Genomic DNA, 72,089 nt, shown 5'->3' on the forward strand with positions numbered 1-72,089 from the left:
AAAGGAAAAAATAAACTTTATTTGTTGAAACTATTTTTGAATCCCAAAGAAATCCCAATGTGAACTTTTCATGGTTTCTAACATCCAAATATTGCGGTTTTCAGAAAATGTTATGAGTTTTGGCATTACCTGTACCTACGTTGTGGTTTGTATTTCAGGGCATCTCAGCTATTATGTAACTGGCAACTAAATGTATGTACAAATAGATTACCTCATGCAATCAGATAACACCATGCTCCCTTCTTTTTGTAGCGAATCTTACCAACCACAGAAAACTAACAGAAGCCATGACCTGGCCTAGACTCCTACTACCCCTTCTCTACCTACTCAAACTGTGACCCAGCAGATCTTTATGAGAACAATGCCTAATCTCCCTGTCCACCCCAATTGGCTTGGAAGATGCAATCCTAGTGGTCCACCCATGAGTACTGATGAGTCATGGATGGGCCTTTAGCAATTTTAAGGATCAATAACCTACTTTTGATTCAGAGCTTTCTGTTGACTGGCTTCCATTGAGGCATAATTTAAAATATTTTGCAACCTGAGGTAAATTTAAGTCACTTGGGAAAGTTTCATTGTTATGGCAAAGAGATCCCTTGAGGGGCCAACCTCAATTATGGAACCTCAGGCAAGCTGGTGCTTACTAGTCTGGAAAGGCTTTATGGGACCTTCCACTACCTAAACAAAGATGCTCCATAGGAAGAGAGTGACCTGGAGTACAGATCTAGTAACAAAAGAGAAAGGAGCATCTGGTCTTCTCCTGCAGCATTATTTGAATCTCTCTGGCAGCTTAGAATGGTTCCAACTAACACCAGCTTCCTCTATCGAAGCTCTTCCAGTTTTACTGTCCCCAGCTTTAATAAATGTGCTCTCCAAATAAAATTTTACAAAGAACAAACAATTGTACCTTTTCAGCTGGTCCTGTTTTGCACCTCTGGATATTAGTAATTTCACCATTTTATCATTGTTTATAAGTTTAGCGAGTTCAAGTGGTGTGCGGTCATGCTGTAGAGCAGCAAAAACAATTTATAATTTAAGAAATTACATAGATCCAAATTGAATATTAAAAATTGTGAAAGATCCTCTGAAGTTACACATATAATATAGAAAGTAAATAAAAAGTAGCCCCTTTTGCCCTGGCCAGTGTTGTGCAATGGCTGGAGGGTCGGCCTGCACATGGATGGGTTGAGAGTTAGATTCCTATTCAAAGGTAAGTCCCTGGGATGCAGTTGGATCCCTAACCCCAGAGGGGGCTTCTGGGGGAGGCACCCAATCCATGTGTCTTTCTCACATAGATGTTTCTCTCTCTCTCTCTCTCTCTCTCTCTCTCTCTCTCTCTCTCAAATCAATGGGAAAGAACATCCTGTGGTGAGGATTAAAAAAAAATAAGAGCCTCTTTCTTCTCACCCCTGTGCAGTCACTGGCTGTCCTTCCCTTTAAAATGGCCTCCACTCCCTCTTCAACAGATGAACTGCAACATCATTCTCCAAATCTCACTTCCAACATGGACAGTGCTGGTTCCAGGAACCTTTGTTCGTATCCTGGTGTTCTATCATTATTGTGTTGCCTGTGCACTGGGGCTTCCTCTCCCCACTTGCACTCACCCAGCTCCCCTTGCTGGATACTAGGCCTCCTCCTCCCCCCCATCCCCAGCAGCACCATTTCCTAAGCCCCTGCCAGCATAGCGGCCAGTCCCCAGCATCACTTAACTCGCCCAGGCCTTCAGTCCTTAGTGGGCTCTGAGCCTATCTCCCACTCCCAGGCACTAACAGGAAGTTCTTCCTTCTGGGGTGGAAGGGAGACAGAGCTTCGCCCCCTTCTGGGGACGCTACATTTCTCCAGCCCCCTCTGACTGGGCTCTGGAGTTGTTTCCATGGTGACATGGCCTGATATATTATATTCAGTATATGTAGGTGAGAAAGAAAATGCTTGTGCCCAGCTGGTGTGTCTCAGTGTTTGACTATAGACCCATGAACCTAGAGGTCACAGTTGATGACAGGTCAGGGCACAGGCCAGATGTGTGGGCTCAATATTCAGTAGGGGATGTGCAGGAGGCAGCCAATGGATGATTCTCGTTCATCATTGATGTTTCTCTCTCCCCCTTCCTTCCTCTCTCAATACATACATTTAAAAAAAAAAATGCTTGTAACTAAACTAAAACATGTATTTCAAATATTTTGTAAATAAGGTTACTTGAGCTATACCTTGTTTCTCGCTTCAGTGTCTGCCTTTCTTGAAAGCAGCCTGTTCACTATAGCTATATTGTGACCACGGACAGCATAGTGGAGAGCAGTGTTGCCTTCGATGTCTACTATATTTGGATCCGCACCATGGTCTAGCAGCACATTTGCACAGTTCGTATTCTGGTATTGTAGAGCCTGTCAGTATTATGCCAAGAAATAGATTATAAATTCTAGGAATCAAAGTAAACATTCCATAAGTTTCACCAATGACTTTTAGTTCAATGAGATGAATTGATTTTTATTCTAAGTAATTAAATCAAGCCCATCTCATTCTTTCACCAATGACTTATAGTCAATGAGGTAAATCCATTTTTATTCTAAGTAATTACATCAACCCCATCTCATGCTAACATAGTTGGTGAGTGCATACCTGAATCAGTGCTGACTTATTCTCAACGTCACGGAGGTTAACTTGGCATCCTCTCTGTAATAGGAGTCTCGCCATCCTTGCATGGCCAAAGCCACAGGCCACATGGAGAGCAGTCCTATGGGAGTCAGAGGACTCTTTAGGAACTTAAAGGGCACTGTCTAAAACACACATTATCCATGTCATTGTAAACATTTATCTCTATGACTTCAAAACAAATACTTCATTTTCTTCTGAAAACAGTGCAATAGTTATTAGATCTTGTTACTCACCACATTAATGAAGGAGCAGCCTATTTGAGTAAAGAGAAGATGACCTGGGAATTTAGCTCAACTTGGGTCTGATCCTATTTTTTTTTTTTTCCTTTGTGCCATTGAGTGACAGCTACCACTGGCACAGTCCCAGGAAAGATGCACTCAAGGGTTTCTTTCAGCACCAGCTACCAAATCCGGCCCCACTGCCTGGGCAGGACTGTGAAAGTGCTATAATCCTATTTTAACTGTCACTTATTAGTTACCACTTGGCCTTTCTGTGCCTCAATTTCCTCATCAACAAAATGGAGATAAAAATAGTAATTATCTCCCAGGACATCACTGTTTGCTTAAATGAGAATCTATGCAAAGTGTTTACTACAGTTCCTAGCACACCCAAAAAAACTCGCTCAATAATTGTTAGATAATATTAGTGTCATTATTACTACCACTTTATAAGGACATTTCAATTAAATAAAATGATCTCATTATACCTACTCTGCAGACCTGTTTTAAGGACCAGAAAGAACACAGCATTTCAATGATTCTAAAATGCTTATCTTCTCACACTTTAACATCTCTGACATTGGAATCCAATTTCTAATTCAGAACATGTTACAACTATTATTGACAGCATTTAAAAAAGTTTATTGATGCATAAAATACTGGCATCATGCCATCCATGTTGTCCTACATTAAGTGACATAATGGTGAGTACAAAGAGCTCTTGCAGTTCTAATCAATGGTTGGCATTTAAATAAATTTTAGTTCTTAAAAGCCTGATGGGGGAAAGAGGACTAAAAAAGCAAAACAACAATTTTTTAAAGTAATTCATACTTTGATTTTCAAGAAAACTTAAGACAAAGGAAATGCAGTATTCAAATAAATAGGATGATTCATTTTGTCCAATATTTAAATGTACCTGGTATAGATTGTCTGGAAAATAGATGTTCCCAATGATCACTATTATTTAACTAGAGGCCCGGTGCACGAATTCATGCATGGGTGAGGTCTGGCCAGCCCTCCCTGATGGGGGCTGATCTGGGCCAGGCCATCAGTGGGGGAGGGACCATGGGCAGTTGGCTGGCCGGGGTCTCCCCTGATCAGGGTGGGGGGGCTGATTGGGGGTAGGGCCTACCATGGGGAGGGGCCACGGCCAATCAGGGCCCTGATCAGGCTGGTTGGCCGCCGCAGTGCGTGTCATAGCAACCGGTCATTCCAGTTGTTCTGGTCACTTGGCTTTTATATATATAGATACTATTATACTTTTCAAAAAGGCAGGGAATGGTTATTTTTTACAAGTTCCTACCTTCAGAAATACTTTTGTTTGAAAGCAGGTGGGGGGGCGAAAGCTTCAACTGTGATTAAATTCTAATACTTCCATTTTTAATGTCCATTTTGCTCATATTGGCCAACATGAACATTTTAAGAATGAAAAAAAAAGGGTTTGGGAGATAGACTAAAAGGGTCCTGAGTAGACTATGTCTGCTACATAATAGATATCCAGGTTATGTTTCATGTACAAATGGATTCAAAGAATGAATAAAGAGTGAGAGAGTTAAATATTTTTAAAGAAAACGTTTATAAGTTAAAATGATTCTTCTGGAATAGCAATGATTACTTCTATTTTCTATTTTTTAAATAAATAATCCAGTTGGAGAAAGACAAATATTACATTATCTCACTTATATGTGGAATCTAATGAACAAAATAAGCAAAATATGTCCAGAGGTATGGATGCATGGAACAGAATAACAGATCTCAGGGTGGGGGTAGGGGAACAGGAAGAGATTAGCCAAAGAACATATATGCATATATGCATAACCCATGGACACAGACAATAGTATGGGAAAGGCCTCTGGTGGGGTGCAGGCTGGGCTGAGGGGGAACAAAAATGGAAAAAAATAGGAGACATTGTCATACTGTCAAAAACAAGACAAAAAGAAAAAAAATGTAACTATAAAAATTATTTTTAATTCATTCTAGAGAAAGAGGGAGGGAGAGGGGGAGAGTGAGAGAGAGAAAAACATCAATGTGAGGGAGAAGCATCGATCAGTTCCCTCCCGTAGGTATCCCAACCAGGGATAAAACCCACAACCTAGATATGTGTCCTGACGTGGAATGAACCCACGCCCTTTCAGTGTTCAGGAGGGATACCAGACAACACTCCAACCAACTGAGTTATACTGGGCGCTATTTTCGATTTTTTGTTTTCATAAGCACACAACTAAAATGATTAATCTATAATCATTTGCATATTATATGTAATAAATACATATAGAATAAAACACATATGTGTGTAATTAGGTATGAGCATACACTCTACGGGCACAGGTAAAAAGCAGCCCAAGTGCCCGTCAGCAGGTGAGGAGATACAGATGTAGCACATTTGCACAAGGGAATACTATGCTGCTGTAAAAAAGATGGAACCCATATGCTTTGCGACAGCATGGATGGACCTGGAGATCATTATGCTGAGCAAAATAAGCCAATCAGAGAAAGACAAATACCATGTGATCTCATTTACATGTGGGACAAAATAAGTTAACAAACAAAATAGGGCCAGAGGCATGGATATAGGGAACAGACTGACAGATCTCAGAGGGAGGGGGTTGGGGGACTCAGAGATTAGCCAAAGAACACATATGCATATTTGCACAGCTCAGGGACACCGACTACTGTGAAGTGAAGGCTGAAAGGGGCTGGGTGAAAAGGCACTAAGAGGCGGGAGGGGAATGGGGGACATCTGTTACAGTGTCAACAATAAAAATAAACATAAAAAAGATTCCCTTTACTTCTGAAGATACCAATCCTCAAAAATGTTTCAAACATAAGTCCAAAAAACAGGAAATGAGCAATCAGTTTGATCAGTGCAGGAGTCATATTATTGCACTTCCCCAGGATTATTTCATTCATAATAATACTTACTAGAATTTTTGTACAGGACCATTGCAGAAATCAGATTTTTTAAAGAAATGCTCATTTTTAATACAAATACTCAGAAATAAATTTTATCACATTCTGCACCTACTTTTGGCTAAGATCATAGTCTGTTTGTGTGTATGTGTAACCAAACTGACCTTTTTCTTCTTATTATATTGCTATTTTAAGCAGTGCTGAATAAAACAAACTATGTAATTTATCTATTTCATAGAGATATTTTAGTATAAATAGAATTGATGGGTATAGGGAATATAAATACATTTTTAAATGTGGTACTCAGCACCAAATTGCCTATGGCAAAAGTCAGAAGCAACTTAAACTTTAAGCAGCAGTATAAGGATAATCACTGGTCATCTTCACAAACCATGTGGATGGAAAATATTATTTTCCTCTTTTAACTTAAATTCCTTTTCCTGCCAAGGACACTAAATATTTTTTCCTTTGTCCATTGGTCACTTGTACATATGCAAATGTACTTTGTCCACTTCCAAATTAGTTTTTTCTTGTTGATTTCAAAAACTTCTCTGTAAAATAAAGACTTTTTTTCTCTGATACACATACATTGCAAATATTTTGCTAGCACTTCTTTTACCCTGCTAATATCATTTTCTGAAAGGCAGAGGCTTTGAATTTTTTATATTGCTCAATAAACCTCCAGAAATCTTGCTTTTGAAGTGTTTATAATCATTTTTTAAAAAGTATAAATAGCCCTGGCTGGATTAGCTAAGTGGACAGGGTATCAGTATGGGCACTGAAGGGTCCCAGGTTCCATTTTGGTCAAGGGCATCTGCCTGGATTGCAGGCACAATCCCTAGTAGGGGGGTGGTGGGGCGTGCAGGAGGCAGCCAATCAAGGATTATCTCTCATCATTGATGTTTCTATATCAGTCTCTCTCTCTCTCTCTCTTACTCTCTGAAATCAATAAAAAAAAAAGGAAAAAAAAGTATAAGTAGGCATTTGTGTTTTCTTCTGGAACTTTTCTCATTTTGAATATTTAAATTTTTTAATCTGGAATTTATTTGGAGGAGATAAAATCTAGCTAGTTTTCTCCAAATACTCAACAGATGTTTCTCCACCATTTGTCACTGACCTTTTCCTACAAACATGAAATGTCACCAGCATCAAGTTCTAAAGTCTTACATATATTTGGGTGTTTGGGCATTTTCCATTCTGTTCCAATCATTTATCTGTCTTTTCAGCTATTAGTAAACAACTACTTTGTGGAAATCTATAGTACATGTTGATATCTAAAATGATAAACCTGTGTCTACTATACAACAATTTTCTTAATCTCATCACAACGATAAACGGTAACATGTAACTTGAAAATTCTTAAACCATATCTATTGGTTGTAAAACTGATAAACATAGGAAAAGCACACATTTTCAGAAATTGAATCTTCCTAAACAGGACCACAGCCATCTTTCCACTTCAAATTCCTTCTGAGGTCCCTCAATAAAGAACATAGGTGAGCCCTGATGTAGCTCGCAGGTGAGCATCGACCTATGAACCAGGAGATCACAGTTTGATTCAGGACAGGGCACAGGTCTGAGTTGTGGGCTCAATCCCCAGTGTGGGGCATGCAGGAGGCAGCCGATGAATGATTCTCAACATTGATGTTTCTATCTCTCTGAAATCAATGAAATATTTTTAATAAAGAACATAGGTGTACATTGATATAAAGTGGTTATTGAATTTTATCCAAAGAACTTTTAGCCTAGAAGTTGATCCATTACGGGAATTATCTCTCTCATTATTCACTTTTCTATAGTATGCCACATTATGGTATAAAAATGTGTACATCAAATATAAAGTGCTGTATATGCTCAATTTCGTTTCAATTATTGATATGTAGTTAAATCACTTAAAAGTTGCCAGTAAAGTGTTCTGTAAGAGGAATTATGAGTGGGTCTTTATGTTTTTGTTTTTGCTGCTTATAAAGTTGGTCTGAGCGCTAGACCCCAGGTCAGGTGTCCACCAGGGAGGTGCTGCGGGGCCCGGGAGGGAAGTCAGCCCAGCGCCCTGGCTGACAGGAGGGCTGATCTCCAGCTGCTGAGCCCAGGCAAGGGCGTGCCTCTCCCAGCTCCACCCCCCTCCTCCCAGTGGACCCTGGGCCCCAGCCCTGCAGTCCCTATTACCTGCTAATCTTGTCTCTTTCATCCACGTCACTTATCCCGAGACGGAGGATTAGCTCCATTTTCCACAGGTTGCCATCTCTGGCAGCTTTGTGGATCGCATACAGATTACTTTCTAGAATGCAGGGTGTTCTGCGTTTCACGCCTCTGTACCCCTGGGTGCTATAGTTGTACATCATCGCGCTGTTAGGGGAGATCGTGACCCGGCTGGTAGGGGAGACCATAGCCCCGCTGGTAGGAGTGACCATGGCCCCGCTGGTAGGAGTGACCATGGCCCCGCTGGTAGGGGAGTCCTTGGCCCCGCTGGTAGGGGAGTCCTTGGCCTCGCTGGTAGGGGAGTCCTTGGCCCCGCTGGTAGGGGAGTCCTTGGCTTCGCTGGTAGGGGAGTCCTTGGCCCCGCTGGTAGGGGAGTCCTTGGCCCCGCTGGTAGGGGAGTCCTTGGCCCCGCTGGTAGGAGAGTCCTTGGCCCCGCTGGTAGGGGAGTCCTTGGCCCCGCTGTTAGGAGTGACCATCGTCCCGCTGGTAGGGCAGACCTTGGCCCCGCCGGTAGGGCAGACCTTGGCCCCGCTGGTAGGGCAGACCTTGGCCCCGCTGGTAGGGCAGACCTTGGCCCCGCTGGTAGGGCAGACCTTGGCCCCGCTGGTAGGGGCATCCTTGGTCCCGCTGGTAGGGGCGTCCTTGGTCCCGCTGGTAGGGGCGTCCTTGGCCCCGCTGGTTGGGGAGTCCTTGGCCCCGCTGGTAGGGGAGTCCTTGGCCCCGCTGGTAGGGGCATCCTTGGTCCCGCTGTTAGGAGTGACCATCGTCCCGCTGGTAGGGCAGACCTTGGCCCCACCGGTAGGGCAGACCTTGGCCCCACCGGTAGGGCAGACCTTGGCCCCGCTGGTAGGGCAGACCTTGGCCCCGCTGGTAGGGCAGACCTTGGCCCCACTGGTAGGGGCATCCTTGGTCCCGCTGGTAGGGGCATCCTTGGTCCCGCTGGTAGGGGCGTCCTTGGCCCCGCTGGTAGGGGCGTCCTTGGCCCCGCTGGTAGGGCAGACCTTGGCCCCACTGGTAGGGGAGTCCTTGGCCCCGCTGGTAGGGGCATCCTTGGTCCCGCTGGTAGGGCAGACCTTGGCCCCACTGGTAGGGCAGACCTTGGCCCCACTGGTAGGGGAGTCCTTGGCCCCACTGGTAGGGGAGTCCGTGACTGCCACTCTGGCACTCTTCCAAAAAGAAAATACCTTCTTCATGGCGGAGAGTCTAGGCTTCAGAGAAGCCTACCTTCCCTTCACTTTTCACGCCTCCTGAGCCCAAAACTAGCTCTCTAGGCAACCACCTCACACCACAGCATTTAAGCAGGGCAGTTTGGCAGTTTGGAAGTTTAGCATCTCCCAGCTCAGAATCATAGTAACCAAGCAACAGCCTCTGACATCACTGCCCATGTGCACAGAGCCTTGTGGTCAAGGGCAGCAAGAGCCCATGTGCAAGGCCCAAGCCTCTCAAATCTCAGGAACTGCCTGTGGGCGGGGTGGGTTCTGTGCAAACCTCCCTGGGAGTTGGCCAAGTGTTTCCAGAGGCTTGCAAAGATTATCGCCCCAGTGAAAAAGCAGTCTTTGCCTAAGACAGGGCTAGGGTGGTGTGGAACTTCGGATGCTCAAGGTCTGGTACTCCAGAAAACTCCCATTAAAAAATCTCTAAATCTCCTTGTGACTCAGTTTATTTCTCTTCCTCATCCCTCTGTGCCTCAGCCAAGCTCCAGGGGATGTGCCCAATGCAAGAACAGATGGATGTTTCCATGGCTTCAGAGATTGTGGCAATATGTGTCTGCAAGTGCAAATTTGTGGGAAACCAGTGCCTGTTCTTCAGATGAAATAAAACCTCTTTCCACGTGACTCTTAATCTCCCCTTTGGCCCACCTCTTACACTTACGTTTTATTTCCCCCAAATAAATGTTTAGTCAATCGAAGATTTATTTTGGAGCACGGTGTTAACTTTTAAGAACTTTTTGTTAAAAAAAGGGCTATTCACCTGTCACAAACCACCTTTTCTCGCCAGTTTAAAATGTCACTGTACTGTGCATTAAATTCTCAGGTTGTGTTTTTGGTTTTGGGGTTTTCTGTTCTCATCCATCCAATTGCCTGCTGCGTTTTGCATCAGGGGCACCTGTAATAAGCCCAGGTACAAATAGCTGGAGAGGACCAAAGGGAAGGCCACATTTTATAGGCATGTCTTTGTGCAGCTTTGCCAGAAAATGGCAATTTTCCCACAGATGGCAGGGGGAGGGACGGACAGGGGAAGAGTAGATGCATGCCCAGTCAAGTCTCCGTGAAACTGGGAAGGTACTTGACTGTCAGTAGCACCTGGGAAGAGGTCACTGGGTACAATAGGTGTGGCCGCTGCAAGTGTGAGGGGATTTGAGACACTGACCTCCTAAACTAGGGGTCCTCAAACTTTTTAAACAGGGGGCCAGTTCACTGTCCCTCAGACCATTGGAGGGCCAGACTATAGTTTTAAAAAAAAAAAACTGTGAACAAATTCCTATGCACACTGCACATATCTTATTTTGAAGTAAAAAAAAAAAAAAAAAAAAAAAAAACCGGAACAAATACAATATTTAAAATGAAGAACAAGTAAAGTTAAATCAACAAAGTTACCAGTATTTCAATGGGAACTATGGGCCTGCTTTTGGCTAATGAGATGGTAAATGTCCGGTTCCATATTTGTCACTGCTAGTTGTAACAAGTGATGCAAGTGTGCATCAGTTAGTCTAGATCTGGTTGGAGATTTCAGATGTTTCATTCTGGAAAAAGTCTGTTCACAGACATAAGTGCTGCCAAAGATGGTTGCCATTTTGAGTGCATGGTTCCTGAGATTAGGATATGTCTCAGAGGGGAGAGATGCATAGAAATTAGGAAGGCTGCTTGACTTGAATGCATCTTTCAGAGTCACAATTCTGCAGTTCAGCCAGTTCCAATTGGTAAATTGTATCCACATTTTCAATGTCCATAGAAAATGGGTTACGGAAAAGCTGTATGTCCTGTTCATGGAGATGAAGCTCTTTAAATCTAAATTGGAACTCCTTTTGCAACTTTTCCAGTGAATCCACACATGTTTTGTTTGGGAATGCAACCAATGGTTTTTCCGCTAACAGATTTTCAGTTGTGGGGAGATGGCAGAAATTTTCCTCCTTCACTTGTTTGATGAGGAGGCCTAATTTTACTTCAAATGCTTTCACATGTGATTGCATATCACATATGAGCTTCCCCTTTCCTTGAAGTTGCACATTGAAACTGTTGAGTAGCTCTGTTACATCTGTCAGAAAGGCAAGGTGCCATTTCCATTCTGCATCATTGAGCTCTGGTACTTCTTTGTTTTTTGAAAGCAGAAATGCTGTAATCTCTGGAAGTAAGTCATAGAAATGTTTCAAAACTCTCCCTCGACTCAGCCAATGGACTTCTGTGTGGTACAGAACATCTTCATAGGCAACATTTAGCTCAGACAGAAATTCCTGAAATTGTCTGTGGTTTAGTGCATTAGCTCTAATGAAGTTAACACAAGATACCACAATTTTCATAACAGAGTCCCACTTCAGTGATTTACTACACAGCGCTTGTTGGTGGATGAGGCAGTGTATGGCTATTGGATGAGAATGGTTATGTTTGTCCATCTCTTGGTTAATGCGAGCAACTACTCCTTTCTTAGACCCTACCATGCTAGGAGCACCATCAGTTGTCACACTGGCTAGTTTAGCCCAGTCCAGCTCCAAACCATTCACAGTTTGGCAAACCTTTTCATAGATATCCTCTCCTGTAGTTGTTCCTTTGATGCTTTGCAGTGCAGCAAGCTCTTCTGTGACTTCGAAATAGTCATTTGTCCCACGAATAAAAATTAGAAGTTGTGCAGAATCACGAACATCATTACTTTCATCGAGTGCCAAGGAAAAATAGGAAAGTTTTTTTGTGGAGTTTTGCAAATGCTGATGCAAATTGTCTCCCATTTCTTCAATCCTTCGTGTAATTGTAGGTCCTGAAAGACTCACTGTACTAAATAAATCGGCCTTCTCTGGACACATCTCTTTGGCAACAGAAAGAAAGCATTCTTTAACAAATTCTCCCTCCACGAATGGTCTGCCAGTGCACGCTATTAGCTTGGCAACTTGAAAACTTGCTCGCAGTGATGAAATACTTAGCTGCTTCTGCTTCACAAAAGTATTTTGCTGAGTTGTCAATGTATTTTTCAGTTTTAATATTTTATCTTTTCTCACTTCTCCGACCAAACAATCATATTTATCTTTATGTTGAGTTTGATAGTGTCGACGCAAATTGCATTCTTTGAACACAGACACTATATTCTGGCATATCAAACACACAGCTCTTTCCTTGTACTGCATGAAAAAGTAATCATAGGTCCACTGTTCTTTGAATATCCTACACTTCGAGTCAATTTTTCTCTTTCTTGATATCATTGTTTCCTAGGAATTCCAAATTGCTATTAGTAAAATACCAATATATATATACAGCGCTACAAAAACAATATACCAGCAATAACTTTGCCCACACAGAGACATATAGACTGCACTGCCCATCAATGCAGTCTGATCAGTGCCCATCAATGCAGTCTGATCAGTGCCCATCAATGCAGTCTGATCAGTGCCCGTCAATGCAGTCTGATCAGTGCCCATCAATGCAGTCTGATCAGTGCCCATCAATGCAGTCTGATCAGTGTCCATCAATGCAGCCTTGCCAGTCCACATCATTTCAGCCTCACCAGTGCCCATATTGGTGGAACTCCGCTTTACCTCAGGCTCACACTGGTGCGGTGTGGGAACCGGCACGATTACAGAGCCGGTTCCTCCACCACCTTTCCAGTTCACACTACCCTGTGCGAACCACACTGTGATATGTGAACTCGCACAGGAATCTGATCGCATGGGTGAGAAGACCCATGCAATCAGATTCCACTGCAGGAAAAAAGAAGGCACGTATGCCTTATTTCTTCCGAATCTAATGCGAGTTCAGCCATACAAGCATATGGCTGAACTCTCACTGCTCAGAGATCACAACAGTGTGAACCAGGGCTTACACAGCACACAACATACAACATCATACACAACTGAATAGCAATCAAATATAAATGCACTTACTGTCAATTAAATTGGGTTTCCTAGTCCTCGGCTGTCTGCAGAGCCGGATTAAGTTCCCATGGGGCCCTACACAGATTACCAGTTTGGGGCCCCCATTCGATAACACTGAGCATCAACACTGAGCACTTTCAATTATCATTACCACTGAGCACTGACCATTTGCATTACCTCTGAGCACTGACCATTTGCATTACCTCTGAGCACTGACCATTTGCATTACCTCTGAGCACTGACCATTTGCATTACCTCTGAGCACTGACCATTTGCATTACCTCTGAGCACTGGCAATTTGCATTAGCACTGAGCACTGACTATTTGCGTTATCACTGTAATGCAACCCCCTAGAAACCACCCCCAACCAACTAACCAACTTAAAAAAAAAGGCTCTCCTAACTTAAAAAAAAAAGGCTCTCCTAACTTAAAAAAAGGGCGCCCCCATCTGCAAAAAAAAGACCTCCTAACTTCAGAAAAAAAGGCCCCCCTTAACCGCAAAAAAAGGCCCTACTAACTGCAAAATAAAAATAGACCTCCTAACTTAAAAAAAAAATAAATAAATCCTAAGTTGTTCTTACCTGGGTCCTCAGGCAGCAGCAGGCTCTGCACAGGCAAGCTCGTGACTCCTCTGATCACACCCAAGACTGAGAGGAGGAGTCGAGAGACAGAGAGAAGGAGGGGAGTCGGAGAGTGCGGCGCACATTCCACACATGCGCACTGAGGGCCCCGGACGAGTCGGCTGCTAAGCAGGACAGGCAGCGGCGGCAAAAACACCCGGCGGGCCGGATAAATGTCCTCGGCGGGCTGTAGTTTGAGGACCCCTGTCCTAAACCAAGGAGCTCTCTCTGGCTAGGCCCACGCTCCAGGCCTGCGGGACTCTCCTGCTCTGCTTTTGCCCACAGAGCCCAAGGCCGTGTGGACCCCACACGATGGACGAGTGGACTGCAACTGGCCTGAGGTAGGCAGGACCCAGCTCCACCATGGAAAGGAAACTGGACACTGGCTCTGCTTCAAGCTCTGCTGAATCCCCAGCGGCACAGCTTCCAGGCCTGGATGAAGGGAAACGGGACTTTGCAAACCCAGGGATGTCAATCACTCCTCCTCCTGTGTGAGTCTCAGACATTTCTTTTTCTCCAGATATTGTAAGGACCCAACTCCAAGCACCCAGTGGGGAAGGGGATACCCACTTCCACCGGTGGATAACCCGCTTCCTCTGATAACACTGTGTGGTGACTTTAGGTCTCTGAGTTTGTAAGGGCTGCCGGCACCTCCCTTGAGCTCGTCAGGCTTAGGATGTGGTCACTTTCTTGCTCACACTTGACCATTAAGTATTTGTTTATTGTCTACTTTCTGCCAACTAGAATGTGCCATCCGTGAGAAACGAACTATTTTCTTCACTATTTATCTGCATTGCTTCAAAAGAGTAGATGCTTAATAGTTTCTCATTAACTAAATGACTAACCTATGAAATTGCCTAACTTATATGTCTAATTTATATCTTTATGTCTCCACCACCTCTCCACATAGAAATACTTGAAGACAGCTGTATAGGGGAAGAGGAGGTTCATGTAACCCTATTTACAAATCGTAATGGATTTTAACTGCTGTATTTTCAGATCTCCCCACGTTCTCTCCGGAGACTCCTGTCCCCAAAGCCACTGGGGTTATTCCAGTCAGTCCTTGGCTGTGAAAAATAGGAGGGCTCAGAGAGGCCCTGTGCATATGCATTACTTCTTTTCATCACTTAATCTTGGTAATATATTCTTAGAAGAATATTCGCTGGGTCAAAGGGTAATTCCATATGTAAATTAAACAGCTATTGCCTAACACCACTCCCACCCCCACCCCCACCTCCAGGGCTGTGCCATTACCATTTTGGATTTCCACCAAATGTGTGAGAGGGTACAGCCTCACCTGCCATCTGAGTGTGGTTAAGCTTTGGGGCTGAGAAGGTTGTCAATCTGATCCTTAAATAATGGCCTCTGCTGAGTGCACCTGTCCCCACCCCTACTCCAATCCCTCCACCCACTCCCTGGTTCCCGCAAAGGCAAGCTGAACTCCAAACAGAGGGCAGAGGCACAGCAGGTGAGTCCCCACCCCAGGCTCAGGAGGAATGCTTGGGCTGCTCCCCTCCCCCCACTCTGATGCTGCCTGCCCCAGGGTGGGATGGCACAGCCAGGAAGGGCATTGGCACAGCTGGCCACACAGAGGAAGCGCAGAAAGGGCGGAAGTAAACACTGAGAAAGACAGTTTAGAAAGAATCTGGTTCTCGGGCTGTGGTCAAACTGTCTTCGGGCCCCAAATCCCTTGGCCATTTTCCACTAATACTGAGGCGACGAAGAGGGGTCAGTTCACCAGGGGTCCCTCCTGAGAGAAGGGGGCGCTTAGTGCAAGGAAGGGAGGGGTGAGCCAGAAGGCACAGCTTTTACCAGAATTTTAAAACAACAAGCAAACAAACAAGAATAAAACACCTCTTTTCTTCCAGGTTATCGAGGTTGTAGGGTAGAAGGGGCAAGTAAGAGGAAATGAGGTACAAATCCAATGAGGAGGACAGATCTGCCCTGACTTCCCGTGGTTCTCCGTCTGTCTCTCCGGGTGTGTCTGCAGCCAGGCGACCCCCTTGCACCAGAATGAGAAGCAGCGCTGACGCCACTTCCTCCCACGGCAGGGGCCGCAGCTGGGTGCAGCCTAGTCCACCTCTGCCTCCCCAGCAGGAGTCCCTAGGCCGACCAGCACCCTGCCACCCCCCACCAGGTCCCCTACAGCCTTGGATGTAAGCACTGCAGCCAGGCCTGGGAGCAACGGGAGCTGCAGCCAGCACCCTGGGGCTGCCCCCTCAACCTGTGTCTCTGGGGTCCCAGGCCTCACACAGCATTTCGGAGGAACACGGGCCCCCACCCCCTCTTAGACCCGCTCCCCAGGGTCCCATCACTGATGTCCACCGTTGACCCAGCTCCCTGGGAGTTTGGGGCTGAGGCTGGACTTCCCCGCGCCTGGTTTTATCAGATGGGACGGATTTCCTGCCCAGAAAATTGCTGCAAGTTCCCATGAGGAACCGGGAGGAACCGCTGCCTGTCCACCGGGTCCAGGAGCCCCACCAACTGGAAGGGATTTCTGGGCGCTGTTGATGAAATGCAGGTCCTCCAGAATTTGAGGTCCTTCCTTGAAAACTTTCAGACAACTGTTCCTTCTTTTTAAACATAGCTTTTCTTCCGAGTTATTGTCCCTTTCGTCTTAAAGTAAGATAGAGGGGAATATGGACACCAGGCAGAGGTTCTGTAACTTGGCTGGAAATTAATGTCCAGAGTGTGGTTTTATAGCATGAAGGAAATTAATACGATGCCTTATGTCCTGGAGGGCCTCAGCGCTGGGGTCCCACTGAAAACTTTGCTCAGTGTACCTCTCATTTTCCTCTGGGGAGGGGTTTCTTGTTATTCAGACCAGGTGGAAGGCTAACTGTGCTGTTTCCTAGACATTCACAGCAAAGCGGTTCAAAAAGAACATTTAATGTGACCATTAGAGAAAGAGAAATGGAGTAACAGAGGAAAGGAAGTCACGTAGAGGGAAAGGGCACATGAGTTCATTCCTCCCCAGGATGTTGTTGCTGGGGGTGTAACGTGGCTTAACCAAGGCAAGGGCACTAGGCTACTTCTAACTTTAAAGTCCAGGCCTTTGAATGGACATTTCAGGAAGAGAGCCTTCGTCCCCTTCCATAAATCCCCTGTGGCAATTTTCCTCTGGCCTCACTGACATACTGGGACGGCGCAGTAATGCTGGCTGGCAAAATTCACAGAGGTTCCACCAAGACATCTGTCATGTGTTCCAGATGGTACTTCCTGGGTGGAAGGCTGAAGAAATTTAACGTCATCTTCAGACCATCAGTACGTAATCATTTCCCAGTGTTATTAATATGTGTGTCTCCTCTGGGTGTGACAGTGACAATGTATGAATCTGAAGTGTGAATTGTAACAGGACGTAAACCTGAAGGTTGGGAAGTGCTTTAAGACTGAGTCACGTCTCACAGGCCGCACGTAGCATGCTGGCCACACACTTCGCAGCCCCTGGAAGCGCACCCACTGTCTGTTCCCCAGGTGAGGCCTGGGCCGCGTGGGCAATGCAAGCAAAGTGGCTATGAAAAGAGGAGCGGAAAGGCATGCCAGGTCTCCTTGGGCATCCGGAGCCGCTGAGCCCAGCCCGTGGGTGGAAGACACCTGCTGCCGCACCTGAGGCCCAGGAAGGCTAACGCTCCTCAGATCTGCTCTTGGCCGAGGTCCGACACCTGCTGCTGCCAGTTGAGCAGCTCCTTGGGGAGGACTCCGGGGGGCACCGCTGAGCTCCGGGCACAGCCTGTTCCAGAACCAGAGCCCTTCCAGCCGCACCCAGAGACGCCCGCCCGACATCAGCACCCGGGTCCCCTAAGCCAGCGCCCAGGGCCCCAGGAGATTGTAGGTTCCCTGTGTGAGTGTAATAAACCGTGTGGTTCGCAGCTGCGTTGATGTCTCTGTAGTGTATTTCCTCCGGTGGGTCTGGTAATGTTAAGTGGAAAGGAATTAATCAGCCCTCGAGCCTCAGTGCCCCCTAGAGTAGCCTCGACGGTGCAAGAGAACTTGAAGTCCCACAATGCACTCCCTCGTGCACACGCTAATAATGACATTTATGTTGATGATTTAGCTGACGGAAATGAGTCAGCAGAGCCTACACTGACTGGGACAGCACTCATTCCTCAAGGACTCCACTTCTTTCCTTGCCATTTGGAACTATGTGTTTTGAATACTGGGAGGAAAATTGTTTTTCTAAAATTGTATCCTATGTACAATTTAAAGCCCACTTGCATGATACACTGATAAGATGAACCTAGGTTGCTAAAACTGTCCACCATTCAGTTTATGTTGAAGCATTCAATAGTAGATTGAGTGAAGTCAAGGTCTGTAGTATTTATCAATTTTTCTGGTGTAAGTACTGTCATCATCGTCACTTTCAAACTTCCAAAGTGATAGCACTGAATATGGGCTGATGAGGTATTTCAGTAGCAAATCATTATATTGTATTTCCAACTTATTGATACAGTAGATACAAACATACTCAAGAACTTTCATAATAAAATAGTAAAATAATTGGGAAGTGGCAAGTTGTAATCATTTTTTAAACTTTGATGTAAGTATAATTGATTTAAAATATACATTAAAATATTTTTTATTGATTTCAGAGGGGAAGGGAGGAGTGAGGGACAGAAACATCAATGATGAGAGAGAATCACTGATAGGCTGCCTCCTGCATGCCTCACAACGGGGATCCAGCCCACCACCTGAGCATGATTCCTGACTGGGAATGCAACTGTGACCTCCAGGTTCATAGGTCAATGCTCAACTACTCATCACACCAGCCAGGCTCTCCTAAGCTTTTAAGGGATCCTGCTGGACCTGCAACTGAGTCAGCAATGAGCAGCGACAGCTCATCCTGAGCTAATCCTCCAACCTGAGCTCAAGGCCTTCTTTTCTCTGCTTCTCCAGTGAGCTCACAGCAGCGTTCCTAGAGAGCCCAAGGAGCCCCACCCAGTCTCTCTGCTGTTCCTTGTTCTTTCCTAAGCCCTCGATGTTTTTCATTATCCCCATCTTTAATAAATGTTCCCTCAAAATCTCTGAACTCCTGTTGTGAAATCTTTTCTGCGTGAAGTCAAGAACTCAAACACTATAGGCCAAGCTGAGGCAGACCGGCTCCAGGCAGGCTCCTGTTCCCTAAAAGTTATGCCTGGGACATCCTGAGTAAAGACAGAACAAGGCATGATTTTGCTTACAACACTTGGAAGAAAATGTGATGTCCCACAATCATTTTGTTGTTGTTGAGTCAAATCAATCTTAACACTGTTCATTTTTTTCAAATGTCTTTATTGATGTTTTAGAGAGAAAGGGAGAAGAAGAAACATCAATGATGAGAGAGAATCATTGGCCAGCTGCCTCCAGCATTCTACCCACTGGGATGGAGCCCCCAACATGTGTATGTGCCTTGACCTGGAATTGAACCAGCGATATGTTGGTTGATGGGTACACGCCCAACCTCTGAGCCCCACCGACTGTGCACACTATTTTTTACTAGTGGCCTGGTACATAAAATTCGTGCACATTAAAAGGGAATTAATTAGAGGAAATATTTTAATATTGCTATTTGCCCTTTCTCTATAACAGAAATGTCAGAGATGAAAGAAAATTAGTAAAATGTATATGAAAATCTTCCTCCTGTCAGAGTCTGGGATGCGTTGCGGAACCCATAGTCAAGGACCCACCCACCCACCTGCGCCTTGAAATCATGAGAGACACAGACCCGGCCGGCCCCACCTCCATTGGTCAAGATCCAGAGGCGGCCAGCCCCACCCCTGTCAAGCCCCGCTGGACGGGGGCACAGCCTCAGGTCCCCGGGCACCCACTGGACAGGGGCACAGCCTCAGTTCCCCCTGCGCACCCTCAGGTCCCCCAGCCTGGTGCTGTGGCGGGGGCTGTAGCCTCAGGTCCCTCTGCCCAGCACCAGGGCAGGGGTCACGGCCTGAGGTCCCCTGGCCCAACGCTGGGATGGGAGGCTCGACCTGCGGTTTCCAGGCCGGGGCCAGGGCAGGGAGTGCCCTTTGAGGTCCCCCGTCAAGCCTCACCAGGCGGGGCCATGGGCTGAGGTACCCCATCAAGCTCTGCCAGGCCGGGGGCATGGCCTCAGGTCCCTGGCCCGGCACAGGGGCGGGAGGTGTGGCCTGAGAGCCCCTGTCAAGCCCTGCTGGGTGAGGGGCATGGCCTGAGTTCCCCTGTCAAGCCCCACTGGGCAGGGGGCATGGCCTCAGGCCCCCTGCTGCATGCCAGGCAGGGGGCGCAGCCTCAGGTCCCCCAGTGCACCCTCAGGTCCCCTTGCATGGTACTGTGGCTGGGGTCCCAGCCTCAGGTCCCCTTGCCCAGCATCGGGGCAGGGGTCGTGTCCTGAGGTCCCCTGGCCTGATGCTGTGGTGTGGGGTGTGTCCTGAGTTCCCCTGTCAAACCCCGCCAGACGGGGGACATGGCCTCAGGTTTCCTGGCCAAGAGCCAGGGCCTGGGTGCAGCCTGAGGGCCCCTGTCAAGGCCCGCCAGGCAGGGGGGCACAACCTGAGGTCCCCTGCCCTAGCCCAGCACCATGAAGCCTCAGGATTCTGCTGATAGCTAGTTAAGGCTCCTTACGAGAACTCAGCCTCCGCTGTGGGTGCAGCCATCTTATGTTACAGAAAGCCCGCCTCCGCTGTGGACACAGCAATATTGTGTTATAGAAATAACCCCCCTCCGCTATGTGCACTGCCATATTTGTGACGGTGTGATGGTCAATTTGCATATTGTCTCTTTATTGGATAGTGTTGTTGACTCTATTATAGATGTTTCTAGTTTCCCCCATACTTTTCCCCCCACTTTTCTCCCTCTACCCTGCACCCTCTGCTTCTAGTCCCTCACCACATTATTGTCTATGTCCATGGCCTATGCATATATGTATATACATTGTTTGAAATATTTTTGTTTATTTTAGAAAGTGGAAGAGAGAGGGAGAATTAAAAACAGCAATGATGAGAGAGAATTGCTGATTAGTTGCCTCCTGCATGACTCCACCCCCACACTGGTAATTGAGCCTGCAACCCATGTATGTGCCCTGACTAGGAAAGAACCAGTATCACATGACCTCATCATTTGTGGAATATAAGAACAGCATAAATTGATGAACAAAAATAGATTCAGGGACATAGAAGCATCGAACAGACCAACAAACTTCAAAGGGAAGGCAGGGATTTAGGGGGTGGGTAAGAGATCAATCAAAGGACTTGTATGCATGTATATAAGCAGCACACATGTACACAGACACTAGGGAGGTGAGGGCATGTGCTGGGGAGTGGGGGTGACCAGCGAAAAGCCAATGGAGGAAAGAGGAGACATATGTAATACTACATACAATACTTTAAACAATAAAGAATTTAAAAATGAAAAGAACCATGACCTCCTGGTTCATAGGAAGAGGCTCAACCACTGACCTACATCAGCTTCATTATTTTAACATTTACAAAAATACATGTAATTTTTATTGTTGATAGTATTATCTATGTCTCCCATGTCCCCCTCTGTATATATTCTTGGTGGATCTGTCGCATTCCTCCCACCTCCTTCCCCTCAGAGATCTGTTGGTCTGCCCCAGTCAGCCAGGCCTCTGGTCCCATCAGGTCCCTCCCCAGGAGTCACTTCCTGTGTCACATCTTTATTCACCCAAGTCATTGGCTGGGATGCCAGTACTGTCCTGGGCGGTTGAGAAAACTACATTACCCAGAAGGAACTGCACTCCTGTGGGCGGTGCTAAAGGGCATTTTGGTGTCTGCGCATCCGGTTAGGGCGGGACTTCCTGCTTCCTCCTCGCGGTGGACATTTTAACCTCTTAGGTCTGTTCACAGAGTCACAGGCTTCAGGGCGCTGGTCGGGAGCAGGAGGAGGCCTGGGGGGCAGCTGCCTGCGGTGCGGGGTGTGTCTGAGGCTCCTTGAGCCCCAACAGACCGAGATCGGGTCTCCGTGCCTCCCGGACTCCTCTCTGCTCACAGCGTTCCCGCAGCCTGACCCCACTTCACCCTCCAGCCTGGGGACCCGCGCCTCTCAGGTCCTGCCGCCCAGGTCCCAGCGTTCAGAATGGTGAGTCCCTCGTGGTGACACATGGGTGATGGGGGAAGAGGGTGGAAGGCTGCAGTGCCACCTTGTGAGGACGTGATGGTGACACTGAGCTGGGAGGATTGGGAAACCCGGGCCTGTTTGGGTCTAAAGGCAACAACGATGAGGTGTGGTTTTGTGTGAGGAGTTTTACTTTCATTCTCAGGACAGTGGGTTGTGAAAGAAAGAGGGACATTCTCTGGGGTAAGGGTCTAACTGTTCCTACCATTGCTCAGAGGAAGAACAGACTAGAAGACAGAGGACAGCAGCTGTGGACAGGAAGGGGAGTCCTGTAAATGATAAGGTAACTGGCAAGAGTGAGCACTGAGGACTGAGCCCTGAGATCATACAGGATCAGGAGGGCACCTGGCCTCGGGGCTGGGCAAGGTACTGAGCAGCCTGAGCCATAGAGCCTGGTGGCTGTGAGGCTCCCAACAGACCGTTTTCTTTGCACAAATTCCTGCAAATGCAGAACCGTTAGGTGTACGGGTTTGTGGAGCTTATTTCAGGGCCTCACACACTTGTGGCCTCTGAGATAGGAGAGTCCTGGGACTGTCAGTTGCTCGTATCCCTTGGACCTGGGCACTTTGAACAGACACTAAGCCCATCTCCTAAGGCCAGGAGTAGGGCTACATGAGGTGGACCTTGTTTTTGGCCACCAGTGTGATGAGTGCAAGGTCCTCCAGACATAGGGTCCAGAATGTGCCAAGGCTTGGAGTGAGGAGTGAGCTGAGTCAGGAAAGTGCACATATGTATTTTAAAGTACATCTATATTTTTATTGATTTATATGTAGAAAGCAAGGGGGAGGGAGAGAGACAGAAAAACAGTGATGAGCAAAAAAAGGGATTAGTTGCCACCTGCACAATCTCCACTGTGGATCCAGCCCACAACCCAGGCATGTGACCTCACCTGTGCATGAGTCTGTGCTCAACCAACTGAGACACATCATCCAGGACTGTAGATCACTTTAATATAGGAAATCACGGTCAGGTTGGTAAATTGTAAGAATTCCTTCTTTTTTAGTGCAGCGTAGTATTCCATGGTGTAGATGTACCACAGTTTTTAATCCACTCATCTGCTGATGGCACTTAGGCTGTTTCCAAATCTCAGCTATGGTGAATTGTGCTGCTATGAACATAGCGTGCACATATCCTTTCTGATTGGTGTTTCTAGTTTCTTGGGATAGATTCCTAGGAGTGGGATCACTGGGTCAAATGGGAGTTCCATTTTTAGTTTTTTGAGGAAGCTCCATACTGTTCTCCACCAGTTTTTTGAGGAAGCTCCATACTGTTCTCCACCAGTATGGAGCTTCCTCAAAAAACTGAAAATGAAACTCCCATTTGACCCAGTAATCCAGTCTGCATTCCCACCAGCAGTGCACGAGGGTTCCTTTTTCTCAGAATCCTCCCCAGCACTTGTCGTTTGTTGATTTGTTGATGATTGCCATTCTGACAGGTGTGAGATGGTACCGCATGGTCGTTTTGATTTGCATCTCTCGGATAATTAGTGACTTTGAGCATGTTTTCATAAGTCTCTTGGCCTCCCTTCTGTCTTCTTTTGAAAAGTATCTATTTAGGTCCGTTGCCCACTTTTTTATTGGATCGTTTATCTTCCTTTCGTTATGTTGTATGAGTTTCCTGTAAATGTTGGAGATTAAACCTTTATCGATGACAACACTGGCAAATATGTTCTCCCATACAGTGGGCTTTCTTCTTGTTTTGTTGATGGTTTCTTTTGCTGTGAAAAAGCTTTTTATTTTGATGTAGTCCCATTTGTTTATTTTCTCATTAGTTTCCATTGCCCTAGGAGCGGTATCGGTGAAGAAATTGCTTCGGCATATTTCTGAGATTTCGCTGCCTGTGGATTCCTCTAGTATTTTTATGGTTTCCTGTCTTATGTTTAAGTCCTTGATCCATTTTGAGTTTATTTTTCTGTATGGTGTAAGTTGGTGGTCTAATTTCATGTTTTTGCATGTATCTGTCCCATTTCCCCAACACCATTTATTGAAGAGATTGTCTTGACGCCATTGTATGTTCATGCCTCCTTTGTCAAATATTAATTGAGCATAGTGGTTTGGGTCTATTTCTGGATTCTCTCTTCTATTCAATTGGTCTATATGTCTGTTCTTGTGCCTGTACCAGGCTGTTTTGAGGACAGTGGCTTTGTAATACAGCTTGAAAACTGGTATTGAGATCCCACCTACTTTGTTCTTCTTTCTCAGGATTGCTGCAGCTATTCAGCGTCTTTTTTTATTCCAGATGAATTTTTGGAGAGTTCTTTCTAGGTCTGTGAAATAGGCCATTGTTTTTTTAATGAGAGTGCATTGAATCTATAGATTGCTTTGGGTAGTATGGACATTTTAATGATGTTGATTCTACCAATCCATGAACACGGTATGTTCTTCCGTCTGTTTATGTCTTCCTCTATCTCTTTTTTCAGTGTCCTGTCATTTTCCGTGTATAGGTCTTTTACCTCCTTAGTTAAGTTTATTCCCAGGTATCTTAATTTTTTTGGTGCGATGGTAAATGGGATTGCTTTTTTAGTCTCTCTTTCTGTATGTTCACTATTGGTGTATAGAAATGCCATAGATTTTTTGGTGTTAATTTTGTGTCCTGCTACATTGCCGAATTCAATTATTAAGTCTAATAATTTTTTGATGGAGTCTTTAGGGTTTTTTTATGTACAATATCATGTCCTCTGCAAATAAGGACAGCTTTACTTCTTCTTTTCCAATTTGGATGCCTTTTATATCTTCTTCTTGTCTAATCGCAATGGCTAATTCTTCCAGTACTATGTCGAACAGGAGTGGTGGGAGTGGGCATCCCTGTCTTGTTCCTGTTCTTAGGGGAAATGGTTTTAGTTTTTGCCCATTGAGTATGAAGTTGGCTGTGGGTTTGTCATATATGGCTTTTATTATGTTGAACTATACTTCTTCTATTCCCACCTTGCTGAGAGTTTTTATCAAGAAATGGTGTTGAATTTTGTCAAATGTTTTTTCTGCATCAATTGAGATGGCTATGTGATTTTTATCTTTCACCTTGTTTATGTGATGTATCACGTTTATTGATTTGTGGATATTGTACCACCTTGCATCCCTGGGATAAACCCTACTTGGTCATGGTGTATGATCTTTCTGATATACTGCTGGATCCGATTTGCTAGAATCTTGTTGAGGATTTTGGCATCTATGCTCATGTGGGATATTGGCCTGTAGTTCTCTTTCATTGTGTTGTCTTTATCCGGTTTTGGTGTTAGGGTGATGCTGGCTTCATAGAAGGAGCTTGGAAGTGTTCCTTCCTCTTGATTTTTTTGGGATAGTCTGAGTAGGATAGGTTTTAGTTCTTCCTTGAATGTTTGGTAAAACTTCCCTGTGAAGCCGTCTGGCCCCGGGCTTTTGTTTGCTGGAAGCTTTTTGATGACTGCTTCAATTTCTTCCATAGTTATTGGCCTATTGAGATTTTTAGATTCTTCCTGATTGAGTTTTGGAAGGTTGTATTTTTCTAGGAATATGTCCATTTCCTCCAGGTTGTCCAGTTTGTTGGAGTAGAGTTGTTCTTAGTAATTTTTAACAATCCTTTGTATATCTGTTGGGTCTGTTGTTATTTCTCCTCTTTCATGTCTGATTTTGTTTATTTCGGTCCTCTCTCTTTGCTTCTTGGTGAGCCTGGCTAGTGGTTCATCAATCTTTTTATCCTTTCAAAGAACCAGCTCTTGGTTTTGTTGATCTCTGGTATTGTTGTTGTTGTTGTTGTTGTTCTTTATGTCGTTTATCTCCACTCTGATCTTTATGATTTCCTTCCTTCTGCTTACACTGGGCTTTTCTTGTTGCTCTCTTTCTAATTCTTTGAGTTGTAGCGTTAGGTAATTTATTACCATTGTTTCTTGTTTTTTGCAGTAGGCTTGTTGAGCTATGATCTTCCCTCTTAAGACTGCTTTCTCTGTGTCCCATAGCTTTTTGGATTGTTGTGTTTTGTCGTTTGTTGCCATGACGTTTTTTTATTTCTTCTTTGATCTCTCTGGTTACCCAGTCATTGTTTAATAGCAAGCAATTTAGTCTCCAGGTGTTTGGTTTTTTTGGATTGTTTTTATTGTAGTTGATTTCCAGTTTTATGCCATTGTGATCTGAGAAGATGCTTGATATGATTTCTATCTTCTTGAATTTGAAGAGACATTGCCTGTGACCCAATATATGGTCTATCTCTGAAAATGACCCATGTGCACTTGAGAACAATGTATATTCTGTGGCTTTGGTGTGAAATGTTCTGAAGATGTCAATTAATTCCATCTGATCAAGTGAGTCATTTAGGATTGATATTTCTTTGCTGATTTTTTGTTTAGAGGATTTGTCCAATGGTGCTAGTGGGGTACTAAAGTCTCCTACTATGATTGTTTTGCTGTCAGTCTCTCCCTTGATATCTTCCAGTAGTTTTTTCATGTATTTGGGAGCTCCTTTATTGGGTGCGTATATGTTTACCAGAGTTAGTTCTTCTTGTTGGATTGTTCCCTTCAGTGTTATGAAGTGGCCTTCCTTATCTCTTTTTATGTCCTTCACTTTGAGATCTAATTTGTCAGATATAAGTATTGCTACCCCAGGTTTTTTTTTTTTTTTTTTTTCATTTACATTCGCCTGAAAAACCATTTTTCCATCCCTTCACCATCAGTCTGCGTCTTTTTTTTCTGAGGTGGGTGTCCTGAAGACAGTACATATATGGGTAATGTTTTCTTATCCACTCAACTACCCTATGTCTTTTGATTGGGGCATTTAATCCACTTATATTTAAAGTTATTATTGATAGGTACTTGTTTGTCGCCATTTTTATTCTTTACCCCTGTGTTCCTTCTTCACTTACTATTTCTTCTTTTTACAGCAGACCCTTTAGCATTTCTTGCATTGCTGGTTTGGTGGTAATAAACTCCCTTAGTCCTTTTTTGTCTGTGAAGCTCCTGATTTCACCCTCAATTTTGATTGATAGCCTTGCTGGGTACAGTATTCTTGGATTCAGACCCTTCCTTTGCATGACTTTGTATATTTCATTCCATTCCCTTCTGGCCTGATGTGTTTCTGTTGAGAAGTTGCTAGTCTGATGGGGTTTCCTTTGTAGGTAACTTTCTGTCTTTGGCCGCTTTTAAGATTCTTACTTTCTTGTTGGTGTTTGCCAGTTTAATTATAATATCCCGTGGCACTGGTCTTTTGGGGCCCATTTTGTTTGGTACTCTGGGAGCTTCTTGGATTTGTGTTTTTTCTTCCCTATACAGGGAAGTTTTCTGTCATTATTTTTTCTAACAGGTTTTCCATTTCTTGCTCAGTTTCCTTTCCTTCTGGCACCCTTATCATGCGGATGTTGTTTCATTTCGTGTTGTCCGAAAGTTCCCTTAGGCTCTCCTCCTGTTTTTTAATTTTTTTTTCTAGATGCTGCTCTGCTTGGGTATTTTTTCCTACCTTGTCTTCTAGCTTACTGATGCGGTCCTCTGCTTCTTCTAGTCTACTGTTGATGCTTTCTATTGAGTTCTTTATAGCAGCTATGTCGTCTTTCATTTCTTCTTGGTTCTTCTTCATTTTCTCTTGGTTCTTACACATGTTATTGAATTTGTCTTCCATTCTTTTCAGCCACCTTATGACCATTTCTCTGAATTCTTTCTCTGACAGGTTGCTTGTCTCCATTTCGTTTACTTCCTTTTCTGATAATGCCTCCTTTTCTTTCATATGCAGGGTGTTTCTTTTTCTCCCCATGATCTCTCTTCTCCGGGTGTCTGGTTATGTAGTTCTCTCTCTCCTGTGTTGATTTAAAGGCACAAAATACAACACAACAACACACAACGCACAAGGCACTGAACACAAATGTATTCATGATACTAATAACCCCAAATAAAGGTGAACACCAGAGAAAAGAGAATTAGGGGGAAAGAAAGAAAAAAAAAAAAGGACTGCAAAAATGAAATTGAGAAAAGGGAAAAAAAAAGGAGAGAAAAGAAAGAGAATAAAAAATAAGAGTGGAACAAACTATTTATATGGGGAGAAAACTCCAGAAAAACAGCCACTAATCCCAACAAATGCAAGCAACAAATACCTAGAGATGAATGCAAAGTACAAACAACAACTAATATCAAGTGAGGCGAGGAAAAACAGAAGCAAAATAACAAAACAAAAAGAAAAGGTGAAACATTCCCACAAACAAGCATAAAAACCCTATTATAATCAACAATCAAGCAAACAACAACAAAAGGACAGAGAGAAAAAAATTTGGATAGTGAATAGAAGAGAGAGGTGTGTATGGACTTAGATTAGGGGATTGGAAATTAGATATATAAGTAGGATGAATTTTTAACGGGGTAAAAAGAAGGAATAGTGAAAATCTAAAGCGGGAATAGGGTAAGAGAAACAGGATAACGAAAGGGGAAAAATGAGGAAGAGAGTGTTGGCATAAAGGTAAAGTTGAGATAGAGTAAAACGATGCTCAAGGAAAGATGAAAATATAATATAGAACACTAATCCCAAAATATAATAAAGAGAAAATAAAATGACACTTTAAGAAAATGTAAAATTGTAGTAGTAATAATACTTACTAAAAATAGAAATGTAATAATTAAAAAGGTAAAATCAAGTGAGGAAAAAAGAAAAAAAGTAAAAGATGAAAAAATAAAAATGTGCAGTAGTGAAGGTCATTCACTTCCTCTACTGTTCTGTTTGGCACGCCTTTTTCCTAGTCAGGACAGTATCGAAGTTCCCTGCGTTCCACTGCTCCTCAGTGTTGTAAGCCACAGTCCTGTTTTTCAAGCAGGCAGTACTTCTTTGTTATAGTCCTTTATTTGTGTTTACACAAGAGTCAATTTGTGATTCAACCCCTGGGTGGTAGTGTTTCTGGATTGACCTCCAGGTCTATGAGTCCTCTCTAGCTAGTGCTTAGATTTTGTTTTCCCTGTTGCAATTAATACTGGTTTGGGGGAATGGGCTGCCCCAGAGCTGCTTCTCTCATCGTTATTCCCCACTCTGATCCCCAGCTTCCACAAAAACAACTTCCCCCTGCAGTCTCTTAAAGTCCCCAATTGGGTGATCCTATGTTCTCGGCTTTAATCAAAAACAAGGATTTAAGAGAAAAAAAGAAAAAAGAGCCAGAGTAAGTGTGCGAACTCGCGAATTTTACCCTTCAGCGCTGCGTGCAAGTCTGTGTAGTTTTTTTTCTCCCTGGCTCTAAGCAGCCAGCACACTTTTAAAATTTTGAGGCTGCCCTTTTGCACCCAGTTCAGCTATGGGTTGCTTTTTAGAGTTCCCTTCTGTTAGCAGCCCTGCAGATCCTCTTCCACATATGCGGATCACTCTAGCCCCAATGGCCGCGGATTTTTGAGGGTGCAGACTTCCCTGGATCCTCTAGCTCCCACTGTGTGCATTTCTCTCTCCTACCTGGATCACAGACCTCACGTTTACCTAGGCAAAATCTGACCTTTCCATGAGAAGGTGCAGAGCTCCTCCGAGTCCGCGTATTCACGCTGATTGGGGTCTGGTATTCCTGGGTTCGCAGCTGTTCCCTGAGTGCTGTTGTTGTAGATTCCCAGGATTTTTAGACTTCCGATAACAGCCACTTTCCCCTTCAAGATGGTGCAGTCTCCGCATCAGAGCCGGTTGCTCCAAGAGGGATTTCAGCAGCAGTGGAGGCTGCACGGTCAGGGGTGCCCTCTCTGGAAATCCCCAATAGTCCCTTGGAGTATAGATGTCCCTCAACTCACAAATAAACACTCCCCGTGCGACTAGACACTCCTTTCATTCTGTCACTCATGCACTATCTTGCAGTCTGTCTTCCTGTCGGCAGCCATCTTCAACTCTGCCCTGCATTACCTTTGAAGTGTGCCTATGGGAATGAAGCTGTGTGAGAGAAGTGTTGTTTAAAGAACTATGAGCAGCAGATTGTGAAAAGTGATGGCCTCAGCACCTTGGGAATGGGGTCAGGCTGATGAAGTGTGATGCCCTGTTTTTGGTGTCTTAGAGGAAAAATCGGAGGGACTAAAAAGCTAATTTCTGACAAGAGCAGTGTGAAATCACTCACACTCTCTTTATGACCAACATCCCTCTCTAACCTATGTTCTTGACACCCACTGTATTGATAAGAGGCAGTGTGGTGTACATGGGAGGTCCAGATCTCAGGTATCTTCTATCTGCTCCTCTGCCTTAATTATTGTGGGAAGAAAAATATCAGCAGGAAAATAAGAAGACAGTGGCTCTCATGGGATGAAGCCCTGGTATTTTCACAGATGTGAAGAGTGCAAAGAGCAGATGGGTGTGGAGGGTGGGGAGTATGACATACTTAGAATGTTATGAATGAATCTGATCATGGGCTTTACTGTCCCCATTATGACAGGATGTGAACTTTAAGGAAGTGGCCATTGCCTTCTCTCAGGAGGAGTGGGTGCTCCTTGATGAGGTTCACAGACTTCTGTTCTGCGATGTGATGCTGGAAGTGTTTGCACCTGTATCATCGGTAGGTAAGACTTTCACATTCTGCCAGTGTCCTGAGATGATGACCTCTCTTTATTTATTCCTCATCCATAGCTTTCTCTCTCCCACAGTCAGAACATTGCCTCTGCTAATTTCCCCCACTGTCCTGTCAAATGTGCTGTCCTGCCAGGGATGAGCTGGATGGGAACCCTGAGCAAAGGACTCTATAAACATCCCTAACACCTGTAACCTTAAAAAGTACAGGAAGTGTTAGGGAGTAAGGAGTTTTACAGTGAGCTTAATGGGTCCCAGCTTGTACTTTCTCTTCCTGGGAGGCTGACAGTGTCCACATGAATGGCTTCAACTTCTGCACTCCTTCTTTAAAAGGTTCTTTGTGGCAACCTGTGCCATGTTATGGTCTTTACTACATGAACTATGGGCTGTTCTTGTAAGGCCCCCATTCAATTGTTTGTAATATTCTGTTCCCTGAATACTATAGCAAGCTGGCCCAGTGCAGACTGCTCACTTCTTCATCACCTCTTCCTCTGCATTGGTGCCTCTGCAGTATTATGCAACATTGACTTGCACATGTGTTATGAGGTGCACATATGTGCTAAGTGGTCCTTGAAACCAGCTACTCCTTTATTGAATTTTACTTGGAGTAAGACGGAACCAACTTCTTGCACAGCTTGCTCCTGTCTTCTGCAAACAAGCTGTGCTGAATGCTGTTAGTTGAAGGATGAGCTGGAGCGCCATATTCTCGTCCATGTGGTTCTTGCCATATTTGTGTCATATTTATGAAGAGGCCTCCCTGTGTTGTGATCTTCATTAGCCCAGAAAGTCCCAAGAGCCTCTTATTAATCCTTCCTGCACATCTCTTATTTTCAGACAATTGCGTGGAACTAATGTGTGATGTGTAACACACTTTTGCAGTGGGACTTCCCCCTGTCACCACATTCATTTCCTTACCCTTTCTCACTTTTCAGGTTGTTGGCATAAAATCGATGGTGATGAGGCCTGTTCTGATCAGAGTGTATCTATAAAAGGAGAGTCGCAGGTCAGGTCTTCTAAGACAGCTCCAAGCACCCAGAATATCCCTCTGTGTAGACTGTGTTTCACTGTGTTAAAAGGTATTTTGCACCTGACTGGATCTTATGCAGCATATTTTGAGCAGAAAGTATTCTGTAGTGACACATGTGTTGGAGACTTTAATTTTAGTGCAAACCCTCAACAGAAACAGAGAAATGAATGTGGGCAGGGGCCCTGGAAACAAGCTATGGACAGGGCTTCCTTTGTGAGCACACCCAGCTTCTACTTATCTTCAGTGCCTTCAACCAACAGGGAGGTTGGGGAAGACTTACGATACAACTCAGAGCTTCCCAAGCATCAGTCTACTCTCAACACTGAGGAGCTACACTGTGGCAGTGAGATTTCACAGGATTTTCTTGATGGAAAATGTCATCACCAGTGGGATGAATGTGAAAATGCTGCCAGCCACAACCTGAAAGCTGTTCAATGCCCGGGTGTCTGTTCTGGAGAACTGCCTTTTGAGTGTAACAAATGTAGGAAAGTTTTTAGACGAATCTTTAACCTCATTCGACACAAGACAGTTCACACTGGTGGGAAGCCATATGAATGTAGAGAATGTGGGATGTCCTTTCTTTGAAGTTCTAACCTCACTATACACCTCAGAGTTCACACGGGAGAGAAACCATGTTGAGTGTTCTAAATGTGGGAAGTCTTTTAGCCATAAGTCTAACCTTATTAGACACCTGAGAGTTCACAGTGGTGACAAGTCATATGAGTACTGTGATGGTGGAAAATCCTTCAGGGATGGGTCTACCCAAAGGCAACAGCAGAGAATTCACACTGGAGAAAAGCCCTATAAGTGTAGAGAATGTGGGATGTCCTTTCGTCAAAGGTCCAAGCTTCCTTTATACCTCAGAGTTCACACTGGAGAGAAGCCATATGAGTGTACTGAATGTAGGAAGTCTTTTAGCCACAAGTTTAACTTTATTAGACACCTGAGAATTCACACTGGCGACAAGCCATATGAGTGCTGTGATGGTGGGAAATCCTTCAGTTATAAGTCTACCTCAAACAACACCAGAGAATTCACACTGGAGAAAAACCTTATAAGTGTAGAAAATGTGGGATGTCCTTTCCTCGAGGGGCTCAGCTCACTTTACACCTCAAAGTTCACACTGGAGAGAAGCCATATGAGTGTAGAGAATGTGGGATGTCCTTTTGTCAAAGGTCTCACCTCACTGTACACCTCAGAGTTCACTCTGGAGAAAAGCCGTATGAGTGTAGAGAATGGGGTGTCTTTTCATCTAAGGGCTCACCTCACTGTACATCTCAGAGTTCACACTGTTAAGAATCCATATGAGTGTACTGAATGTGGGAAGTTTTTAGTCAAAAATGTAGCCTCATTAGACACCTGAGAGTTCACACTGGAGAGAAGTGTTAAATGTGCAGGGAATGTTTTGTTTTTCTCACTTAGAATAACAACACTGAAGGAGACTCTTTGGGTGGGACCTTTTTTCCTGAATTTAAACCTTTTTTAATGGAACATGCTCTCTGATATATTCCTCATAAGATTCAGATAGAAGTGAGGCTTGAAGGAGCTGCATTGTACTTGCTAACAAGCCCAGACCTACTACCCGATTGATGTCACAGTGAGCATTTGTAACTGAGGAAATTTCACCTCTGCCACCTGGCTCACCTGAAGAGTGTGCATCAGTCACAAACCCTGTGTCCTCAAGGGAAATGTATTCTGTGTTCTCACTTGTGCTTGAGAAAATTATGATTACTTCAAGCTCTTGACAGGATCTTCATTCCTTTCTCTCTGACTAGGGAATGCATCTGTCCCACGGTTTTTCCAGAGAACTCATCCTAAGCTAAGGAGTGCTACCACTTTCAGGGACATTGTGGGTCTCACATTATGCTTTTGTGAATTGTTTTACTTTCTAGTTCACCAACCTGCAAATTGCTTACTGTCCTCTGTTCTGGTTTATGATCTTTAGTAAAGATGTTTTTTCTTTTGTAGCTTTTATTTTAATTTCACTCTCTGGATGATTTGATAAGAAAGTTGTGATCTATCATCATGGGGAGATGAACAAATATGGTGGATTCCCCAACTTTCAGTGCCTTGTAAAGCGTATAATAATGTCAGAAAAATCACTCTTTGCCCATTATTGACTTATTTTATACCACTGACCAAGGCAATGAAATAAAGTTTGCATAACTTTGTGGTTCTAATTTGCAGCCTGGTGCCTCTAATGTTGGTGAGGTCAGTGGTCCCCCAGAAGAGGAGTTCTTTTTTGTGCTTCTATCATTGTTCTCACATTATCCTCTGATGAGTTGATTTAGGTTCTAATTCACCAACCTGCTTGCTGTCCTCTGTTCTAGTTTATGATCTTTTAGTAAAGGTGTTTTTTGCTTTTCTACCTTTAATCTTGTTGGTTATATTCACTGCCTGGGATGATTTGAAAGGGTAATTGTGATCTGTCAGCAGGGAGAGTGGAACATATATGGTGGGGTCCCACACTCTCTGCGCCTCGGAAGGCACATAATAATGGCAAAAAATCACTCTTTGGCCAATATTGGTTTATTTTGTATTGCTGACCAAATCCTTTAAGGAAAATCTGCATGACTTTTTGGTTCTAATTTTTTTAGCCTGGTGCCTGTATTATTGGTGAGGTCAATGACCACCCAGAAGAAGAGTCCTTTGTTGTGCTTCTGTGAACAATATGAATTATATTCTCTGTTCATAGTATGTCTTACATACTGCAAAGGAGCCCTGTGCTATGTTGTATGAAATTTCATAGGCTGGTTTCATTTGTTGTTACACTGTGAAGTACAACTAATATTAGGACAAACACTGTTTTCATAGTGAGTGAGAGAGATGGCAGTGCATTGGATGAAAATTGCCTCTTCTGAACATTATCCACAAATGACCCAGTCCTGAGTCTTGTTTGTCCTTTTTGTAGCTGGAGTGATTGGTTGTGAAAAGAATGTCATGGTTTTGTGGATTCCCTGGGCCCCTGTATGTTGTTCACCTCAAGGTTATCACAACAGGCAGGAACTCAAAGCTAGAGGAAGAATAATTGTGTAATTAGTCCCAGGTTGTGTGTTTTGTGACAATTCAGCATTCTTGATGATTCTGATAGCAGTAGTCTTCACTTCTGGACAATATTTGCTGCCACAGACGCAACAGTGATTCTCTCAGGAAATGAGGAAAGAGATGGTCATCTATACGTAAAGAAAGGTAATATGCTAATTTTCCATTACGGTGTCCCAGTAATGACCAATTTGCATATTGACAGACCAGCAGGAGGCTGCACGTGCAGCAGGGGGCAGGCGGCCGGAGCCAAGTTCCCAGGGTTCTGAGGAGAGTGCCTGACAGGACCCCGGACTGCAAAGAAGGAAGTGGAAGTGGCCACGGGGAGCTCTTCCAATCCCCCTGCACGGACACCCTACACCAGCACCCCTGGGGAAATGGGGAGGTTGACCAGACGGGGAGAAGACCCAGCCTTGGGGGTAGCTGCAGCCCACACCTGTGACTCCCAATCTCTTCCCCCGCCACCTCCTCCAGGGGCACCCACAACAGTAGTATGCTGGCGACCACCCGTCAGTGCCCCCAAGGCGCCCGCGGCCCACCACTGTGGGCCCCCTCTGCTGGGCCGGGCATGCCTCTCCTCCCTACAATTCCAGACCCGGGTGGAGGCAGGCCTGAGCGACCCCCCAGGGTCAGACCTTTTCCCCCAACAGCAGCAGCACCGTCTCTGCAGTGGAAGCACGGTGAACCTCACCGGGGGCGCAGCTGAACCCGCCCTCCTAGCCCACCTGGCTCTGCGCTGGCCCATGTGTCCCCCCGCCCCCCAGGAGATTGGAGCCCCACCCTGAGCAGGTACAGCTGCGAAACAACCATGTGCAATTTAAAGGATGGCACCAAGCGGGAAGGTTTGACAGTTACTTCCCCTTCGGCCTCGCCAAACCCCTAACGCCCTGCCCCCGCCAGTGCCTCCAGGGCCGACCACCACTGCAGGGCTTCTGGCCAGAGCCCTCTCCTTGGAGGCCTGCAGAACCCTCTGCAAAGCTTCCATAGCTACAGTCCCAGGAAACGATCATGCCCTCCTCCCCTAATCAGCACCTTCTACCTGTGAGGGTGCCCGTGAGCTTAAAAATAACAATCCCTTCCCGTTTAGACATCACTTACTTGATGAAACATTTCTAGGTTTATTAGCTCAGAACATCCTCATGACAACCCAGTGAGGTAGGCAGAGAAGAGATTACAATTCCCATGTTATATGCATATGTATTCAGATCTGAAGCTCAGAGAGGAAAAGTGTCAAGCCTAGTGCTTCCCAAGGTACAGCACACACCCCACGGGAAGGGGGCAATTTGATTTAAAGTGGAGGCAATTCGAGAATGAGTTAACAGTGAAATTTTTGCATTTCTTATGATTCTAGGGGGCCTCATCTACAGCGTATCCTCCTACATAATAAAAGGCTAATATGCAAATGACCGAATTGTGGAATGACCGGTCACTATGATGCGCGCTGACCACCAGGGGGCAGACACTCAACGAAGGAGCTGCCCCCTGGTTGTCAGTGTGCTCCCACAGGGGGAGCGCTGCTCAGCCAGAAGCCGGGCTCATGGCTGGCGAGTACAGCGGCAGTGGTGGGAGCCTCTCCCGCCTTCGTGGCAATGCTAAGAATGTCCCACTGATGGCTTAGGCCCATAAGCCATGGACATCCGCCCAGGGCTCCCAGACTGCAAGAGGGCACAGGCCAGGCTGACGGACCGCCCACCCCCCAAGTGCACGAATTTCATGCACCGGGCCACTAGTGTCTATATAGAATTGCCATCTTAATTTTCTAACAACAGGGACATCTGTGTTTTTATTGGGAACCACATTTTAAAGCTTTACTTAGGTATTTGTATAACTGACATGCAATGAAAATTCCTTTTCTAATGTGTACTGTTTGGGGAGGTTGAACATATGGATAAAGCTCAGAAACCATCACATGTGAAATATGCTTCTCTGTTACTCATACTCATGGTGGGGCAAAAGTATGCTTACAATTGTGAGTATGCAAAACATAGAATTTATTTTCTTATTTTAAATAACTATCCTATATAATCCTATATAATAAAACAGTAATATGCAAATTGACTGTCACTCCAACACACAAGATGGCCACCCCCATGTGGTCAAAGATGGCTGCCCCCGTGTGGACACAAGATGGCCGGCAGTGGAGGGCAGTTGTGGGAGGTCAGGCCAGCAGGGCAGGGCATTTGGGATGTACCAGACCTGTAAGGGAGGGCAGTTGGGGGCGACCAGGCCTGCAGGGGAGGGCAGTTGGGGACGACCAGGGCAGCAGGGGAGGACAGTTGGGGGCAGCCAGGCCTGCAGGGGAGGGCAGTTGGGGGATACCAGGCCTGCAGGGGAAGGCAGTTAGGGGTGACTGGGCCAGCAGAGGATGGAAGTTTGGGGCAACCAGGCCAGCAGAAGAGGGCAGTTAGGGGTGACCAGGCCTGCAGGGGAGGGCAGGTGTGGGGGGGGACCAGGCATGCAGGGGAGGCCAGTGGGGGCAAACAGGCCTGCAGGGGAGAGCAGTTAGGGGTGACCAGGCCAGCAGGGGATGGTAGTTGGGGGGACCAGGCCTCCAGTGGAGAGAAGTTGGGGGTGACCAGGCCTGCAGGGAAGGGTAGTTGGTGATGACTAGGCCAGCAGGGGAGGGCAGTTAGTAGTGACCAGGCTGGCAAGGGAGGACAGTAAGGGGTGACTGGGCCATCAGGGGAGGGTGGTTGGGGGCGACCAGGCCTGCAGGGGAGGACAGTTAGGGGTTATCAGGCCAGCAAGGGAGGACAGTTAGGGCGACCAGGCTGGCAAGGAAGGGAATTTAGGGGTGACCGGGCCAGCAGGGGAGGGCAGTTGGGGGCGACCAGTACTGCAGGGGAGGGCATTTGGGGGTGACCAGGCTGGCAAGGGAGGGCAGAGGAGGGCAGTTGGGGGCGACCAGGTTTGCAGGGGAGGACAGTTAGTGGCAACCGGGTGAGCAAGGGAGGGCTGTTAGGGGTGACCAGGCCGGCAGGGGAGGGCAGTTAGGGGCAAACAGGCCGGCAGAGGAGCAGTTCAGCGTAGATCAGGCTGGCAGGGGAGTGGTTAGGGGTGATCATTCTGGCAGGCAGAAGCAGTTAGGGGCAATCAGGCAGGCAGGCAGGTGAGCAGTTGGGACCCAGCAGTCCTGGATTGTGAGAGGGATGACTGACTGCCATGGGATTGGACCTAAATGGGCAGTCAAACATCCCTTGAGGGGTCCCAGAGTGGAGAGGGTGCAGGCTGGGCTGAGGGACACACACATACACACACACACACACACACCCATGAACAAATTTCGTGCACCGCCCTCTAGTCTATATATATAAAAGGCTAATATGCACTGTCCCCTTGGTAGTTTGGGAATGCGGGAGTTCAGTCGCTTGCTATGACATATGCTGACCACCAGGCGGAGTCACAGAATGAAAGAAGGCTCTGGCCTGCAGCCTGCAGCTGGGGAAGGAAGGTCCCAACCGGCAGCCTGGGAAGGAATGCCCCTTCTGGCAGCCAGAGGCCCCAATTGGCCCTGGTCACTGGCCAGGCGTAGGGACCCCACTCATGCACAGATTTTGTGCATCAGGCCTCTAGTTTTATATATTTTAAAATGTATCTTTATTGATTTTTATAGAGAAGGGCAGAGGGAGAGAAACATCAATCTTCTGCCTCCTGCACGCCCACTACTGCAGATCCAGGCGGGCATGTGCCGTGATCTGGAATCAAACCAATGACCATTCAGTGAACGTGATCATGCCCAACAATATAAGACCCAGTAGCCAGGGAGACTTTATACTTTTATTATTTATTAAGAGTTGTATTATTTTCAATACTAACAACTCTAAACCTAGTTTTGCACACCCTGTATTTACCTCTTGCCCTTCTACAATCTTTCGAATTATCTAGTCCTCCATACAGCCATTGATTTACCTCCTCTTACAATAGATTAGTTCATATTTTTCATAATTTTACAGGCACCATAAGGTGTATAATTTTTAACAAGCACTGGCTTCCTTCTTGCTACACAGGTATTTTTAGATTGAACAGTAATGTTTATGTAAATAGTTAATCTTTTATTGCTAATAATATTGCATTCCATGGAAAACCACTTTATCCATTGATCTGTCTATGGCTTCGGTTATTTCCACGTTTGGGGTTTTATAAATAAAACTGCTGGGAATATCGCATTCAGTTCTTCCTACAGGTGTATGTTTTACTTATCTAACTGTTGCAGTGTCAGTGAGTGTGTTAGATTTTAAGATAGTCAGGTCTGTGATCTAAAATGGTCATTCCCTTTGCCTCCCACCCACCCACAGTAGTGAAAATTCCAGGGTTTACGTTACTCAGCCAGCACATAGGATGGTTATTTTTTAAGTAACAGGCCAGGAAATGAGTATACTGTTCACTTGTTTTTGTTTTAATAACATTTCCCTAAGAATTCTTGATGGTGAGCATTTCTTCTTGCATTAAATGACGCTGTTTTTATCTCCTTTGTTAAAATGTCTGCTCAGGATCTTTTGCCTACTTTGTCGGTTAATTTATCATTCTTACCAATAGGAGGACAGTGCAGCATCTAAGACACGTGTTTGAGTTTCACTCCTTCCTCAATGACTCAAGTGACTTCTTTGCCATACGGAACTCTTGGTTTTCAAATCTAGAAAGAAAATTGTTTTCTCTGTTTTTATCCTATGGAAAATTAATATGGAAAATTAATACCCACTCATACAATACACTTATAAGTTTAATCTGCATTATTAACATTCTCCATCAGTGTTCTTCAAGTCTAAGCATTTAATAACACATTAAGTGAAGTCTAGGTTTGTAGTATTTCTCAGTTTCCCTGGTGTAAATACTCTCATCATCACCAGGTTCAATCTGCCAAAATGATGACATGGAACATGGACATGATAACATATTTCAGTAGTACATCGTTATATTTCATTTTCAGCGTACTGATCAAGTAGCAATAGGTGTGCTCAAGAAAAATTATAATAAAACAGCTGAATTGTTGGGAAGTGGCAAGTGTTAAACATCTTTAAAAGTTTGATAAAAGTGTAAGTGATTTAAAGTATCCAATTTGAACAGAATATATATATATATATATATATATATATATATATATATGTATATATATATATATATATATATATATATATATATATCTTACACTTTTAATGATTTCAGAGAAGGTAGACAGAGCTAGAAACATCAACGATGAGATAGAATCATTGATCAGCTGCCTCCTGCATGCCCCACACTCTGTATCAAGCCTGCAATCCTGGCTTGTGCCCTGACCACAATCTAACCGGAGATTGCCTATGGTTCATATTACTCAACCACTGAGTTATTCTGGCTGGGCTAAAACACACTTTTTAACGAGCACTTTTATGTTTCCATACATGCCTGTCTCCCTGTAATGATATCCTCCTCCCCTTTTCAGTGCTTCCTAATTGGCATATGAAATTACTGCTGCAAGGACATAATCTACCTTTGTAACAGCTTATTTCAAATACATCCATATAAAGACAACACTTAGGAAACTTCATGAATCCCAGTCACAATCTGTCGTCATGGTGGTTCTGGTATCTACCTATTCTCAGATACATTAGTGACTCATTTTACTTAAAACCCCTGATAAATTTGGCCCTGGCCAGAGAGATCAGTTTATTAAAGCAACATATCAATAACGCCAAGGTTGCAGGTTCTGTCTTCACTCAGAGCCCATGCAAGAATCAAATGATCAATGTATAAAATTAATGGAACAACAAGTGGGAGTTTCTCTCCCCCCCCCCCCAATACTATCTCTCTCTAATCAATACATTTGTGTTGTTTTACCAAATGAGTCAACAAATGTGAACACCATCACAGACCAGGGACCCTGTGGGGAACCAGCCATAAGAGTTCTCATGAGGGCAGAGCACACAGTGAAGGAGAGAACAGGAGGGGAGGGGCCCCTGCTGTCAGTGTGGCGGGTGGGGAACTGGGGCTGAGCTGCACAGACACAAGTAATTATGACATCTGTGCTCCCTGAGACTAAACCCTAAGGGATTGGGAAAAGCTCTGGGCCTGGACATGGGCCTTGTGGTCTCAGCACCTTCCAGCCAGGGGTGGAGACTGAGCTATTTTGGATTCAGGTCGTTGAGGAGCCCAGATCCCTCCCAGGTGTTCCAAAGCAGCTCCTGCTACTTGAGGCCCTCAAATCAGTTCACCTACTTTTCAGCAGCCCACACACTCCCCTGAGCCCCATGGGCATTTTTGGAATCTTTCTACTTTTGCATTTCTGGGTAATTTTCCACTTTCATTTCATTAAAATTACCACCGCCCAATCTGTCCCGGAGGTAGTATGGATTCTCCAGTAAATGGTGCTGTGTTTTATTCAATGGTGAGCCCATTCTGCTATACAAGCATTTCCAGAAGGAGAGGCTTAGTCTCAACATGATACTGCATTGGGGGATCCATTACAGGTGGTCTCCCCCCTCCATAAGTTTGGCCTGTGCTGAGCAGACCCTTGCTCCTCAATGAGGTGATGGAGCCTGGACTCTGAGGGACAATATACTGTGGGATGCGAGGTTGAAGGCAGAGAGGTGGGGTGTTGGGACAGGATTGGTGATGGGGTTTCCTGTTTGCATATGGGGGAGTGCCCATTGTGTGCGTGTCCTGTGGCACACTCTGGGTGGCCCCAATTGTTTGTTTCCGTGTGTGTGTGTGTGTGTGTGTGTGTGTGTGTGTGTGGTCCTCAGGGTATTGCCCATGTCTACAGTGTGGGTCTGTAAACCTGGACATAAGCCCAGCACCTGAGTGCCCAGCAGAGGCTGCGAGTGTTCTGTACCTGCGTGTTTCTGTGCTCATGTTCTCTGTATGTTTCTCTCTGAGTCTGTGCACCCCCATCATGGGCAAGTGCATAGGCAATCTCCGGAGAGGCGTTGTAGTGGCACCTTCATCTATATCAATATGTTCCTCTTCCCCACCCCCAGGTGAGCCCCTTCTTCTCTTCCAGGCATCTGGTGTCCCTATGGAGGTCCCATCTCAAATCTCAAGGATGGATTAAGCATAGGGTCCGTTCAGAGAATCCCAGGCTGTGGGAAGGTGGGGAATTGGGGAAGACTCTGATGACAGACAGGAGATATAGAGTGTGGACTGGGAACATTTGGAAAGGACACTAGTCTCTGTGAAGGAGCTGGAGAATCCAGGATCCTTGTGAAGGAATATGAGGATGGATACATGTGGGGAAAAGCTGAGGGGGAAGACTTCTTGGCTCCGAAGTCCCCACTGGTAATGAGGAACTGGACATCCCAGGAGTGGGTGTCCCTTGCCATGTCAGACCTAGGCTGACAACTAACACAGGAAGGTGCCTGGGGCTCCATGGAGCATCACTCCTGGACTTCTGGGCTCTGGTCATCTACTGGGTGTGCATGGCTAACCCAACACGGGCCAGGAGGGAGAATTAGGACCAGTGTGGAGAACCATCCAGTGACCCTTTAGCACAGGGTCAGACACAGAACAAATGGAAAGCACAGGATCGCCATTGATGTTGTCAGCATTTCTCACCATCATCCTCACTGGGAGCACTCACCAGGGCAATGCAAAAGATAAGGAGACTTGGAAGCAGGTACTGACTGATGTTAATGGAAAAGAACAGGGATGCTGGAATGCTTGCAGCCCTGTACCCTTCGCAGTAAACATCCTTAACATGTGGGTATTCTCCTTGACCATAGTAGGGAATCCAGGCAGCCAGGGATTTACCCAAAGTCACACTCAGAATTGGTTTGAATTTGCTGCCCATGACAACTTCCCAAACTCCTTTTTGGGAAGTTCATTCCTTTGAATCTTGAAAAACCATCTCGATGAGGAGAAAGTGAACCATCCTGACTGGTCACCACTGTTATTTCCTACCAGTCCCCACTCCTCTCCTTTGCTCTTGCACAGCTCACAAGAGGTCGGCACCATATGGTCGCCCTAATGAGGCCCATCAAGTATACCAGTTCTGCTGCTGACCCCCTGAGGTTGGCTGCAGCTCTGTGATGTGCTTTGACCAATGAAATGTGGTGGGAGTGAAGCCTGTCACCACTAACAGAAGATTCTGGAACCACTGAGACTTCCCACCTTTCCTGTCCTTCTCTGATAATGTCAACAGGTACCTACCTGGTGGCTCCTCCTTTATTCCAGTCCCAGGAGAACCAGGGTGGACATGTGGTATGAACAAGAAAGATATCTACTTTACGCAAAGCCACTAAAGCTTTAGGGGTGTGAAATCTGGCTAATCCTATGAAGTAGAAACTCTACCCTCTAGGAGGCAGAAGAGCCTAGCATTAGAGGCCAGACTGCTGTGGTTAGAGACATAAGGGTTTGACTTCTGGTCCTGCCTTTTATTTACTCTACAATCAGGCAATCTACATGGAGTCTCTGAGCCTGAGTTTCCTCTCTATAAGACAGATGTTTAAACCATCTCTCGTTGTAAAAAGGATTAATGCATGTAAAGCATTGAATCCAGGGCCTGGCACCTGTAGTAAACATTCAGTAACTGTTAGCTCCATAGCTTCACAATTTGTATTGGCTACAAATATTCTAACCATGTATGGAATGTCAAATTGTTTCTTTTGTATCCTTTCAAATTTTGTTTTGAAACAAATAGGATTATGTATATTCTCTCATAGCCTTCTTTTTCTCTTACTAATGTGATATTTTTTTATTAAAATAAAAAATGGGCCTTCTGGAATGGCTCAATTGGTTGAGCATGGTCCCATTCCCAGAAAGGTTTCCAGTTGGATTCCCAGTGAGGACACAGGGAAGGGGGCCATGCGAGCTCAGTCCTCAGTGTAGGGGCTTGCAGAGGCCAGTTGATCAGTATTTACCGCTTGCTCGCTCCCTCCCTCCCTCTCTCCTTAAAAGTCAATGAAAATATTACTATATAAATCATTAGTATCTGTAGTCTTCGGAAATAATTGAAATAATACTTTTCACCTCAAGGAGCATTCTGAGCTTCACGGAATCTGAAATAATGTCTCCAAACAAAAAGTCAGTTTTAGACAACACTCCCCAGACACCTGCCACCAGCTGCTGAAGCCTAATGTTGTCAGTTCCCAGCATCACTCAGGCTCCCAAACACCAGTACTCCCAATGGTCAGTGAGTGGCTGTGAGAGAAGATAGCTTGACCCACAGGCAGACAGCGCAGGGTTCCAGGGCAAAACAAAGTCAGGTGGAACAGGCAGGGGCAGACATGGCAGTTTGAGCAAGCCTAATCACAGGAACCAAGCATGGAGAAATAAAATGCCTCTGGACTCACAGCAGGAGGCGTGGGAAACTAGAGAAGGTCTAAAATAATCAGGTGAACTGGGGCATAGAAACAGGGTAAGTGCAGGTTCCTTGCTGGGAAATAATAATAGAGGGAATCAATTAGGTGATGACAAGGATAGATAGAGAGCAGGCTTGTAGCAAATATATACCCCTAGACCACAAGTCTTCATGGGAAATTCTTTATTGGGCCACCCTCCCCACGCAGGGAGTCTGAATCTGCTTGTAATAAATTTTGCTGAAATGTTCTCTGTGGTTTCATTCTTTGACTTCTCAAGACAAGACCATGGAAAAATCTGTGGCTACCCATTACCCTTATAAACTGGCATCCAAATTCTACCTACGAGGCCTCAAACAGAATATTACACAAAAGCAAATGCACCTAGTGATGGCTGGTTTTAGCCAATGAAAGCCAGTGGAGACGCATATTATCCAGGTGAACATGGTGAGGGCGGGATTTCCTGTGTCTTTACCTGGTGGTCAGGTTGACCTCTTTGGTATGTCGCTAGAGTCAGAGGCTTCAGAGCACCAGGCCTCCTGTCAATCCAGGCATCAGAGGCTGCATCACCCTGTGCAGTGGTGTGTGTGAGGCTTGTTGAGCACAAACAGGCGGGGAATGGGGCCTCTGTGCCTCCCAGACTCCTCTCCACTTACTGAACTTGGCACAGCCTCGCCTGATGTAAACCTCCAACCTGGGATGTGGGCGCCTCTCAGGTCCTGCATCCCAGGTCACAGCATCTAGAACTGTGAGTTGATTGTGACAGGCTGCAATGCCACCTTGTAAGGACATGGTATTGTGTATGAATCAGGAGGATTTGGGAATACTGGCCTTGTTTTGTGACTAAAGTTTTGCATGAGTAGTTGTACTGTGATTTTCAGGAAACTGGGGCTATGGATGGTCCTGAACAAAAGAGGGACATTGTGTGAGGTATGGTTCTCAACTTTTCCCAAATCAGCTTAGGAGAACAGACTAGAAGAGAGGGGACAGAAGTTGGGGACAGGATGGAGAAGTCCTGTCAAAGATAAGGTACCTGGCAAGAGTATGCACTGAGGATTGAGTCCTGAAGTAATGTGGTCATCTCCAGGACATGTAGCCCCGTTGGCTGGGCAAGGGTGCTGAGCAGCCTGAGCCCATGGGTCCTGGCAGTGGTGGTCAGGCTCTTAACAAATTTTTTATTTCCACAGATTTCTACCAAGGCAGAAATGCTTAGGGGTGCTGGATTATGAGCTGATTTCAGGGCCTCACACTCTTCTGACCTCTAAAATAGCAGTGTACTTGGACTGTCCTACAGCTGTCTTAGTCCTTGGACCTGGGGACACTGGAACCTCTCGTTAACTTTCCTGCATTCGTCTTACTTTCAGATAATTGCATGGAAGCAGTGTATTATGCGGAATACACTTTTGTATTATCCCGAGAACCAATTCCAGCATGTAATACTTACAAGAGTTTCACCAAAAGGTTGGTGAAGCTTGGGCGGCTCAACAAGGGTTAGCCACATATGTAGTTTACCTGTTGGAAATAGATAAATGGAACTCCCCCCAAACCTGAATAGGATTGTTAACTGCCAGACAGCTCAGGGCATTTTATTGTGTCCTATTGGCCAAATACCTGACCAGCTGCAGGCTATTCCCCAAACTGACAATGCTTCTGTATCCTTTGATACCCTACCCTTTGAAGTGTATATCTCTATCTTGCCTTAGGACAAATTGTTTTGAATAAAAGCACAGGTCCTTGGTCAAGGAGGGAGTCTTTAGCTCCTTCAGCTGAAGATCCTCTGACCCCCAATGCCTTTCAAAATTATCTTTAGTCCTTGGATTCCTTCTTGAATCTACATGCAGCCCCTTTCTCCAGAATGCTGAACACTTTGTAAGGCTGGGAAAAGAACCCTAGCAGTATTAGATAATTCCCATGGCACCACAGTCAACATTCATTTCCTTATCATTATCTGTTTTTAGGGTTTTGTCAGAAAATGAAAGTAAGGTGGCACCTTTTGAGCAGAGTGTATCTGTGGATGGAGAGTCACCGATCAGGGCTTCTAACACAGCTCCAGCAAGCCAGAATGCCCTTCTGTGTAAGTGTTGTTTCTCAATGTTAAAATATATCCTGCACCTGACCGAGTTAGAAGCAGCATACATTGTGCAGAAAGCATTCTTCAGGGATTCATGTGTGAAAGAATTCTCTGAGTGCAAATTCTCACCAGCAACAGAGGGATGCTAGTGAAGAGAAGCCCTGGAAAGAAGATGTGGACAGGGCTTTGTTTGAGTCCAAGACCAGCTTCTCCTTACCTTGGGTGCCTTCAACCAGTAAGGAGACTTAGGAAGACTTCTCAACCATCTTGCATCATTCCAAGCCCCAGGCAACTCTTAACACTGAGGATTCACACTGTGGCAGTGAGATTTCACAAGAATTTATTGATGGAAATAGTATTCACCAGAGTGGTAAATGTGAAAATAGTGCCAGACACAACCAGAAAGTTGTTCAACAGCAGGATGTCTGCTCTGGAGAAGTGAATTGTGAGTGTAAAAATTGAGGGAATGTTTTTAGAAGAATCTTTAACTTAATTAGAAACAGGAGAATTCACACTGAATAAAAGCTCTATAAGTGAAGTGGTTGGAGGAATTTCTGTAGTAAGACACTGCTCTCATTAAACACTGGAGAAGAGCCATATGAATATATCTATTGGGGGAAGGCCTTCAGTCAAAGGTCTACCCTCATTCAACATGATACCATTCACACTGAAAAAAGAGATATGTGTGTAGTTAATGTGGGAATTCCTTCTCCTGAAGGTCTTATTTCACTAAATACCGCAGAGATAACACTGGAGAAAAGTCAGATAAGACTACAGATTGTGGTAAGTCCTTCAGTCATGGCTCTACCCTGATTCAACATCAGAGAGTTTACACTGGAGAAAAGCCATCTGAGTTTAGAGAATGTGAGATGTCCTTTCATCAAAGGTCTCTCCTCACTAACTACCACAAATTTCACACTGGAGAGAAGCCACATGAGTTTAATGATTGTGGGAAGTCCTTCAATCAAACATCTACCTTCATACAACACCACAGAATTCACAGTAAGGAGAAAAAAAGTATGTGTATCAAATGTGAGAAATCTTTCAGCCAAAGGTCTGACTTCAGTGATCACCAGTGAGTTCACACTGAAAAAAATCCATATGAATATACAGATTGTTGGAATTCCTTCATTCATAGCTCTACCCACATTCAACATCATATAATTCACACTGGAGAAAAGCCGCATGAGTGTAGCGAATGTGGGATGTCCTTTTGTTGAAGGGCTCACCTCACTAAACAACACAGAGTTAACAATGGAGAAAAGACGTAGGAATGCAGTGACTGCTGGACGTTGTTCAAATGAAGGTCTCATGTCACTGAATGCCTCAGGGTTCATACTAGAGACAAAAGGTTTAAAAAATGTGTGTGTGAGAAGTCTTTTAGGTGCTATATTCACCCCTTAACCACAAGAGAGTTTACACTAGAGAAAAGCTGTGTTGGTGATTGTGGGAAGTCCTTTAACCAAAGATCTAAGCTCATGGAACACCATGGAGGTCACACTGGGGAAAGATCTCATAAGTGTAGTGAATGTCAGAAATCTTTTAGCCACAAACCTAGCCTAGTTATACACCTGAGTTCACCCTGGAGAAAATCTTAAATGTGCAGGGAATACTTTATTTTTCTCACTTAGAATAATATCACTGAAGGAGATTCTTTGTGACACATTTACCTGAATTTAAGTTCCTTTTAATGAAACATACACTCTGTTTGATTCATCATAGGTTTCAGATGAAAGTGAGGCTTGAAGGAGCTGCATTGCACATGCTAACACGCACAAACCTACTACCTGATTGATGTCACAGCGAGTATTTGTGGCTGAAGAGATTTCACTGCTAACACATGGCTCACCTGAAGAGGGTGCATCAGTCACAACCACTGTGTGCTCAGAGGAAATGTATTCTGTGTTCTCACCTGTGCTTGAGAAAATTATGATTACTCTGAGCTCTTGTCAGTATCTTCATTCCTTTATTCCTGATGCAAGCTTCATCCAGAGTGCTTATCCTCAGCTAAGAAGTGCTACCTCTATGAGGGACATTGTGGTTCTCACAATATGCTGTGATGAATTGTTTCAGGTTCTAATTCACCAACCTACAAACTGCTTGCTGTAGTCTGTTCTGGTTTATGATCTTTCAGAAAAGGTGTTTTTTCTTTTGTACCTTTAATTTTGTTGATTATATTCACTGCCTGGGGTGACTAGAAAGGAAAGTTGTGATCTGTCAGAATGGAGAGGTGAACAGATATGATGGGGTCCCAAACTTTCTGTGCTTTGGAAGACACATAATAATGGCAGAAAATCAGTTTGTCCCATATTGGCTTTTCTGAATTGCTGCCCATGGCCTTAAAAAATTGTCTTCTTGACTTTGTGGTTCTAATTTTCAGCCCAGTTCCCCTATTATTGGTGAGGTCAGTGGTCACCCTAGAAAGGAAGCCTTTGTTATGTTTTTGTGGACCATCTTAATCATAGTCTCTGGTCACAGGATATATTACATAATTCTCCACAATGTTTAGGGGAATTCTTCCCCACATACTGTAAAGGAGCCATGTGCTGTAATGTATGAAATTTCATACCCTGGTGTCATTTTTTTATAACTCTGAGGTTTATATGGAACCACCACTAAGACATACACACTGTAGTCATAGTGAGTGGTAAAGATTGCATTAGATGAAAAGTGCCTCTTATGAATGTATCCCACAAATGAGCAATGGTTGTGGCTTTGTAATCTTTGCATACAGACATTCTCAGGTCTTCCATAATGTTCCTGTGGCTGAAGTCATTGGCAGAATAAAATAATCTCACAGTTTTTTGGATTCCCTTGGACCATCTAGGGCAGTGGTTGGCAAACTCATTAGTCAACAGAGCCAAATATCAACAATACAACGATTGAAATTTCTTTTGAGAGCCAATTTTTTTAAATTTAAACTTTATAGGTAGGTACATTGTTATTAACTTAATTAGGGTACTCCTAAGCCGGCCTTTGGTAAAACTCAAGGGGCCAAAGAGCCGCATGTGGCTCGCGAGCCGCAGTTTGCTGACCACAGATCTAGGGCATGCACCTCAAGGTTTCCTGATCACAAAATCTCAAAGCTAGAGGAAGGATAATCCTGTACTCACTGCAAGGATGTGTCTTTTGTAACCAGTTAACAACCTTGTTCATTCCGATGGCAATAGTCTTCACTGCTTGCAATATTTGCTGCCAATGAGGCAAGAGTGGTCCTCCCAGGAAATTAGGAGAGAGATGGTAGAGCACATACAGGGTTGCCATTTTAATTTTCTAGCAAGACAGAGATATCTAGGTCTTCATTTGGTAGCACTTTTTAAGGTTTTATTTTGGTACTAGAGGCCCGGTGCATGAAAATTCCTGCACTGGAGGGGGAGTCCCTCAGCCCGGCCTGCCCCTCATAGTCTGGGAGCCCTCAGGGGAGGGAGGTGACCCGGTAATCAGGAGAAGGTGATGCTCCATCACACCTCTGCTGCTGCCACTGCTGGCAGCCTAAGCCTTGGCCAGCCCTGGTTACCTGAGCCTCGGGCAGCCCTGGGCAGCTGGGCAGCTGCCATCCGAGGCTTGCCTGCACCTTAAGACATCCCTGGGCTTCTGGGGGACTGACGGGCCTGTCACCCCAGCGGGGCTGAGGGTGCTGGGCGCCGCCATCTTGTGGCTGTGGGCACTTCCATCTTTGAGGGCATGGCAGTCGATTAGCATATTCCCTCCTTCTGGCTGTGGGCACCGTCATCTTTGCTACAGCATGAAGGTCAATTAGCATATTCCCCTTTTGTTAGATAGGCTATTTATAAGTGACATACAACAAAATGCACTTTTCTAATGTGTACTATTTGTTGAGCGTGGACAAACGGATCAAACTATAAAACCGTCACATGGGAAATAAATGTATCTCTCACCCATATACAGGTTAGGGCAGGGGTGGGCAAACTTTTTGACTCGAGGGCCACAGTGGGTTCTTAAACTGGACCGGAGGGCCGGAACAAAAGCATGGATGGAGTGTTTGTGTGAACTAATATAAATTCAAAGTAAAGGAGCCGGGGGGAGAGCAAGAGAACCCTCCGCTCTTTCTGCTCCGCGGGCCAGATAGAACAGCCGAACGGGCCGGATACGGCCCGCGGGCCGTAGTTTGCCCACGGCTGGGTTAGGGCAAAAGCAGAGTTACAGAAGTGAGTATATAAAACAAAGAGCTTATTTTCTATTTTAAATAAATATTTTATATGTTTAAAATATATTTATTGATTTTTTAAAAAGAGGGAGGGAGAGAGTGAGAGAGAGAAAGAACTGGTGATATGAGAATTATCAAATAGCTTCCTCTTATGCACCACCTACAGGGCATCCAGCCAAGTATGTTCCCTGTCCTGGAATGGAAGCAGTGACCTTTCAGGGCAAGGGATGGTGCCCAACCAACTTAAGTACAATGGCCAGGGGAGAGTTTATACTTGTATTATTATTTATTTATTTTTGAATTAATTTCCATACAACAACTCTAAAGCTACTTTATCACACCCTATATTTACCTTCTGCCTTCCCCATCCCTAAATGCATTAATTAATTTTCCTTCCTTTACAAGATTAGTTCATATTTTTCATAAAATTGTAAGCACTATAAGGTGTGTAATCTTTAACAAATATTGGTCTCTTTCATGCTACAAAGTTATTTTGAGATTGAACACTAGTGCTCATGTGAAATGTTATTTTTTATTGCTGAGTAGTATTGTGTTCTGTGTATTAACACTTTATCTATTGATCTGCCTATGGTTTTTGTTATTTCCAGATTTAGGGTATTATAAATAAATTTTCTGGAAATACTGTGTTCAGTTATTTATATAAATGTATGTTTTACTTATCTAAATGTTACAGTGTAGGTACATGTTTTGCTTTTGAAGACATGCAAAGCTGTGATGTAAAATGGTCATTCCCTTTGCCTTCCCAGACACACACAATAATGGAAATTCTAGTTTTTCTTTAACCCTGTAAACTATGCTATGTTTAATATTTTAAATTGTAGGCCAAAAAATCAGTTTAGTGTTAACTTGTTTTGTTTTAAATACATTACCATAAGAAATTTTTATGGTGAGAATTTCTTTATGCATTTATTTACACTGTCTTTATCACTTGTTGAAAGGTCTGATCAGAAACTTTAGCAATTTTAAAATGAATTTGGGATTTAACCAATAGGAGGACAGTTCAGCATTTAAGCCATCTCTATTCACTTCATCCATTCCTTAAGGACTCAACTGATTTCTTTGCCATTTGGAACTATATGTTTTGAATACTGGAAGGAAAATTGTTTTTCTCAAATTTTATCTTATGCACAATTTAATGCCCACTTGAATGATACACTTTTAAGTTAAATCTATTTTGCCAACAATCTCCACCATTCATTTCAAGTCAAAGCATTCAATAGTAAATTAAGTGAAGTTAAGTTTTGTACCTTTCTCAAATTTTCTGGTGGTAAATACTCTCATCATGATCAGTCTCCAAATGACAAAATGTTGGCACTGAACATGGGCCTGCTAGGATATTTCAGTAGCACATCATTATATTTTATTTCCAACATGCTGATGCAGTAGGTACAAATATACTCAAGAACATTCATGATAAAATAGTAAAATAATGGTAAGTGGCAAGTTTTAATCATTTTTAAACATTGATTTAAGTGTAATTGATTTAAAATATAAATTCAAAAATATATTTTTATTGATTTCAGTGAGGAAGGGAGGGGGGATAGAGAGAGAGAGAAAGATGAATGATGAGAGAGAATCACTGATAGGCTGCCTCCTGCATGCACCACTATATGAATCCAGCCCACCACCTGAGCATGTGTCCTGACCAGGAATTGATCAGTGACCTGCAGGGTCATAGGTTAACACTCAACCACTGAACCACACTTGCCCAGCTCTCCTATGATTTCCAGGGATCCCACTCAACCTGCAACCAGGGTAGCAATGAGCAGTGGCAGCTCATCCTGGCCTAACCCCTGAATCCGCGCTCAAGGCCTCCTTTACTCTGAATGCCCAGTGAGCTAACAGCAGCCTCTCTTTGGCTCATTTATTTCCCACTAGAGGGTCCAAGGAGTCGGGCCTAACCTCTCTGCTGTTTCCTGTTCCATCATAAGGCCTACATTTTTTCATTATCCCCAGCTTCAATTAATGTACCCTCAAAATCTTCTGAACTTGTGTTGTCAAATCTTTTCTAACATGAAGTAATGAACTCAAACACTACAGACCAAGGTGCGGCGGACCTGCTCCAGGCTGCTTCCTGCTCCTGAGCACAGTTATGCCTGGGACATCTTCTACAAAACAGACCAAGGCATGTTTTGCTTAGAGGACCTGGGAGAAAACGTGATGGTACCCATTCAAATTGGTGTTATTGAATCAAATCAATTTTAACACTATTCTTTTTTTATTGATTTTTTAGAGAAAGAGGGAATTGGAGAAACATCAATGATGAGAGAATCATTGATCAGCTCTCTCCTGCATGCCCCCTACAGGGATGGGGCTCCCCAAACTAGGTGTGTGCCCTGACCTGGAACCCAACCAGAGATACCTTGGTTCATGGGTCCATGCCCAACCACTGAGCCGTGCCATGTGGGCAAAATATCGTTTTTTATTATTGACTCTATTACAAATAGACCCAAATTCCCCCATCCTCATCTTCCTTTGCCTCCCACTACCCTGCCCCCACCGTTTCTAGGTGCTCAGCACATTATTGTCTACATCCATGAACTATGCACATATGCATATAATTTGAAAAAATATATTTTATTGATTTTAGAGAGAGGAAGGGAGGGGGAGAGATAAATACATCAATGGTGAGAGAGAATCACTGATTAGCTGCCTCCTGCAGGTCCCCACCCTCACCCACCTGAGAATTGAACCTACAACCCATGTATGTTCTCTAACCAGGAATAGAACCATGACCTCATGGATCCTAGTTCAATGCTCATTCATTGAGCAACACAAGCTGAGCTGTATTATTTTTCAAAAAAAAAGTTTTAATATGTATTTTTGATTGTTGATAGTATTACATACGTCTCCCACTTTTTTGCCTGTGCATATATTCCTTGGGGGATCTCTCCCAGTCCTCCCCACTCCCCTCTCCTGGGAGATCTCCCCATCTGTTCCAGTGAACCAGGCCTCTGTTCCCATCTTGTCCTTCCCCAGGGCCACTTGCTGAGCCACATCACCTTTACTCACCAATGTCACTGGCTGGGATGCTAGGCCTCCCCTTGGTGTTTGGGAAAACTACATTACCCAGGAAGGAATGCGACCACGTAGGCAGAGCTAAAGGGCACTTTTGTGGCAGTGCATCCGGTTAGGGCGGGACGTCCGCCTTCCTCCTCCTGGCGGTCATTTTGACCTCTTTAGTTTCTTCAAGGACTCACAGGCTTCAGCCCACTGGTCGTGAGAAAGAGGAGGCCGAGGAGGCAACGTCCTTGCTGTTCAGGGTGTGTCTGAGGCTCTTTGAGCACCAGCCTCCGTGCCTCCCGGACTCCTCTGCTCACAGCATTCAGTCCGCCTGACCCCATTTAACTCCCAGCCTTGGAGACTGGTGTCTCTCAGGTCCTGCCGCCCAGGTCCCAGCGTTCAGGATGGTGAGTCCCTCGTGGGTGACACAGGGTTGATGGGGAAGAGGGTGAAAGGCAGCAGTACCATCTTGTGAGGACACGGTGGTGCGACTGAGCTGGGAGGATTAGGAAAACCGGGCCTGTTTGGGTCTAAAGGCAACAAAGATGAGGTGTGGTTTTGCACGAGGAGTTTTCCTTTCATTCTCAGAACGCTGGGGCCATAGATGGTTGTGAACAAAAGAGGGACATTTTCTGAGGTGGTTTCTAACTTTTCCTACCATTGCTCAGAGGAAGAACAGACTAGAAGACAGAGGACAGCAGCTGTGGACGGGAAGGGGAATCCTGTAAATGGTAAGGGAACTGGCAAGAGTGAGCACTGAGGACTGAGCCCTGAGATCATACAGGATCTGGAGGGCACCTGGCCTCTGGGCTGGGCAAGGCACTGAGCAGCCTGAGCCATAGAGCCTGGTGGCTGCCAGGCTCCCAACAGACCCTTTTCTTTCCACAAATTCCTGCAAATGCAGAACCGTTAGGTGTATGGGTTTGTGGAGCTTATTTCAGGGCCTCACACACTTGTACACTCTGAGATAGTGATGCGCTGGGACTGTCAGCCCCTCCTGTAGCTCTTGGACCTGGGGACTGTGAACGAACAGGCACTAAGCCCAGACTCCTAAGGCCAGGAGTAGGGCTTCAGGATATGGACCTTGTTTTTGGCCACCAGTGTGATGAGTGCGAGGTCCTCCAGACATAGGTTCCAGAATGTGCCAAGGCTTGGAGTAAAGAGGGAGCTGACTCTGAAATCGGCAGGTATTTACATATATATATAATGTGTAGAAAGAAAGGGAGAGGGAGAGATACAGAGAAACACTAATGATCCAGAAACAAGGACCAGTTGGTACCTGCACAACCCCTGCTGTGGACCCAGCCCACAGCCCAGGCATGTGACCTGACCAGTGCATGGGTCTCTGTTCAACAAACTGAGACACATCAGCCAGGACTGTGGATCACTTTAATACAAGGAATCATGGTCAGGTTGGTAATGGTAGTAGTAGCTCTGAAGGGACAGTGTGAGCGTGAGGACTGGCTTTCTTGCTGGGGCCACTGTTTGTGGGAGGTGGTGTCACAACACAGCATAGAAACAGAAGTTGTCTTGTAGAGTGTCAGGGAGAGATAATGGCTTTGCAGTGGACATGGCCTTTAAAAGGTGAGTGCATGTGCGATGAATTGGAGGCCGTAGAATAATTCAGAAAGATGAGATAGGGAGGTTGGGGTTTTTACATATTTACTTCTCCAAACTCTCACCAAGATTTTGTTGTGACCTTTAGTGTGGCCTGGCTGTTGGGAGTAGCAGTCTGTCGTGTGGATTAGCTTAGACCTTGAGTGGTCATCTGTGACACTCACTAAGCATGGTTCAGAGGGCCTTCGGGGCTGGGACTTGAGTGACGATTAAGTGAAAGGTCTTGGTTGTGACTGCTGAAGGGACATCAAGTGCAGCATCAGGGGAGGTGGGCTCTGGGTGTCTGAGATCTGATTGTGGTTCTTCATAGGTTAGATTGAAGAAAAAACAGTCATGGAGAGAGACCTTCATAGCCGGACTCAAGGCTGCCTCTATGAGTGTGGACTATCAGGGTCTGGGCAGTGCTTGTCCTGTTTAAATTTGGCATCACATGTTCTGAGTAATAAGTAAGAGGCCAAGGAGAGTGCCATGAGGGCTGGTGCTGTGGGAGTGCAGGTGTGAGAGAGGTTTGGTAGAAAGAGTGATGGGCATTTGGAGAGGGATTGTGAATTCATGGCCACAGGTCCCTGACATTGCCATAAGAGTGGATGGAGGGTGAGTCCATTTCTGGTGGTGTCTGGATGATACAATAAGGGGAACTTTAGGGTAATTGCCTGGAAAGGGGTGTTTTGGCATATGGCCAGGTATAGAGCTTAGATGCCATTTATCTACCCATCTGATTTTGGTTGTTGGGTGCTGACACACTGATTGTTAGGAATGAGGTAGCATACATCAGTGTTACATGGGGTTGAAATCTTCACTGGAATGGAGGTGGTAATCTATAATTTTGGACAATAGGTAATTAAAAAATAACCTGTTTTTGCCACAGCAAATTTGTGTTACCATTGAAGTTGTGCCTCTGAGAAGGAAGCGGTGAGAGAGAAGTGTTGGTCAAATAACTATGTGACGCAGGTAGTGCAAAGTGATGGCCTCAGCACTGAGATTGTGTTTGTAGTTTGAAGTGTGATGCCATGTTTTTGGTGTCTTTGAGGAACAATGTGAGGGACTACAAGGGTATTGACTAACAAGAGCAGTATCAAATCACTCACACTCCCTGTATGGCTAACATCTCTTCCTACCCTATGTTCTTGACACCCACTCTGTTGTCAAGAGGAAGTGTGGTGTACATGTGAAGCCCAGAGCTCAGTTATCTTCTATCTGCTGAACTGCCTTTATTGTTGTGGGAAGACAAAATATCAGTAGAAATATAAGAAGACAGTGACTTATATGGGATGAATCCCTGGTATCTTCTCTGGTGTGTGGAGTGGAGAGAGCAGATGTATATGGAGGGTGGGGAGTATGACAGACTAGGAATCTTAGGAGTAAATCTGATTATGTGCCGTTCTGCCCCCATTATGACAGGATATGAACTTTGAGGAAGTGGCCATTGCCTTCTCCCAGGAGCAATGGGTGCTTCTTGATGAGGCTCAGAGACTTCTCTACCGCGATGTGATGCTGGAAGTTTTTACACTTGTATCATCTGTAGGTAAGACCTTCCCATCTCTCCTAGTGTCCTGAGGTGATGCCCTGTCTTCCTAGATTCTCCACCTGTAGCTTTCTCTCTCCCACAGCCAGTCCAGCGACTGTGCTAATTCACCCATTTTCTTGTCAAATGTGCTGTGGCTGCCAGAGCAGAACTCTGTAGAGAGAGCTGACACCCATAGTCTCACAAAGTACAGGCAGTTTCTGTGAGTCAGCACTTTTACAGACACCTTATGGGTTCTTGCTCTTCCTATTCCTGGGATATTTCCTACGTCCACATCAATGACTTCCCCTTCTGCCCCCTTCCTTTAGCTAAAGGTTCTTTGTGCCCACCTGTGCCATGTGGTAGTCTTTAATTACATGAGCCATGGGGTGTGCTTGTAAGACCTCCTTCAATATCATTTGTAATATTTTCTTCCCTCAGTATTATTGCATGCTGACTTGCTCTGGGCTAGTACTGGCTACTCACTTCTGCCATCTTTTATAACTACTCAGAATGTTTAGGTTTTATATATTTGTAGAGGAGGAGGTGCAGAGAGAACTCTGTTTTTTTACAGAGTGAACATGCCAGATGGTCTCAGAGGAAACCTGGTCCTGCTGTAGGAAACCGGGGGAAAGTATGACATAAGGGTATTGTTTCTATCATACCAGGAACCTGCTTGTGTCCAACAGTGTTTAGGTGCAGGTGGCCAAAATACATTTGTACCTTTTCTTTCCCATACTTGACGCTTTTCTGACATGTCATTTCATCTGTGACTGGCTGGCTTCTGTCTACTTTCACCTTTGCGGCCTTCTTTCATCACCTGTTCCTCCTCACTGCTCCCTCTGCTGTATTCTCTGACATGGACCTGAACATGTGTTACGAGGTGATCCTAAACCAACATACATACCTAAGTGATCCTAAACCAACAGCAACATGTTTATTGAAATAAGATGTGACCAACCGCCGAAACCGGTTTGGCTAAGTGGATGGAGCGTCGGCTTGCGGACTGAAGGGTCCCGGGTTCGATTCCGGTCAAGGGCATGTACCTTGGTTGCGGGCACATCCCCAGTGGGGGGTGTGCAGGAGGCAGCTGGTCGATGTTTCTCTCTCATCGATGTTTCTAGCTCTCTGTCCCTCTCCCTTCCTCTCTGTAAAAAAATCAATAAAATATATTAAAAAAAAAAGATGTGACCAACCTTCTGCACAACTTACCCATGTTACCAGCAGACAAGCCCTGCTGAATGCTGTTAGCAGAATAAGGAGCTGGAGGTGCTGCTTCCCTTCCATGTGGTGCTTGCCATGTTTGTGTCATATTTCTGTTGAGATCTTCTTTGTTTTGTGATCTTCAGTGGACCAGACTTCACAGCAGCCTCTTCCTCATCCTTCCCACAGTTGTTGTTTTCTCTTACAATTAAATGGAACCAATGTCTTATGTGCAATACACTTTTGTAAAGGGACTTACACCTGACACCACAGTCAACATTTATGTCTTCACCATTTTTCCCTTTTCAGGTTGTTGGCATAAAACGGATGGTGAGGAGTCCAATTCTGATCAGAGTGTATCTGTAGAAGGAGAGTCACAGGTCAGGGCTTCTAAGACAGCTCCAGCAACCCAGAAGAACCATCTCTGTAAGCGGTGCTTCTCAGTGTTAAAAAATATTTTGCACTTAACTGAGTTACACGCAGCATACTTTGAACGGAAAACCTTCATCAGTGACAAATGTGTGAGAGGCTTCTGCTTCAGTGCAAACCCTCAGGAGCAACAGAGGGATGCCATTGGAGAGAAGCCCTGGAAGGATGATATGGACAGGGCCTCCAGTGGGGAGGCTGAGGAAAACATCCCAGCCATCTCAGAGCTTCTCATGCACCAGAGCCCTCTCCAACCTGAGGAGCCACCATGTGGTAGTGAGAATTCACGGGAATTTGTCAGTGGAAAAAGTTATCATGAGTGCGGTGAATGTGAAAAAGCTGCCAGCCACAACCAGAAGGTTCTTCAACGTCAGGGTGTCTGTACTGGAATAGTGAATTATGAGAGTAGCAGGTGTGGGGATATTTTTAGACATAGCTTTAACCTCAATAGACATAGGAGAATTCACACTGGAGAAAATCCCCATGAGTGTACTGATTTGGGAAGTTCTTCAGTGAAAATACTGATCTCGATAAACAACCCAGCATTCACACTAGAGAAAAGCCATATGAGTGTAGTGATTGTGGGGAGTCCTTTAGGACAAAGGTTACCCTCATTGCACACCACAGAGTTCACACTGGAGAAAAGCCATATCAGTGTAGTGATTGTGGGAAGTCCTTCAGTCAAAAGCGTTACTTCACTGTACACCTCAGAGTTCACACTGGAGAAAAGCCATATCTGTGTAGTGATTGTGGGAAGTACTTTAGTCAAAGGTCTTCCTTCAATCAACACCACAGAGTTCACACTGGAGAAAAGCCTTATGAATGTAGTGATTGTGGGAAGTCCTTTACTCAAAAGTCTTCCTTCAATCAACACCACAGAGTTCACACTGGAGAAAAGCCTTATGAGTGTAGTGATTGTGGGAAGTCCTTTAGACACAAGTCTTCCTTCACTAAACACTACAGAGTTCATTCTGGAGAAAAGCCTTATGAATATAGTGATTGTGGGAAGTCCTTTAGACACAAGTCATCCTTCACTGAACAATACAGAGTTAATTCTGGAGAAAAGCCATACGAATGTAGTGATTGTGGGAAGTCCTTTAGACAACGTTCTGCCCTCAGTCAACACCGCAGAGTTCACTCTGGAGAAAAGCCTTAGGAGTGCAGTGATTGTAGGAAGTACTTCAGTGATATTAAACATCATAGAGTTCACACTGGAGAAAAGCTTTAAATGGGCGGGGAGTATTCTATCCTCACTCAGGATAACAACATTGAAGGAGAAGGTTTTAGACCCTTTTACCTGAATATAAACCCTTTTTCGTCAGAACATACACTCTGCTGGAGTCCTCATAAGTTTCAGGTACAAGTGGGCTTTAAGCAGCTGCATTGCACTTGCTAACCTACTCCGGCCTACAAGCCTACTGATGTCACTGGGAGTATTTGTGCAGAATCTATTTCACCTCTACCACCTGGCTCACCTGAAGAGTATTCAGCATTCATAACCCCTGCATGTTCAGGAGTAGTGCTTGAGAAAAGTATGAATACTCTAAGCTCCTGACTGGATCTTCATTCCTTTCTCTATGACTAGAGAATTGATCTGACCCAGGTTTCATCCAGGGCACCTGTCCTTAGCTAAGAAGTGCTACCTCTGTCAGGGACATTGTGCTTCTCACATCATGTTGTGATGAATTGTTTCAGGTTCCAATCCACTAACCTGAAAACCACTTGCTGTCCTTTGCTCTGGTTTATGATCTTCTTGTAAAGGGTTGTTTTGTTTTTGTTTTTCTTTTGTACCATTAGTTTCATTGGTTCTATTCACTCCCTGGGATGACTGAAAGAAAACGTGATCTGTCAGCATGTATAGCTAAACAAAAATGGTGGCTCCGAAACTTTCTGTGGTTTGGAAGGCACAGCATGATAGCAGAACATTTCTCTTTGTCAAATGCTGGCTTCTTTTGTATTGCTGCCCAAGGCCTTGAGAGTAAGACTGCATCACTTTCTGGTTCTAATTTGAAGTCTTGTGCCCCTTTTATTGGTGAGGTCAATGTTCTCCATGAAGAGGAGGACTTTGCTATCCTTCTGTTAACAAGGTGAATTATATTCTCTGTTCACAGTATGTATTTCATAATTCTCAGCAAAGTTTAGGGGAAATCCTCCCCATATACTGTAAAGGTGCCATATGCCATGATGTAGAAAATTTCATATGCTGGTTTTATTTGTTGTAAGACTCTGATGTTTAGGTGGAGTCAGAATTAGGACAGAAACACTGTATTCATAGTGAGTGGGAAAGACTACAGTGACTTAGATGAAAAGTGCCTCTTCTGAACATTTTTCGCAAATGATCACAGGTCTTTGGCTTGTGTTATCTTTGGGTAGAGTTCTCAGGACCTCCATAACTGTTTCCTGTGGCTGAAGCCATGGGCAGAAAAATATAATATAACAGTGTTTTTTTTTATTCCCCTGGCCCTTATGGGTTGTTCACCTCAAAATTTGCTCAACAGTCAAGACCTCAAAGCTAGAGGAAGGATAATCCTATAATCAGTCTCGGAATGTGTCTTTTGTAGCCAGTCAGCATGCCTGTTGGTTCTGGTGGCAATACTCTTCCCTGCTTGCCAGTATTTGCTGCCACTGAGGCAAAGCTCTTCCGCCCAGGAAATGAGAATTGACATGCAACAAAGCGCACGTTTCTAATGCGTACTACTTGGTGAGCTTTGACATAAGGATAAAACTAGAACTGTCACACGTGAGATATGATTATCTGTCACCAATACACGGGGGAGGGGGCGCAAGGGAGATCACTATAGCTGTTTTGAACAACTAAAATTAGAAAGGGAAGTCCTGGCTGGTATGTGGATGCTGTGGCAGGACTTGACCTTCTCAGGAGGCCTCACAGTTTGCCAGGCTTCCTTCAGAAGGGCTGATGGGCAGTCCCTTCAGAAAAATCATTGCCAGAGATAGATTTACAGTCCTGAATGCACATAAAGCATCCACGGGCTTAAAAATGTTTTCTTATGAGTAAAGAGCATCTGGAAGGTGCCTTAGTTTACTCACCACAAGGATAGTTCTCCAGAGGAAAATGACAAACACAGAAATGTACAAGGAGACAGTGATGATGGTAAGCTTCCATGAATTTCAAAATATTGGCTGGACGACGCAGTAATGGGGCAGGATATGCAATAGATGGAATACTATGTGAGATCCTGAGCAGCCTTAGACATTACAATACATCTGTCTCAGGAAATCATCTTTAGCATCCAAACACCAGCCTCCATGTGATCCCCACAGGATTCTCTGCTTTAAGAAAGTCTGCAGGTTGGCTGCCTTGTGCCTCCTGTGTCACTGGCAGTATTTATAGACATTAACACATGGGTTTCACCGGGGAAAGCACAGTTTCTAGTTCACCGTGGGCTCTGCTCACTCCAGTTTCTAAAGTTATGTTGGAAACCCTCAGAAATAGCTTCTCCCATGGGAAAGTTAATTTTTATCACTCAAAGACTAACCTAATTTAAAAAATAAAAAGAGATGACTTTAATCATAAACCATAAGATTTTAGGGCTTAAATAAAAACAAGGTGGGGATCATGACTATGACACTAATAGTGTCGGGTTTCTCTGAACTCCTTGATACTGATTCTTTAGCCTCTTACATGACCAGAGACAGACTTCCACTGAGATCAGATGATTCTGATAACTGTTCTAGAAAGATAGCTTTAGATTTAACCATATGTACTTGAAGCATCAACACCTTAATTGTTTAATTCTCTCTCAGGGGATTGCTTATTAATTTTAGAGATAGAAAGAGAGAGAGAGAGAAGCATCAATACAAAAGAAAACATGGATCAATTGTTCCTCTATGCTTTCCAAACAAGGATCAAATTTGCAACCCAGTTATGTGGCCTTACCAGGAATCAAAGACACCATCCTTTAGCGGGGTGCTTTGTGAGAGGATGCTCCAACACACTGAGCCACCCGAACAGGGAATGTTTCCTTTAAGAGAGAAAATTAGCCCTAGCTGGCTTAGCTCAGTGGAAAGAGAGTGGGGCCTGAAGGTTCCAGGTTTGATTCTGGTCAATGGCACATGCCCAGGTTGTGCCTCCAACTCCAGTAGGGGGCGTGCAGGAGGCAGCAGATCAGTGATTCTCTTCATTGATGTTCTATCTCCAAACACTCCCTTTCTCTCTGAAATACATACATATATATATATATATATATATATATATATATATATATATATATATGCGCGCGCGCACACACACACACACACACACTGAGTGGCCAGATTATTATGATCTCTGAACACATAATAATCTGGGCACTCAGTGTATATCCTATATAATAAAAGGCTAATAGGCAAATTATCCTCTGAACGAGAATTTCAACCAGCAGGCAGGCCAGCCAACCATCCATGTGTTCAGAGATCATAATAATCTGGCCACTCAGTGTGTATATGTATGTGTCCTATTTATTAAAAGGGTAATATGCAAATTGACCATCACTCCAACACACAAGATGACCACCTCCATGTGGTCAAATATGGCTGACCCATGTGGACACAAGATTGCCAGCAGGGGAGGGCAGTTGGGGGTGATCAGGCCTGCAGGGGAGGGTAGTTGGGGGTGACCAGGCCTGCAGGGGAGGACAGTTGGGGGGGGGGCCTGGCCTACAGGGGAGGGCAGTTGAGGGGGACCAGGCCAGCAGGGGAGGGCAGTTGGGGGGGACCAGGCCTGCAGGGGAGAGCAGTTAGGGGTGACCTGGCTGGCAGGAGAGGGCAGTTAGGGGCAATTGGGCTGGCAGTGTAGTGGTTAGGGTCTAATCAGGCTGGCAGGCAGAAGCAGTTAGGGGCAATCAGGCAGGCACGCGAGTGGTCGGGAGCCAGCAGTCCTGGATTATGAGAGGGATCCAAGAGTGGAGAGGGTGCAAGCTGGGCTGAGGGACACCCCCCATGCACGAATTTTGTGCACTGGGCCTCTAATACACACACACACACACACACACACACACATATATATATATATATATATATATATATATATATGTAAATTATTATTACAATATTTGTGGGATCCCAAACTTTTTGTGCTTTGGAAGGCACATAAAAATGGCAGAAAATCACTCTTTGTCCAATATTCAGTTATTTTGCATTGCTGACCAAGGCCTTGAAAAAATGTCTGCATGACTTCGTGATGCTAATTTGCAGCCTGGTGCCTCTGTGATTGGTGAGTTCAATGGTCACCCAGGATAGGAGTCCTTTGTTGTGCCTGTGTGAACAATATGAGTTACATTCTCTGTTCTCAGTAAGTATTACATAAGTCTCAGCAATGTTTAGGAGAATTCTTCCCCACACACTGTAAAGCAGCCATGTGCCATGATGTATGAAATGTCATAGGCTGGTGTCACTTGTTAAGGCTCTGAGGTTTAAATGGAACTAGCATTAGAACAGAAACACTGTATTCATAGTGAGTGGGAAAGACCAGTAAATGGGATGAAAAGTGCCTCTTCTGAATGGAAACACAAACCATCAACGGTCGGTGCCTTCTGTGATGTTTGCTTACAACATTTTCAGGGCCTCCATAACTGTATTATGTGGCTGAAGACATTGGCAGAAAAAATAAACACATTTTTTTGGAGTCCCCTGGCCCATCCAGGGTGTTCACCTCAAGGTTTCTGCTACTGGCAAGACCTCAGAGCTAGAGGAAGGATAATCCCATCATCAGTCCCAGGTTGTATTTTTTGTAACCTGTCAGCATTCCTGGGAATTCAAATGGCAAAAGCTTTCACTGATTACCAATATTTGCTGCCCCTGAGGTAAGTCTGGTTTTCTCAGGATATTAGGAGATGGTAGAACCCTTGTAAAGTTCCTGGTTTAATTTCCTAACAAATAAGGGATATCCAGACCTTTATTTGGAAGTGCTCCTTAAGGCTTTGTTAAGTACTAGAGGCCCGGTGCATGAAATTCATGCATGGGGTGTGTCCCTCAGCCCAGCCTGCACCCTCTCCAATCTGGGACCCCGTAAGGGATGTCCGACTGCCCGTTTAGGCCCGATACCAGTAGGATACCAGTAGGATCGGGCCTAAACGGGCAGTCGGACATCCCCCTCACAATCCAGAATTGGTGGCTCCCAACTGCTCACTTGCCTGCCTTCCTAATTGACCCTAACCACTTCTGCCTGCCAGCCTGATCACCCCCTAACCACTCCCCTGCCACCCTGTTTGATGCCTAACTGCTCCCCTGCCAGCTTGATTGCCCTAACTGCCCTCCCTTGCAGGCCTGGTCCCTCCCAACTGCCCTCCCCTGCTGGCCTGCTCCCTCCCAACTGCCCTCCCCTGCTGGCCTTCTTGTGGCAGCCATCTTGTGTGTTGGAGTGATGGTCAATTTGCATATTACTCTTTTATTAGATAGGATAGAGGCCTGGTGAACAGGTGGGGGCCAGCTGGTTTGCCCTGAAGGGTGTCCAAGATCAGGGTGGGGGTGCCCATGGGGCGGCCTGGGCAAGGGGCCTGTGGTGGTTTGCAGGCCGGCTACACCCCCGTTGACCCAAGCAGAGGCCCTGGTATCTGGGATTTATTTATCTTCTATAATTGAAACTTTGTAGCCTTGAGTGGAGGCCTGGGCTATCCAGGGTGTGCAGGGAGTTTGGCTTCCTGCATTGCCAGGGAAACCCAAGCCTCCTGCTCACTCCATAGTTGGAGCCATCTTGGTTGGGTTAATTTGCATACTCGCTTCTGATTGGCTGGTGGGCATCGCTTGTGGGTTTAGCAGAGGTAAGGTAAATTTGCATATTACTCTTTTATTAGATAGGACTAGGGACCCGGTGCACAAAATTTGTTCCCTCAGCCCAGTCTGCCCTCTCTCATGGACTGGGAGCCCTCAGGGGATGTCCTACTGACGGCTAAGCTGCAGTCTGGCCTCCCTCTGTGGGAGGCGACCGGGCTGATCAGGGGAAGGTGCCAGCCCCATCATCACGCTGCTGCAGCCACTGCCAGCCACTGCAGGCGCCAAGGTGCTTTCATCAACATGGATTCCAGTCCCTTCACCATGAAAAAATGACAGCTTTCTTTAGGCATTTTCAAGATGTGTCTTTCATAGGATATGACATTTCTTTCTTTTTTTAAAATCCTCACCTGAGGATGTGTTTCCATTGATTTTTAGAGAGTGTGGAAGAGAGAGAGAGGGAGAGACAGAGAAACATCAGTGTGAGAGGGACACTTTGATTGGTTGCCTCCTGAATGAGCCCTGACCTGAGCACTGGTCAGGGAGGAGCCTGTAATCTAGGTACATGCCCTTGATCAGAATCGTACCCGGACCCTGCAGTCGACAGGCCGAGGCTCTTTCTATTGAGGAAAACCAGCTAGGACAGGATATGACATTTCTTAGCCCCTCCAGCAGCGGACCTTCATTTTTTTTCTCCAGGAGTGAGGTGGAAAAACCCTAGATCACCTTTTTGGATTCTTATTACCCTAGTTACCAAGAACACTGCAAGTGGCGGTGTACAGGGAGCTTAGCCAATAAGCGATCAGAAAAGGTGTTTATGCTCGAACTGGTTTGGCTCAGTGGATAGAGCGTCGGCGTGCAGACTGAAGGGTCCCAGGTTTGATTCCTGTTAAGGGCATGCACCTTGGTTGGGGGCACAGCCCCAGTGGGGAGTGTGCAGGAGGCAGCTGATTGATGTTTCTCTCTCATCGATGTTTCTGACAGTCTATCCCTCTCCACTCTTCTCTGTAAAAAAATTCAATAAAATATATTTTTTTAAAAATAATAAAAAGTGTTTCCTCTGCAGCCCATGCGCAGAGGATCCTTGCCTTGTGTCCACTGGGCTAGGGGCGTGTCCCCGGCCACCGGGGTCATGCCCCCAAGCCCGGCGGCCACGCATTCACTATGTTTGCTGGGCTGGGGGGCGTGGACCCGGGCCACTTACGCTTGGCGCCAGTGCCGCTCCTGGTCAGGGGTGTTCTAGGAACCCCTGCTGCCCAGGGCCTACACACAGGCCTACAGGCTCAGAGCTGCCTGGGTCACGAGGATGTTCGCAGGACCCCAGCTGCTTGGTGCCCGTGTATGCAAATTAACCCAACATCTTTGTTGGATTAATTTGCATACTCATCCCTAAGAGCTTAGCAGAGGTATCATCAATTTACATGTTTCTCTCTTATTATATAGGATATTCGTAACTGAAATGCAACAAAATGCACTTTTTCTAATTTGTACTATGTGGTGAGCTTGGACATATGCATAAAGCTCTAACAACATCACATGTGAAATAAACGTATCTCTCACCCATATACAGGTTAGGTCAAAAGTAGGCTTACAAATGTGAGTATGCAAAACACAGAGTTTATTCTCTTTTTAAATAAGTCTTTTATATAATTTAAACTGTTTTTATTGACCTTTTAGAAAAAGAGGAAGGGAGAGAGAAAGAAATGGCGATAAGGGAAAGAAACATTGAACTGCAGCCTCCTGTCCCCCACCTACAGGGCATCCAGGTGGGCATGTGCCCTGACCTGGACTAGAATTGGTGACCTTTCAGGGCAAGGGATGGTGCCCAACCAACTGAAGTACAATGGCTCCGGAAGAGATTATACTTGTGTTATTATTTACTAACTACTGTATTCATTTCCTTACCAACAATCCCAAACCTACTTTACCACACCCTATATTTACTTCGTGGCTTTTATAATCTCTCTTTTTGCCTTCCCCAGCTCTAAATGTAATCATTGATTTTCCTTCCTTAACAAGATTAGCCCATATATTTCATAATGTTATAAACACTATAATGTGTCTATTCTTTAAGAAGTATGGGACTCTTTCATGGTACACAGTTAATTTGAGGTTCAACACTAATGCTTATGTGAAAAGTTAATTGATTTTTATTGATGAGTAGTATTGTGTTCTGAGAATAACCACGTTATCTATTGATCTGACTATAGATTTTGGTTATTTCCAGGTTTGAGGTATTATAAATTTTCTGGGAATATTGGGTTCAGTTCTTTATACAAATGTATGTTTTTCTTATCTAGCTGTTGCAGTGTAGGTGAGTGTTTTACATTTTAAGATATGCAGAACTGTGATCTGAAATTATCCTTTCTTTGCCTTCCCAGACACCCACAACAATGAAAATTCTAGTTTTTCATTATCCCTCTGAGCACATGCGATGATTAATATTTTTAAATTGTAGGTCTGAAAATCAGTAGTGTTAACTTGTTTTGTTTTAATTCCATTTCCCTAAGAAATTTTTATGGTGAACATTTCTTTATGCATTAATTTACACTGTCTTTATCTCCTTAGTTGAAAAGTCTGGTCAGACATTTTTGCCAATTCTTAAAATGAATTTATGATTTAATCAAAAGTCATTTCACCATCTAAGACATCTGTTTTCACCTAACTCATTCCTCAAGGACTCAATTTCTTTGTTTGCCATTTGGAACTATATGTTTTGAACACTGGGAAGAAAATTATTTTTCTAAAATTATATCCTATATACAATTTAAAACCCACTTGCATGATACACTTATAAGATTACCCTACATTGCTAACATTCTCCACCATTCAGTTTAAGTTGAAGCATTCAATAGTATATTAAGTGAAGTCAAGGTTTGTAGTATTTGCCAATTTTTATGGTGTAAATATTCTCATCATCGTCACTTTCAAACTTCCAAAGTGATAACACGGAACATGGACCTGCTAAGATATTTCAGTAGTACATCATTATATTTTCTTTCCAACATAATGATACAATAGGTACAAACATCCTCAAGAACTTTTATAATAAAATAGTAAAATAATTGGGAAGTGGCAAGTTTTAATCATTTTTTAAACTTTAATGTAGGTATAATTTATTTAAAACATACATTCAAAATATTTTCTTATTGATTTCAGAGAGGAAGGGAGGAGTGAGGGATAGAAACATCAATGATGAGAGAGAATCACTGATACGCTGCCTCCTGCATGCCTCACAACGGGGATCCAGCCCAGCACCTGAGTATGTGTCGTGACTGGAAATGCAACCATGACCTCCAGGTTCATAGGTCAATGCTCAACCACTCATCACACCAGCCAGGCTCTCCTAAGCTTTTAAGGGATCCCGCTCCACCTGCAACTGAGGCAGCAATGAGCAGCAACAGCTCATCCTGAGCTAATCCTCTGAACACATGCTCAAGACCTTCTTTTCTCTGCTTCTCCAGTGAGCTCACAGTAGTGATTCTAGAGAGCCCAAGGAGCCACACCTAGTCTCTCTACTGTTCCTTGTTCTATGCTAAGCCCTAGATGTTTTTCATTATCCCCATCTTTCATAAATATTCCCTCAAAATCTCTGAACTCCTGTTGTGAAATCTTTTCTGCATGAAGTCAATAAATCAAACTATAGGCCAAGCTGAGGCAGACCAGCTCCAGCCATATTTCTGTTCCCTAAAAGTTATGCCTGAGACATTCTGTATAAAGACAGAACACGGCATGATTTTGCTTACAAGACTTGGAAGAAAAAGTGATGGCCCACAATCACTTTGTTGTTATTGAGTCAAATTAATCCTAACACTGTTCATTTTTTAAAATGTCTTTATTGATTTTTTAGAGAGAAAGGGAGAGGAAGAAATATCAATGATGAGAGAGAATCATTGACCAGCTGCCCCCAGCATTCCCCCTACAGGGATGGAGCCCCCAACCTGGGTATGTGCCTGGACCTGGAATCAAACCAGTGATATATTGGTTGATGGGTACACGACCAACCACTGAGTCCCACTGTCTGTGCACAGTGTTATTTTTTTATTGTTGACTTTATTATAGATGTGCCCAATTGTTCCCTGTACTCCTCCCCTCTTTTCTACCTCTACCCTACCCCCACTGCTTCTAGTCCCTCACCACATTATTGTCTGTGTCCATGGCCTATGAATATATGTATACACTTTGTTTAAAGTATTTTTGTTGATTTTAGAGACTGGACGGGAGAGGGAGAGATAAAAACATCAATTATGAGAATGTATTGCTGATTAGTTGCCTAGGTCATGACTCCACTCCCACACTGGTAATTGAGCCTGCAAGCCAGGTATGTGCCCTGACCAAGAAAAGAACCAGTACCACATGACCTCATCATTTGTGGGATATAATAAACAGCATAAATTGATGAACAAAAATTGATTCAGAAACATAGAAGCATCGAACTGACTGTCAAACTTTAGAGGGAATTCAAGAGAGAGAGAGAGGGAAAGGGATCAACCAAAGGACTTATATGCATTCATATAAGCATAACCAATGGACACAGACACTATGGGGGGGGGGGGCGGGTAAGGGAATGTGCTGAGGCGTGGAATCAAACCAGCAATATGTTGGTTGATGGGCAGAGATCAATGGGGGAAAAGGAGTGATATGTAATACTATATGTAATACTTTAAACAATAATTTAAAAATAAAGATAAAATGAAAAGAACCATTACCTCCTAGTTCATAGGTCAAGGCTCAACCACTGAGCTACACCAGCTGGGATACATTATTTTAAAATTTACAAAAATACATGTAATTTTTATTGTTGATAGTATTATCAATGTCTCCCATGTCCCCCTCTGTATATATTCTTGGTGGATCTCTTGCATTCCTCCCACCTCCTTCCCCTCAGAGATCTGTTGGTCTGCCCCAGTCAGCCAGGCCTCTGATCCCATCTAGTCCCTCCCCAGGCCTCACTCTCTCTGCCACACACCTTCATTCACCTAAGTCATTGGCTGGGATGCCAGTAATGTCCTGGGCGGTTGAGAAAACTACATTACCCAGAAGGAACTGCACTCCTGTGGGCGGTGCTAAAGGGCATTTTGGTGTCTGCGCATCCGGTTAGGGCGGGATTTCCTGCTTCCTCCACGCGGAGGTCATTTTAACATTTTGGGTTTTTGTTCACAGAGTCACAGGCTTCAGGGCGCTGGTCGGGAGCAGGAGGAGGCCTGGGGGGCAGCTGCCTGCGGTGCGGGGTGTGTCTGAGGCTCCTTGAGCCCCAACAGACCGAGATCGGGTCTCCGTGCCTCCCGGACTCCTCTCTGCTCACAGCGTTCCCGCAGCCTGACCCCACTTCACCCTCCAGCCTGGGGGACCCGCGCCTCTCAGGTCCTGCCGCCCAGGTCCCAGCGTTCAGAATGGTGAGTCCCTCGTGGGTGACACATGGGTGATGGGGGAAGAGGGTGGAAAGGCTGCAGTGCCACCTTGTGAGGACGTGATGGTGCGACTGAGCTGGGAGGATTCGGAAACCCGGGCCTGTTTGGGTCTAAAGGCAACAACGATGAGGTGTGGTTTTGTGTGAGGAGTTTTACTTTCATTCTCAGGACAGTGGGTTGTGAAAGAAAGAGGGACATTCTCTGGGGTAATGGTCTAACTTTTCCTACCATTGCTCAGAGGAAGAACAGACTAGAAGACAGAGGACAGCAGCTGTGGACAGGAAGGGGAAGTCCTGTAAATGGTAAGGGAACTGGCAAGAGTGAGCACTGAGGACTGAGCCCTGAGATCATACAGGATCTGGAGGGCACCTGGCCTCGGGGCTGGGCAAGGGCACTGAGCAGCCTGAGCCATAGAGCCTGGTGGCTGCCAGGCTCCCAACAGACCGTTTTCTTTCCACAAATTCCTGCAAATGCAGAATCGTTAGGTGTACGGGTTTGTGGAGCTTATTTCAGGGCCTCACACACTGGTGGCCTCTGAGATAGGAGAGTCCTGGGACTGTCAGTTGCTCGTATCCCTTGGACCTGGGCACTTTGAACAGACACTAAGCCCAGATCCTAAGGCCAGGAGTAAGGCTTCAGGATATGGACCTTGTTTTTGGCCACCAGTGTGATGAGTGCGAGGTCCTCCAGACATAGGGTCCAGAATGTGCCAAGGCTTGGAGTGAGGAGTGAGCTGAGTCAGGAACCTGCAGGTCTGTTTTTTAAAATACATCTATATTTTTATTGATTTTAGATATAGAAAGGAAGGGAGAGGGGAAGAGGCAGAGCAACAGGGATGAGCAAGAAACAAAGATTGGTTACCAGGTGAACAAACCCTGCTGTGGATCCAGCCCACAACCCAGGCATGTGACCTGACCAGTGCATGAGTCTATGCTCAACCAACTGAGACACATCAGCCAGGACTGTAGATCACTTACATACAGGGAATCATGGTCAGGTTGTTAATGGTAGTGGTAGCTCAGAAGGGACAGTGTGAGCCTGAGGACTGGCTTTCTTGCTGGGGCCACTGTTGGTTGGAGGTGGGTGTCACAACACAGCTTAGGGACAGACGTTGTCATGTAGAGTGTGGGAAAGAGATAATGGTTTTGCAGTGGCAAAGGCCTTTAAAAGATGAGTGGACTTGAGATTAATTGGAGGCCAAAGAGTAATTCAAACAAGATGAGCTAGGGCTGGTACATATCACCTTTTCTAAACTCTCATCAGGATTTTTTTGTGATACTTGGTGTGGCCTGGCTGTGAGAATTTGCAGTCAGTCTTGTGGATTAGCTTAGAGGCTTGAGTTTTCCTCCTTAGACTCACTGGGCATGGTGCAGAGGGCCATCAGGGCTGCGACTTGAGTGAAGGTTAAGTGAGGGACGTTGGCTGTGACTGGTGAAGGGACATCAAGTGCAGTATCACAGGAGGTGGCCTATGGATATCTGGGATCTGATTATTGTTGTTAATAGTTGAGGTTGAAGGAAAAAAAACAGCCATGGAGAGAGGCCTACATAGCAGGACTCAAGGCTGCCTCTATGGGTTTGGACTATCAGAGTCTGAGCAGTGCTTGATCCTGATTCCATTTGGCAACCATCCTCTGGACCACACATGCTGAGTAATAAGTAAAAGGCCAGGAGATGAGTATGGGGCCGGGCTGTGGAAGTGCAGGTGTGAGAGAGGTGTGGTAGAAAGAGTGATGTGCACTTGGAGAGGGAATGTGAATTCATGGCCACAGCACCCTGACATAAGAGAGAATGAAGGAAGAGCCTATTTCTGGTGGTGCCTGGATGTAACAATAAGGTGAATTTTAGGGTAATTGCCTGTAAAGAGAGGGGTTTGGGTGCTACACTCTAGGTAAAGAGCTCAGGTGCCATTTAACTAACCACCTGCCTTTTGTTGTTGGTATTGACACACTGGTTGATGGGAATGAGATAGCATTCATCAGTGTTACCCAGAATTGTAAATTTCCAAATGCATGGGTGTGGAAGAAGGGTAAGAGTAAATATATTATGGAGGTGGTGACCTATATTTTTGGAAAAGAGGGTGACTAGGAAAAAATTTCCCCACACCATGACAAATTTGCATTACCTTTGAAGTTGTGCCACTGGGAATGAAGCTGTGTTAGAGAAGTGTTTTCAAAGAACTATGTGCAGCAGATTATGAAAAGTGATGGCTTCAACACCTTGGGAATAAGGTCAAGCTGATGAAGTGTGATGCCATGTTTTTGGTGTCTTAATGGAACAATCAGAGGGACCACAAGGCTATTTCCTGAGACTACCAGTATCAAATCACTCATACTCTCTTTATGGACAACATCCCTCTCTAACCTATGTTTTTGACACCCAATCTATTGATAAGAGGCA

The 72,089-nt window shown here is 44.9% G+C and overlaps 1 long non-coding RNA gene across 1 annotated transcript; it reads left to right on the forward strand.

The window, feature by feature from the left end:
- Positions 1-30,088: 30,088 nt before the first annotated feature.
- On the forward strand, positions 30,089-50,637 carry LOC308239144. The gene is made up of 3 exons (XR_013959702.1): positions 30,089-30,209; positions 45,517-45,632; positions 47,352-50,637. It is a non-coding gene; the product is annotated as an uncharacterized lncRNA (long non-coding RNA).
- Positions 50,638-72,089: the final 21,452 nt, after the last annotated feature.

Source organism: Plecotus auritus, assembly GCF_963455305.1.
Source record: "Plecotus auritus genome assembly, chromosome: 15".
Classification (NCBI taxonomy): Eukaryota; Metazoa; Chordata; class Mammalia; order Chiroptera; family Vespertilionidae; genus Plecotus; species Plecotus auritus.